Source organism: Xiphophorus couchianus, chromosome 17 (genome assembly GCF_001444195.1).
Source record: "Xiphophorus couchianus chromosome 17, X_couchianus-1.0, whole genome shotgun sequence".
In the NCBI taxonomy this organism is placed as follows: domain Eukaryota; kingdom Metazoa; phylum Chordata; class Actinopteri; order Cyprinodontiformes; family Poeciliidae; genus Xiphophorus; species Xiphophorus couchianus.
This window is the reverse complement of record NC_040244.1, coordinates 16,824,618-16,896,706: the sequence shown is the minus strand read 5'-3', so window position 1 is coordinate 16,896,706 and position 72,089 is coordinate 16,824,618. Positions and strand designations below refer to the sequence as shown.

Genomic DNA, 72,089 nt, shown 5'->3' with positions numbered 1-72,089 from the left:
TAGACATTCAACACAAACGTAAAAATCTGATTTAGTTTGCGGCAGTTTGTTACCAGAAAAAACTAACTCTCATTTCTTAACACCAAATTTATAACCAGTAATATTGTTTATAAATCATAAGCTCTTCTGAAATAGTGCTTAGCTGCTTAGACATAAGAAATTTACAGTTGGTAAATTTTGCAAAAGTAAAAATCAGATGTGGCACTTTGTTAGAACAATTTTGTTAGTCCTGTATTGTGGTCTGCAATGCATACTGCTACTTTAATATGACCATGGGTCTTTAAAGCAATCAATGAAAACTAACGTTTAGTTTGAATATTGTTCACAAAAATACTTTTTGTACGATGAATAAACCACTCTGAAAAATGTCTCATTTTTATTGTTATGTAATGACAAATCTACAGATGGGTGGAATGCCAAAGTAAGATCATATTCAACATAAGTCAATTGTATGTAATCCTGCATATTCTGCTTTTATATTATCAACTCAAAACAAGCTCGGTTTTTGGATGCCTCTAACACACCTGTAAGACATATTTTCCTTGAGATAGCTCATTATTTCAATATTCTTTTTCCATTCATACTTCTTCATGGCATACTTCTATAGCTGACCGATAAGCTACAGCCTTCTCAAAAATTTGTTGAACTGTCTGGCACATTGCAGTGCAGCACCAGCATGTATTTAAATCTCCATTTAAAGGAGTATCTGTTGGAATAAAAATTCTGTTCTTGAATGTCTTGTTTTTATTAGCTGTAAAATGATATAATTAACATAAATAAGGCTTAAAATGTGAGTCTGCATATAATTAAAATAGATAATTAAATCTACATTACATTAACTTTTTAAGTAATCCATCCATTCATTATTTTACAAGTTTAATCCCTAGAGAGGTCACAAGTGGTGCTGGTGCCGATCTCCAGTGGTCAACACACTCACACCTACGACAAATTTAGAGAGACCAATCAACTTGACAGTCATGTTTTTGGACTGTGAGAGGAAGCCGTAGCACCCGGACAGAACCCACCATGCACAGGGAGAACATGCATGATAACTCCATGCTCCCTGGGCCGGGAATCAAACCCAGGACCTTTGTGCTGCAAGGCAACAGTGCTACCAACTGTGCAGCCCCAAAGGATGCATCCAAAAAACAGTTTTCAATCAAACCACCTGTGATAAAAAGATTAAAAATATTTGCAGGTGAAGGAAGAAAGGCAAGAACTCAACAGCACCACCTAGAAATTTTTCTTTATTTTATACCTTAAAATGAATATTTCACACAACTTCAGAATGACAAAAATAAACTTACTTAAAAAAACAGCTTTGGATTTAAAAAAATAAAAATACATTTCAGTTACTTCAAACTATAACTAAATTGTTTCTTTCAAAGGGATGGGTACCGAATTCGATACTTTTATAAGTACCAACCAAATTCTGTCAGTACTACCGAGTACCTATTCACGTAAAATCAAACAGTACCATATTTTGATACCTAAACACATCATTGTTACAATATGGAGGAATGAAGGGCCGCCTGGAAGCTCTGGCACTAGTGGAGAGCTAAGGGACCTTGTCGCAAGAATCAGATGTGGCATGTGGATGTTTCCTGAAGCCGGGATCAGACGTTGGTCCTCACAACGTAGTATAAGGTGACAAACACACACATGCACATACACACAGGGTGTCAACAGACTGCAGGACACAGACTGATGTGGAGAAAAACAACGACTAGGTTTTCATGTTTGTTGTCAGTGGATTATTATGATTCAATTGACCCAGAAACCTGAAACAGTAAACAAGCATCATGTCAGTACACGGTTCTCAAAAGGAGAAAAGGATTTAAAATTGTTTTAAAATGTGTTTAAAGTAATTATTAATGACTTGGGAATACTTTATAAATGAGTGCAAAGGTGGTGCTTATTTTTTAAAGGCTGCATGTCCAAATTTGCATTAAAGACAAGAACGTTTGAGTCATGACGTCTCTATTTGAAATGGTTGGTCTGGGTAAAAAAAATCTTTTGCATCAAAAAGCCTTACAATGTTTACAATGTAGAGCTTGTGTCCAGATATTAATTATTCAGTTCTTAGAATCGGACTTTAAAATGTAAATGTCCTAATATCTGACTGCACAGAGAAGGCCAGTGTATGCAGATGAAGTCTGGGTGGAGAGCAAATAGAACAACATTGTTCGGCTGGTTTCCTACTGCTGCTCCACTGTCCAGGCTAACAAGCATTCTGTTATGACCGACTGAGGAGTGGGAGCGGGAAGGCGGGGGGAGGGGGGAGAGGGGAAGACCTCCATGGCTGGCTTTATGATGGACTCCATGTGGAACCTTTGTGAAATATCTTCACATACATGCACACGGCTCAGTTCACAAACATTCACAGCAACTCCCTGTTGCTAAATTCAACTAAAATAAAAATGTATGCTATTTGTTTTACTCTCTATTTTTTCAAGAAAGATGAGAAGTGAACAAAAGGGCAAACAATTTTCTTATATACATTTTATTATCCTGATGGAATTTTTCTCTTTTTTAAAAAACTAAGATCAATTTAGGTTTTTGTTCTCTGTTTATCTCCCTTAGAGGAGGAACATGAAACACAACCTGCAAACAATCAACTGAGCAAATATAACTGCTTTGAGATAAGATAAGATAGAGATAAGATAAATCTTTATTGTCATTGTCACAAGGACAACGAAATTCAAAGGGTGCCATCAGTCGGTGCACATGCCCAAAAACAAAAAATAACTGTTTCACAATTCACACACAACGCAAGAATCAACAAACAACTAGCAAAAAAAAGAAAAAAAGAACAGCCACATTCTCACATACATCATTTATTATGATTAATGGTTGTTTTTGATTGCATTTAGTTTTGTTATTGCTATCGGGTAGAAACTTCTCTGAGACGGTTGGTTCTGGTTCTGGTTGCTCTGTATCTTCTGCCTGAAGGCAGCAGTGTGAACAGAGAATGTCCGGGGTGAGAAGTGTCCTTTGTGATGTGTTGTGCTTTTCTTAGACAGCGGTTGCTGTGCAGGAGATTGTTAAAGAACTGCATGATCTGCACTGACGTATTCATGACGCTGAATAAAAAAATATGTAAAACATAAAAAAGAATAAAACATCATCTACATTCTACTTCTACTTGAGCAATATTGTTTCGAAGTAATTCTATTACTTTCTGGTCACTCACATTGATACTTAAAGACGAACAAATGTTTAATATTGCTGATATGTAAGCAAGCTGTACTGTTCTAACTTTACTTTGTCTGTTGAGCCTCAGAACTGTTTATGAGGCTGTTTGGAGGTCACATGAAAAACCAGTAGACAGTAGATATTGTCTCTAGAAGTGCTCTGTTCTATTCTAACTTGTAGATCTGTTTACTGTCAGTATTAGTTTCAAAGGTTTTATGTTCTGAAAAACAGAGATTTGAAATGGTTTTCTTCTGCTTGAATTTGTTATATTGTAATATTTTCTTGTACTGATTTTTATTTGATTATTTTCAGTACCAGAACCTGCACATACTTTTATATTGTCTGTATTATTACATTCATTCACTAAATGAATCAGATTAGGCAGTCCTGCTTGTTTGTTTAGCCTCTGTTTATCAGGGACAACAAATGAAAATAGCCTTTTTGCTAATTCACGAGCTTTTATGGAAATGTTAATTAACGTGCCTAGCAAATAAATTAAAATTAAAATTACTCACTGTTACATAATACTTTTTTACCCTTACTTGAGTAATGTTCTGGATGACTTCTACTGAGTAAAAATATACTGAAGTAATGCTATGGTAATTGTAGGTACTCCACCCCCCTGTGGTCACTGTTGGGTTGGCTTGGTGTTTCTCTCAGGCATTTTAAAAGGCAAGACAGCTAACTAAAATAACTCTAGGTAATGTTTGTGGCCCTTTCTGAGTGGAGGCCTCCTGCAGCCCTAAGACCAGACGCATACAACACTCATTCATCTTCAGCAGTCAATGGACGACAGGTTGGGTCAACATCCATCACAGGGCAACACACACCTATAGCTCAGGGTGATTTAGAGTGGCCAGTTAAACTAGCATGCACATCGTTAGACTACAGGAGGAAGTCAGAGTACCTGGAAAAAACCCACTCACACAGAACATGCAGGAAGATGTTGGCCAACCAGAATTAAAGTGCTAATTACGGTGCAGACCTTTGTCTCTCTGAGTCTCATTTTATAAGCTGGTGGCACGACATCCAGTGAACCTATTTGGCTTCTGACTGTTTCTGGATAAAAACTTGGCTAACGACATGGATCTGTGTTTTATTGGTGCACTCCATGTTGATAATCCCTAAGCTGTCACCAGACTTTGACTTTCTGTCTTTGGCAGAAGGACAGCAGCCAAACTTGATGGTGACGTAGCAAGAAGCCTTGTTGCAGTCTAGCTCGTAGTATTCTGCACAATCACATCTCCAAACGGTTCAATCATTAGCTGACACCGATTTTTTTAGGAGGTAGAACCTGCTGTTGTCTGTGTTACAAAAGTGACTTATGACCTCCAGGGCAGAATTCCAGCTGACATGGATCACCTTCTGGCTTGAATCTCCCCTCCATGACCTTCCAGCAGCAGCATGCACGCTCTGACAAACATTCACAGGGGATCAGTCCTAAACTCTCCTGTAATTACCATAATCATCTTCTGGTTTTATGAAGGAACACAGAGCTTGAAGCAACAGCCACTCTCACGGATTTCCTCCTCGAAAATGTGTCTGTGTGGTCTTGGGAAAAACCCAGAGATCCACCATCTTTAAGTTTATGTCAGCACCCCCACACAGACATACAGTACCGGTCTAAGAAACAGATTCTTAAAAAATGTCATATTCGAGACATACGATTTCTGGTACGGTATTTAGGTTTGTATGGATGAAAGGTTCTTTGAACTTTTCATTTGATTGATTAGTTTCACAACTTTTCTTTTTCCCATAGAAAATCGCCTTTGTTCCATTTTGAATGATTTAAAGTTGGTGTGGAGTTGGGTGGATCTGCAAGCCAAATGTTACATCACCTAAAGCCCCGAGATCTAAATGCTGATCTTATGATAAATAAATTGAGTGATCGAGGATTTGGATGAAAATCATATGAAAACCCTAAAACACACAACGTGTGGGAAGCTTATTAAACCCAGCAGTAGTGTAAACACTGATTTGATTAAATAAGTGCTTCTTATCAAAACAATATTTTGACCCTGATGTCATGAATAGAAACGTGAAAACATCCACAAACTTCTCTTCAAATATCAGTTTCCTGAGACATCAATCACCTCAACAAGGCTTCCTAAACAGAGAACATACTGAAGTATGAACATGTAATCATGCTTTGGTAAAGCTCAACCTTCTAATAGATGAGCCTGATGTTCATGTAGAGTCCAGCAGCTCTAAACTGAAACCTCTAATTGGTTGCTAAGCGCTTCTATGAGGGGCAACGTGTGTCAAAGCTATAGGAAATTCAGTTCAGTTCATTTACATAGATCCAATTCAAAATACACGTCAGCTCAAAAGCACAAAAAATCTTGTTTCAATCCAATCAAACATTCAGTCCAGTCAGTGGCGTGTTTTGATATGGTTTATATGGGCATCTATCAGTTTTGCATTAACTAATATCAAGTTACTTGTGTGCATTTAAAGTGGAGTCATTTCCATTGCTTGCTGCTGAGGGAGATCAGGTTACTTGCTTTCTGCACGATAAAATTCTGATAATTGGCTTCATTTTAATTGGTTGTGGGGAAGCAGGAGGCGGGGCTTCCCCAGAGCACTATTTCTACAAGAACCAGCACTGATTCCAATGGATCCTAGTTATCAATATGAATGTTCATCTCCACGTAATCTCATCCCTGATTGTTGGAATTGTTCTGAGATACGAGTTAGAGGAGAAACTCAGTTCAGTTCAACTCCTTTACTGTCATTGTGCAGTCAAATTGTTTCTCTGGTGAAAAACTAAAAATATGACATACAGATAAAAAAGAAGTGAAGATATATGCACATTTACATATGTTAACACAAACTACATGAACACATGGATAAGCAGTCGTTTTTTATAAAAAATAAATACATGTATTTCTCAAAACTGCAATGGAAACACTTTTTCATTTCATATGGGTCACATGATCAACAGCTGGATAATACTACTGACAGAAACAACCAAGAAGACAACAGGAAGTGGTAGGAGGATGATGGTTTGTTTCTTTTGTTTTTGTTTCAATGTTCAGCCGGCTCTCACAGCATCACAGTTCATAAAAAGTTGTGTCATTCCAACGTGTTGAATTCATAACTCTTCTTTAAAATGGCCGACTACAATTTCCCCAACACGCAGCACATCTAGCCGCTGCCAAGTAGGCGGGGCTTGTCACTCCAACACCTGAATAAGACACCAACGTGTCCTCTGATTGGCTGGTAGATGGTGGACGCTAGCATCCTGGCTGAATTATGAGTATATCTCATCTACATCCATCACTGCCACGACTTATTATGTAAACAAGCTTAATCATGTCATTCTGATTTTAATTCTTATTTAATGTGAACACCATAATGTGAACCACCATGTTTTTTCGACATTTGCAGAATATAGACAAAGATTTATGCATATTTGTAATGGAAATGGCCGACTACAATTTCCAATAACTCGATGCAATCTTCTGGGTTTCCTTAGATAGAAAATTTTTAATCAGTCTGAATATAAACTGAATATGGCTGCTATGTTTAACAGAGGAATTGTGTCCTGGTTGCACAACAGCAGTGAAAGGTGGCTCTACCAAATATTGACATGACACAATTTTCAGATTTTTATTTGCAAAAAGTATTAAACCATATAAAATCTCTTTTGCGTCAATGATGCAATAATGTGTCTTGTTCTACCATTAAAAGTCCATATAAAATGGAGGTTTGCAGTCGTAACAAGGACCCGAAGCACTATAATGACACTTAAAACAACTTCAGTTATTGCCAGAGTCAGCAAATAAAAAGCGATTACGTCCTTCTTCAGGCTCTCAACATGAAAAGCTAAAGGAAAGTTAGGCATTACTGACATCCAAGTGGAACAGATACCTGAAGCTTTGGGCCTCCTTATGAGGAAATGAACAACTAAGCTTCAGCCTTCCTGTGTCACAGCAGGAGTGAATACTGTTTATCACCTGTAAACATGTGTTCCACATTTACTTTCAACTGGAGAACTGGTTGTTTCTGTTTGCACAAAGGTCAGTGTGCTAGCCCCTGACTGAGATCGGTTTTATAGTTTGCATTGTGAAGTTTGCAGCACTACGTTCTCCAGGGATTCTGCTGTAAAAGTTGAGCCTCTGTGGATAATTGTGGCCTGTGATGGTAAACAAAAGAATTCAGAGTCAATTTTCTTTTTTGCATTTAGAGCCTATGTTCTCATGCAGGTAATTTTTTTCAGCAGCCAAAGTTGAATGACCATGTTACAATCTGCCAGTGACGCTGTGTCATAAAAATCAGAACATCCTCTGCGTAAACCTCCAGCTGTGACCTGATAGCGTGACTCAGACCATCTGATTATGATCAACTTTATTAGCGACGACACAACTGCAGGGATTAGATTGGTAAAAGAGGCTTTGGGTTGCACAAACTCAGCATTTGTAGCTTCTCCAACAGAGAAAAAGTACTTTGAACTTTTTCTTCTTTGTCCAGAGTTGTCATGGTTCTCCTGGTTTTGTATGATTAGTCCTTGTTTGGATTACCAGTTTAGACAAACACTAAGGGTGCATGTTTAGTTGGTTTTAATCCAACTCCATTTTGTCTACCTAGAAAATCTGGTTGGTTTGAGGAGGCGTGAATGTGTAATGGAACTCTGATGCAGACCAAAAACATGAACTCTGGTCTGCCTGAAAACCCACAGGTCTCCATTTGGTTGAAGTGAACTCTGATGCAGTTCAAATTCATATGGGAAATATCCTAAGTTTGCAGACGCGATGTATTCTTTTCAGCTTTGAATAATGACTGAAAAGTGATCTGTGATCCGTGAGCCTGCTATGAATTTGTCCACAACTTCTGTGAGGCTTTCACAGAACAGCTGAATTTCAGACTAGATTACACAAAAAGCTCTGCTTCTTGGCTTTGGTTTAACTGCATTTTGTTTAGTGGCATCAGTAAAGGGCTCACACACTTACTTTTTCACAAAAGTGCATCTGGCTATGTATAATTTTCCCTCAAATTCACCACTATGCGCTGCTTTGTCTCAGTGAAACACTAACAGAAACAGTTAAATGTGTGCAGTTTTTTTTTTTTCTTTGGTTAATGTGAGAAAATGTCAAAACGTTTTACTGGACACTCGAACAAACATGAAGTTCTGCTTTTGTCTTATGATATTTTTCAGTCATTATTTTAAAATGAGTTAATATTTTTGTGAGCCATAAATTGGCACCAAAAACATTTTCTTACTCACTCTATCAAGTACAGCCTGATAAAAACCAGCGCCTTGTTCTGTACTTTGCTTCGTTCAGAAGGTCTGGACCCTGGGCTGCTGAGATCCAGACCCAACGCCTGGAGACATTCACTCTGCTGCAGTTTGAAATGATTGGATCTGATTGGACCCAATCATTAATGTTGCTGTAATCCCAGCTTCATCATGAAGGAAGCTACGATGAGATGACACTCAAGCATAATCGCATTGGAAGGTGACATCCAGGCTGTGTCATGTAGGGACCTGAGGCAGAATGAAGCCCAATACATGTGGTGATATTTGTCATTGGAAAGCACACTGAGCTGACAGGTCCTTTAGCATGGTGTGAGTGATGAGTGAAGGAGCTCCTGCTCTGGCAGGATGAGCAGAACAGAGTGTGTTTTGACATAAACATGGAGCCCACATTTTGACAGAGGGGTGCATGAACCCCTGTGACCTGTGGTCTTGACTTCGTCTTCCTCAGGCGCTTCTTTGGCTGTCAAGCCCGGTCATGATGTTAAGTCCTGATCCACAACTAGCTCCGGTTCACACATGAGGACAACTCTGACCTTTCACTGCTCCTTACCCAACTAGCTACAGGCCCATTCCCCAACATAAGCCAGCCTGTATAGAACTTCTACCTCAACAGAATTATTCAGTCCAGATTTTAAAATAGAAGCCGGACGATACTTAGCAGCAAGAAAACATTTGGTTCAAATTCCAGATTGTGGTCTTTCTGCATGTTCTCCCTGAACATGTGTAGGTTCTCTCTGTGTACTCCGGCTTCCTCCCACAGTCCAAAAACATGACTGTTCTTTGGTCTCTCTAAATTACCCTTAGGTGTGTGTATGCACTGTTGTTTGTCTGTGATGGACTGTACCCTGCCTCTCACCCCATGACCTACATGGATTTAAAAAGGTACTATATTGTGCTTTTTACAACTGTTTCTATCTAAGGTGAACCAAATGCCAAGAGAATATTGAAAATACTCTTTCCGTACATATAGAAGTATGCTTTAACCCTCTTAGCGCGGATGATGTCATGGTCGGACAGCAGGGAAGCAGAGTGTGTGTCCTGTCAAACTGTCAATTTCTGAAACCACAAAAAAAATTTTAAAAAACTCAAAGCGCACACAGGGTCAGTACACCCTGCCAGACTGCGCACTGAGTAAAAAACTCATGGGGTCTAAATGACCCCGAAGGGTTAAGGAGGCTTCACTGTGCAATATGTAATTGCTCCACATGGAGCAAGTGTGTGCAAGATGGTTGAATCTTTTATGATACATAAAGCAGGAATAAATTATTCTTCACCTACTGGATCCACCAGAACACACCGGGCTGCCCTGCTGCGCTCAGATCCATTAAACCTGCTGCTGCCGCCTGCAGTCACACAACACTTTCTTCTTTGTTGTTTTATCAGATCAATTTCTTAGAAACTAGTTGCAGGTGAGGCTTTTTGTGGACAGACAGGCCCATAAATGTTCTGAGGTTTAGCCTGGCCTTCAGTAAACCAGCCATTAAAAGATCCGTGACAAGGCAGGAACACTCTCTTCCTCTCTGTCAGCAATGGGCAAAACAACAGTTTCTGGTAATTTAATGGAATGTATTATATTGTTATGAGGAGAACTGATTCCACTTTGATGTAGGTCAAGTGAAGCTAACACATTAACTGAATTTTCCTGCTCTATCCACTGCAGCAAACAGTTTCCTTACTTATATAAAAAGGAAACAGATTAAAGGCTTAGGTTAACCTGTAGCTCTGCTGCTAAAGGCTCCTGGAGGACAAACTGAACATTTATCCTCACTTTCTTCTATTACTCTCCAACTTGCATTATTTGCTGTTATATCAACTGCTAGCTTTATGTTTTCTCCGTTATTTTCTTTCAGAAGACCGGCATTCCGATTGGCTGCTCCTTCATGGAGGAGGGCATCGGCTGAGATAACTCTGCTGTCAACTAATCACTCTCCCTCTAAAGCTATTTACTTTTTTATTTTCATGAACTTAGAAAATAATCCTACATCAGTTCATCTGTTTCTTCTTCTCAAACATCCAGTTGTTAGTGGCAGACTGCTGCTTATCATACCTGTCAAATTTTGGATTTGAGAGTATGGGAAATGTCGCCGTCTGGTGCTACTGTTAGAGCGGGGTTCATGGGGGCATGACACATGATATTTACTGGAAAATATGGGCGCACAGCAGGACAGGGGAGTAAAAACGGTAATTTCAACGGCCAAAACAGGAGACTTGACAGGTATGTTGCTTGTATACTGAACCAGGTTCTGGTTCTGCTGGAGGTTTCTTCCTGTTAAGGGGGAGTTTTTCCTCTCCACTGTCCCCATGCATGCTTGTTCTGAGGGATTGCTGTAAAGTCAATGACACAGCACAAGCCATAATGTGTCACTTTGTCCAGGAGGAATAAATGTTGCAAGTCAATGACTGAATGAAATCAGCTGAGATTGAAATTTTTTTTGAAGGTTTTATTGGCTCTAGTGGCCTTTATTTGATAGTTAATTGGCAGGAAAGTGGATAATGAGAGAAGGGGAAGACATGCGGGAAAGGTCGCCAGGCCAGGAATCAAACCTGCGACAGGCGCGTCGAGGACTAAGGCCTCCTTATGTGGGGTGTGCTTAACCCCTGCGCCACTACAGCACATCCAGATTGAAACATTTTAACTAATTTAAATAGTTATAAAGTTGTTTTGTTTGACAGCTGGGATCAGTTTGAAGGTATGTGTGATTGAACTGAAGTGGCTGTTGTTTGGTTTTGGTAAAGTCCCTCAAGACGACATTCTTTATGAATTGTTGCCATCTTCTTTCTACACTTTCAAATGAGCATATTAAAAAATTTCCCTGTAATGAACAATTTTTACATTATTGTCTTTAGGACTGGTTTTCCATTTTACTCGTGAATGTAAATGTTAACTTTTATAGCTGCTTGTTTCCATTAATTATTGATCAATGTGAAGTCACCTTGTTTCTGGTTGAAGTATCTCCAGCTTCGCTGTTTGTGGTGAAGCCAAGTCAAGTCTACTTCAGTAATATGAGTGTATAGTTATTTTTCTGCTTGTCATTTCAAGTAGCTCCTATTACATAACACATTCCAAACGTTTGTCTCTGGAAACCAAAAGAGATGGCTTCTTATAAGAGCCTCTAAAAGACAGGAGTCCATTCAAGCAGAAAACTATGTTGACTTGACCCTCCTGGTGAAATACTCCTGTCCAGCTCACTGTTTCAACAATCAAGTATGTCCATCGAAAGCTGTCACCTCCTCCATGCTGCAGTGAGAAACCAGTGACTGAGTCAGACCAGTCCGGGAGGTTTCTGCTTCCAGCTTACTGTGATCACTCATGGTGCAAACAAAACTCTTTGCAGCTTGTCAGGGTGTGTTTGGGGAGTTATTTCAGAGTGTCAGAGGACATATTGTGACAGATCTCTGACAGCAGTTTCAGCTGCCGGGGATTTGTTACTGGTCTGAGCCACAGCTCTTTCTGCTGCTCAGATGGGCTGCTGAGAGTCCAGGTGGAGAACAATCCTACTGACAGCAGTGGCTACTGTTTTATTGATGAAAGAAGTGGCATATATTTCCATAAAAACATCTAGTAATAATAAACAGTAATAATAAACTGGGCCGACCATTTTCAAACAACGTCAGATTTGCATTTGGATGAAGAACAAATGTAAATACTTTTTTATTTTTTATTGCGACATTAAAATGTCAGATTAAGAGCTTCTCCAGCTGGTTAACAGTTCTGGAATATTTCCCGGCCTTTCTTTGAAATGAACTTTCAACTTCAACCAATAACAGATCGTAAGATAACATTTCAACGTCAGTAGAACACTAATAAAACAATCTGCTGCACAGATAAAAGTGGTGGAAGAGTTTCCAAACACTCTTTTAAATACATTGTGCAGTTAACAAAGGTTAACTGCAATAAAAACGTTCTGGGCTAAATGTGTTTATGGATGCCAGTTTAAATAGTTCCAACACCAGACTTACCTTAATGTGAATTAATATGCACAGTGGAAACCATTTGAGCACCAAGGCAGAAGCTAACACATTCTTATTGGCCCTGGGAGACACAGCCAATCAGTGACAAGGAAAGAATGGTGCTCCTGGATTGGTTATTTTGCAGACTCCGTCCAAAAAGTCACAATAATGTAGAGTTACAGACAAATCTGTGAATAGGAGAATCCACAAATAAGATATGACAAGAGCTCCTGTGCGCAGGTCATGAAGAATAACAAGGTGACTGGAACAGCTAGATGTGATTTTAAGAATCAGCTATAAACTCTTCTGATATCCATAAAACTGTTGCATCATCAACCACTTTAACCTGCAAGCCAGACCATGACTGCCTGTAGAACATGATCTGTACTGCACTACAGAATTGTTACTGAAATACGTTCAGTAACAATTAAAAGAGATGACCTGATTCAATTAGGCATAAGTAAAATGGTAAAATCCTGCCCTATGTCTGCACTCTGTGGAGTGTCTACGGACTGTCAGCTTGCATACTAACTAATCTGGTATGTTACAGAACTAAGGCGACAGCAGCAGGACAACTTTTTATTGTTCACAAATCTCCTGAGAAAACACCAAATACAAATATTAGTATATTCACACTGGTTTTGCTTCTGAAGGCCGTCATCATCCTCATCACCACTTGTTTCACCCTCTAGTTAGCGCCACGGCTCATCAAAATCATTTTCTGACTCTACTGTGTAATGCTGAACTAAAAGGAAGCGGAGCCTGCTCTGTCTTAAACTGAGCAGTTCTGTGACAACAGGATTTGCATCATAATGTGTTCTACAGTTAATGAAACCACATGTGGAGGAAGGAAGAGGATGACTAACTGCTTACAGAAAGACACACCTGTCTTTCAAACACCAGCGCTGGGTAAGGCTACCACCAGAGATAACACACTTATCCCTTCAGATGTCAAAGGTCAACCTCAGACCTTTGGGTTGTAGAGTAGAACCTGTCCCAAATGAACCACTGTTCCTGGCTTTACAGCAGAGTTTCTCTGGACCACTGACCATAATATTCTGTTTCTCTGTTCCAGAACATCTGATTCAAATGACTGCATGACCTCCTCTGCATGCCATCAAGTGCCGAAGCAGCCTGATAATCACCCACTTATTCAAGTCAGGTATGTGGCAGAAGGATAACACCTAAAACATGCAGGGCAGCTTGTCTGATCAGTGGAATTGAGGAACTCTGAATTAGAGCAACAATTGTTGTGTTGAGAACTTCAGAGTTTTTGCAATGAGGAGCCATGTTGGAACTTCCAGTGACCAGTAAGACAGAGAGTGAGAGCGATAACGCCACAGTGAACACACCAGCTCCCCATTCACACCTGAAACCTTTTAGTGATAATGATTAACATGATACAGGGGGAGACAAAATGGCTATTTGGGCCGTTCTCACTATGCTTGCCAGCTGTTTGGACATTAATGACTGATAGTTGATTTTGAGAAAAAAAGCAACTTTACACTGTTATACAAGATTTGTGAAAGTGTTTTTATTGCTGTTAACTGAAAATGCATTGCTGCTAAAATTATAAACTTTCAGTAACCACAATTGCGTTTCAAAAAATACTATTCAGTTTAGACAGGGCAAAAGTGGCCGGCAGGACTTTTACAAAAAAAGGGTGTCAAATAAAGGGAGGGTCTAACTCTCTCTCTCTCTATATATATATAAAAGATTTCACGCTGTGAAAAATATCATGAAATCTTAGGTCATATGTTTTACTGTGTGAAGCAAGAATGAATAAAAATGACATGAAATCCAAAGTTCACTTTCAAATCTTCTCCGATCTTTATTCTTTTAGTTACATAAACACTCATGGCAAACAATTTGCCTCTTCCTCTTTGGTTTACATCTCGACAACCAAAACGTCTTTTTCACACTTACAAAAACCTTCCATCCTTTACTTTCCCTACTTACTTCGTCCATCGTTCACACTTCCTTTAAGCTTCCAACATCCAACGGTTCACCTTCGCCGGTGAATGATCCCTTTCAGTTCCAAAACAAAACTTTACCCGTCATCTCTCGTCTCGTCACAATTCAACTCCATCTTAAAAACATCATCTCTTTTCCATTCTATTCTACTCCACTGTTCTCCATGCATGATGCTGCAGGCAGCGTCCACAACTAAAGCTCCATGCAAGATGATCCACTGAAAAGTAATTTGTTTCATTTAAAAAGTCAGCTATAAAAAAAAACCAACATGGCTCAGTTCAAAATTTTGTTTGAAAACAAAACTCATCATTTCTTCTCATATGATCTGAATAGACCTTGGATTGTTATTGCTATGACTCTTAGTGAGAAACTAAGATCTGTTCTGGGTTTAAATTAATGCCTCTGCAGGTGAGAACAACAGTGTTCTGTTGTTTCAGGAATGTATCAACATCAAATCTGTCCCCAGATTCATTTCTAGCTTTGTGTGGTGCATCATCGTCCTTACCAAGCTAAAACAGTACTGCTTTACAATACCTACAAAAACATACAATACACTTTAAAATAGAAAAATGTAAAACGTTAATTAGCCCCAAAATAGGTCTAAAATATTGTTTAAATATCAAATCAATAGTAAACAGGATTGGATTACAACCTCGTTCTTCACAGACTCACACAGATCGATGCGCGAATTCTGGCTTTGGTTTTCACCATGCTTCCCTTTTAAAGCAAGTCATGCACTTTTTCCACAATATTTGGCATGGTTGGGATGCACTAGTACATAGCTGCCGAAGAGGACAGTAACAGAACACTGCTGGAATAATACAAACACACGCCGACACACATAAATAAAGTTCCACAGTTCTTTGTTCTGTTTCTATACAACACACATCAGTGTCCACTGAGGAGTTTGTTCTCCCGTTCACTTCACACCATCGTCTCCTTTCTCTTCCCCAAGGAACCCAGTGACCTTTTGTCCTTTTTGCATTTGAGTGATGATGAAGAGAAGAGTGGTGCTGACAGCGGCGAGGCCAGAGAGGAGGAGGAGTGAGAGGAAAGTGATGAAGTTGTGGAGCCGGACGTGGAGCTGCTGCATGGCGAGCTGGGGGCGGACTGAGAGGTCTGCCGTGGGCAGTTCTCATCCGGCTCCTCCAGGTGGATAATGGCGGAAGCGGAGGACATGCGGCGCTTGGAGTGGACGTTACTCATGTGTGGACTCGCTGTGGAGGGCTCGCCCGTGGGCCTGTGGACTGAGATGGCGCTGCGGAGGCAGTTGAGCCACTGCTGCTTGTGGAAGACATCGTTGACCTGTAGCGTGTGGGACTGGGAGTGGCTCGGGTCTTGTGAGCGGACACGGAAAATGTTCTTAGCTGCAGAGAAAAAGGGGATATAGAATTAGAGAAGGACAACAAAAAGAAATTGGATTTAGCATTCAGAACTGGTCAGGTGAAAACCGGCTGAGTCCGGTATGGTCCAGTCGGTACATCGGTCGTACCTTTCTCTGAGTTACTGAAGGCTCCTCTGAAAGAGCCGCCCATCCTGACGTCCCCGTCCTGCAGGTCCTCCAACACCAGGTCCTGCACTGGGATGGGCTGCCGGTACACTTGGAAGCACTGTCGCTCGTTCCTGGTGACGGGCCGGGTCAGGACCAGAATCTCAGTGAACAGGAACACATGCAGCTTCTGGAATCAATACCAAAACAGAAAAGTGTTGAAAGCAGAGCTCTGGTTTGACAAGTTCTCTGGAGGATGGTGTAGGAGTGAATGTTTAGCTAACCGTGCCACTCTTGTTGCGCAGCTCGCCGTGACACAATAGACTCTTGCATTGTTCGATGCGAGGGTCTCTCTGCCTGTCGTCCAGATACTCCAGCTTCTCGATGTAGTACTGGCACTCGGACTCTCCCTTCTTCATGTTGATGTCGGAAAGAACGCCTTGGATGATTGTGATCTAAACACAACAGAGCAGTGGTTATGATAATGGTAGTCTCTACAGAAGATGCTGTTTCCTGTAGAGCGCCAAGTGTGTGTACTTACAGCTTCCTCCAGGAGGCCGGCGTCGGGGTGGTCTGGTGGAGTGTGCCTGAGGATCTCCTTCAGCAGCAGGGGGTACTTGACCAGGCGAGAGCGCGGGATGTCGAGAAAGCTCCACAAATCCAGCTTTCGGCTAAACGGAGACTCCAGGCAGCGCTGCAGGAAGTCCTGAACCCGCCGGTCCTGCTTCTTCTGGTCTAGCAAGGCCTTGGCTGCCAGCTGGTTGCTGCAGTACTCTTTGTAGGCGTTGAGCCTGGGAAGCTGCAGGAGAGTCAGAGATGCTTTAGCTGATGGCCATCATCCAAAACACAGAGTCAGTGACCACTGCGTTAGAGGACACCTACCCAGCTGATAACAATCTGCCCAATTTGGCCCACGGTCCCATCAGATCCTGTGGCTTTGGAGAGCCGGGCCAGCAGGTCTTCATGCAGGGGAATATAGTCGTCCAGGTTACCAAAGATGTGTGTGAGCTCCTCCTCAGACATGATGGAGAGCTTCAGCATTGGGTCATGGTACGCCTGCAGGAGCAGAGAAAAGCAAACCGGGTCAGATTTCAACATCCAGCCAGGCTGACCGGAGCAGCTGCTAAGAATAGCTCGGTGAGGAGCTTTAGGGGTACGAGGCAAAGGCGGAGGAACTATTTTTGTCTTTTTTTTATAGCTTCTGGCTCGGCTGCATAGATGGCCTGCCAGAGTTTGATTTAATATGTTTGCTTTTAGATGTCCTCCCTCTGCCTGAAAGCATTTAAAAAGAACAAACCTTGCGTGCAAGCTGGAGGTCCTCAATCAGGTCGTGTTCTCCACGAGACAGCTCAAATATGGCCTGAAGAGAGGAGGGAGACTGTTAGCAAGCCGTTCCATCAGACTGAATGTAACAGTGGAGGAGAAGCTAATGAAAACAACATGTTTGACACATGAAGGACAAGCTAGGATGCTTGGGCACGAGTTCCTGGCTTGTCAGGTTTATGCAAGTTTACAGAGACGAGGAAATGAGGCCTGAATGGCTGAGATCTGGAATTAACTACTTTCAGACAAATACAACAGAGACTCGTGAGACTCGTCTGGTACTCTGCTAGAATTCCTCTCTGTCTGGATTTCTGAGTACAGGCATTTAGCCCGGTCTTATCCCTTTACTGTATTTCTGTGTTCCTGAGCTAAATCTCACCTCCTGGCGCTTGATCTCCTGTGTGGAAAAGGTTCCTTTCTGGCGGACATCCAATGTCTCTGACCACAAGGTGCTGTTCCTTCTTTTGGGCGGTGTGGGGGCCGTTGCCTTGCTGCAAGGCTTGTGGGGCCCGGCCGACGACTTGCCATCACCCCGGAAAGAGGCCTGAGCGGGAAAAGGGGGTAAACGTCAGCAATGTTGCTCGAAGTTCCTCGCATGCAAGAGGGGTCACACGTCACAAGAGCTCACCTGGAGGGTCTGGCCGAAGCGCCGGACGGCCCCATTTTTAACCGGAGAGATGAGGCTGGCTAGCGACGTCACCCTGCCGTGTGGACGGACACGCTTGGTGCTGGGTTCCTGAACAAACACATGAAGGATTAGTCTGGCTGTGGTCACGACAAAGGCAAGTCATCTTCATTCATTGTGCAGCAAGACAGAAAGACTCAATCAGGCCTGCTAACTGTGAAACCTCGACAGGAAACTCAAAACACATTTACAAGAGACAAAGCAGATCAAGTCAAGTTATAAATCGTCTATGAGAGGAGGATCTGGAGCCATGCAGACAGCCTGACGCGGTGGCTGACACACAAATACTGGGGAGGAAGGAGCTCCAGCAGCTGTTGGCTCTATCATGTGAGGGGTGGAGGGCCAAGCCAGTCCAGTGAGCACAAAGACCCTACAGACTGCTCGTCTGCTGGGGAGGGGGTCTGGAGAAACGCCAGCAATGCATGAAAACGTGTTTCTCGTTTTTTCAGTACCCCTGACAACGGCTACATCTCCGGTCTGGAGCAGCTCAGACAAACTGGCAGAAAACCTCAACCTGCCTTGCACAGTGCAGAATGGCAGGGCCTGCACAGCAGAGGATTCACCTGCGAGTTTAGACAAGCTCTCCAACAAACCTTGCGTGAGAGCAAGCTTACACCTGAGCTGGGTGACCACTCCTCACCCCCTTCCTCACCCAGCCCTGAGGCTACGAGAAGCAAAAGAGCTGCTCGACTTTGAGCCAACAACAACAGGCTGAGGAAATCAAAGTCAGAGAAGAGCAGGAACGATTTGAGCCGGTAGAGGAATCATTTCAAGAGTCTTCTGAGCTTCTCATGGTGGTGTGCTCTTTTTGATTGAGTGCTGAAGCTGCTTGCTGTTTTTTCTCCTGACTCAGGCCAAGTGGGGTTTTGCCTTGGCTCAGCGAATGTGGGAAACACTGCAGCCATTGAGGCTCCGGGTGATGTGGACAGCTGTGGAACAGATCAGCTCGGTCTGCTCTGGCTGTGGTTGACACACAGTCTGCTGTGGTCGGGGTTCCTGCAAAGACCCCTGAGAACTTCCAGTACTTCTGGCAAGCGACAACAAAGAGATGCAGCGTGTCAGCTGCTCTAAATGCGGTCTGTGGCCTCTGGAGTTCAGACATGCTGGCCTCTAATTTGTAGCCTTTTTATATCAGAAAAAAAAACACATTTTAATTCTAGACAAAGAGGGCTGAAAACAACAGTACAAGTGGTGGCTTTCTAAAGTCAATATTGGAAAAGCGTGCTGAGCTTTTTGCCCTTCCTGTCCTTTGGAAGGAGGCCCCAGAATAACAAAGGGCCACTAGTCCTGCTCTTTGTCTGACAGTCCAGAGGCAGAGAAAAGTTGCTATTCCTGTCAGCCTAACTGTGCAGTTTCAGGTTGTCAGGCTGGATTCTGGAGTTGTTTTTTTTTACTTTGTGTGGACAGTATCAGAGGAAAAATGCAACTCAAGCTCTTTCTTAGAGGACCCAGACTGTCTTTAAAGTTCCAACTTCATCAACATCCCTTCCTGTTTTGCCCTTTGGTGTAACTAAATTTACCCAATAGATGATGGGACAGCTTTTCTAGGGTTTTGCTTAGCAAGTGAAAACTGTTTTAAAATTGAGTAATCCTGTGAGAACAGGGTTTGCATCATCATGCGTTTGGAGCTTCCCCTTTATGAAGATATTTACAGTTAATGAAACCACATGTGGAGGAAGGAACAGACTGACTATTACTGCTTACAAAAAGGCACACCTGGCTTTCAAACACCAGCATTGGGTAAGGCTTCCAGCAGAGATAACACATTTTGCCTTCAGATGCCAAAGGTCAAAATCTACCTATGACTGTTTGGCTTTGGCTTGAGACAGAGAGCAACCCCCCCTCCCTGCTGCTGCATTATCTGTGCTGCTTTCAGTTTGCTGACTGTCCTGATCTCACTGTAGGTCACCAAGACTGAGCCGCCTGCTGGGATCCAGCTCCAAGGGAAAACTTGGAATACACAAAGTTTACAATTCAGAAACTTTATCAACTCTGAGGGCCACAGGATCTGAAGGCACACAGGCCAAAGTCTCCTCTCATATACCTGTACAGTGCGCAAGTGTGATAAGAAAACAGGGTCAGGCACTGATTCACTCGCAGTCACACACAGGACACACACGTATGGTTTCATGTGAAGCAGCCCCAGTCAAACATTTACAGGAGGACTCTCAGTATCTCAGTATTGGTACTCTGTGACTTTCTGCCTTACCTCTGATTCTTTGTTGGCTTGGTTCTGGCAGTCTGTCACTTGCAGAGTCCGTTTGATAGGCACCAAGCTACCCAGCTCATCGTAAGCCACCATAGCTTTTGGCAAAAACACAGAATCCTTTAAATCCTGGGGAGTTAGCTCCAAGTAATCCACAAAAACGGAAGTAACAATTGAGTCGAAACAAATTGATCCACCTCCTCCCTACCTATAGTCTTCCCTTTGAGACAGCTGTCTCAGCTGCCCTCATGCACATACTCTAAACTTTGCTCTGAGACACAGAGCAGGGCTGGGCTTTTATACAGCAGTCCAGGCTAAGGGGAGGAGCTGCTGCTGGAGCTCTACGTGTAGACAGTATGTGGATGTGAGGAGAAACTGCCTGCATGGTCTGTTGAACCATCCACACAAAGTAAAAACACTAGTCAGAATTCTTAAGATTGCAGGTAAATCTTACTGCTAACTGAAGCTGATGTAAACAAAGCAGATAGGGGATCATCAAGGATGGCTGCTCGGACCCTGATTAGAGCATTTAATGTGGGTTTATTTCATGGAACTGGGATGAAATGTGCAGTAAAGCCTGGCAAAGATTGTAACTTTTGTAACCAAACACATCTGCAGTGTTTGTTTATAATCCTGGACTTTGGCATGACTGCAAAGTGCCAAAGTCCAGGGTTATAATAAACCTGGACTTGGGTTATTATAACACTATGTTTTTATTATAGTTTAGTTTCATTTTACTGTGTCTTTTGTTTGTCTAAACATAAGAGTCAGTCAATTTTCCCTTCGGTTCGGATCAGTGATCAGCACATTTTTTTCTATTTATCAAATTGATTAAAATTAAGAACCTCCACCATCAACCAATGCAAATATATAAATGTTCATTCACACCTTCATTTAAAACGACTACCTCTGTCAAGGAATCCGTGGAACATTTTCCTCGATTTATTAAAATCCTTAGAAAACAGAAATAAATAGAAAATAAAATCTGTATTGGATAGTCATATTAAAAATTAATTTACTAAAATAATTTATCAAAAGATTTTAATGCAATGAAATAGTATAAAACTGCACACCGACGCATATATTTTCATCTAATATGAAATAAGTGTGACCCCAGTACAGGAATAAATTATTATTCTATTTCTTCTTTAATATATTGGAAGATTTTTGTTACAGTTTCTCCAAAAATAAAACTGGATTTTAAAAACGTTTTATAAGCAACAAGCGAAAGCTGTTACAGCTTTGACACTTAAATCTAAGTGATCCATAAGATGACCGACTGTAAGGAACATTTTATGTCCTGACATATTAGGGTTAGGCTCATTACTATAGTCAAGGCGTATAAGCCACTAGGGATGGATAACATGTCAGGATTAACATCTGTATTGGTCAATATGTAAAACATTTTACATAATATATTGGTTGATAAATATTAGAGCATGCTGATATTAACAAGTGGTTATTTTTCCATCTTGGTAATGTGCTATTTGCTTGGTCATGTAGCCGTAATAGTGAAGCAGAGACATAGTGGCGATGTCAGTGTGGTTGTTTTTTTCAGTGTGTTGAAAGGGTAGTGAAACATATATGATATTGATTATCGGCCATAACAGCAACATTAATATCGGATATTGACTTTGGTCCAAATTTTTATATCAGCGCATTCCTAAAAATGTCCCATCATACCATTCCTATGGTTTCAAGTTCTATAAATAGTTGTAATTTAAAGTGTTAAAGTGCACAGATGTCTCTCCAATACTGCTCCTCCCCACCTGTTGCTGCACACTGCCTACACTTTTACCTCGTATACAAGAAACATACATTTACCAATTACTTTTACTCAAACCTATTATATCATGAGAACCTCATGCTGGCCCAGACCTACAGTGTATATACATATATATGCCCAAATTGACATTAAAACGGCTCTAGAGTGTATGATTAGCTCTATTAACGTTCACTGCACTGCTGTGATCACTAATGTGCATTTAAGAGGCTGTATAGACATTCTAATGTGTTTAACTAGACTTCAAATAAGCACACATTGTTAAAGCCCAAGATGGAGTATTATTAGTCTCATGTGTAGTTATTTAAAAAGTTGCATAATGAATGAGTCATTCTACTTAATAAAGTGAAATCAAAGCACAAACCACCAAACTATGTTTCAGATGTTAGAGGAGGTCGTTAATCAAACAGTCTGCCTGAAACAGAGCTGATAGTCTGACAAGCCGACCCTGGGGGGAGGGGCAATTACAATATCAATACCAGGGGCACAGTGGCACACTGTGCCACATTTTTACCCTGAAAACTGTGTATTGAGGGAAGAGGTCAGGGGTGAAACTTCTGCACACGTTCACTGACTTGTTAGAAGAACGTTTCAGGTGAAACACACAAAGTAGTGTCTCTTTTCTTATTACTGTGCACCTAAATGAAGATAAACAGCCACACCTGAGGACTCCACACCCAAACAGTTGCTGCGCGGTCGAGACGCAGAGGTGTTGAACCCAATGAGTGCCTAATGGGGAGGAGGGCTGCTTAGCAACGTGCGAAAATGTTCTTGCAATCAGGACAAATGCACAAGCCTGTTCAGACAACCCGGGGGTGTGAAAAGTAACACCAGCTTCTTCTCGGGCATATGTGCAAGTTTGTGGTGACAAAACACAGATGGAGGCATGGAGATGTTAACACCATGTTCTTTGGGTTTGTTAGAGGACTCGTCTGGCGCAAACGACACTGTGTCTGATCCACATCAGCATCAATACAGCGGGTCGGGTTACTTCAGTTTACAGACACAGTGATCGGACCCAGTGTGGGCCGTAGTGAGTGAAAGCTGTGCAGAAGGAGTCAGAGGATTCCTTCACCCGGGGATGTCGGAGTGTCTGCACGGCCCTGCTGCTGTTACTCACCACAAGAAGAACTTGAGCTGAATCAGCTGTATGTCTGACCCAGCCTCTATAAAAACTAAACAACATGGCTAGACGTGCCTGTGCTTTCCGTCACATGCGGCTGCAGCTGGAGCAGAAACAGCACAGGATTTACGCTCTGCCTGATCTCAGAGGGCTGTCGGGGAATGAGTAAGGCAACAAGCGGCTGGTTTTACGCCTGTCTAAGCCATGGCGTGCCAGGGACAGACTGGGCCTGGAGGCCTGATGGCTGCTGAGCTCACCTTCCCCTCCACATCAGCGCTCACACAACCTGATTACAGCTCTGGAGCAGGCACTAAGCTGCCAGCTCAGGCACTAGGAGCCCCATACACAGCAACAGGGCAGTGGAGGAGCTGCTGCCCTCTGCTGATGGACTCTACAGCTGCACTAAAGAGTTCCAACACTGTTTTGGGTCAATGATCAATAACTTTACAATAAGCAGTAATGTCTACATAGAACATTAATGTCAAAAAGTATCCCCCCCCCCAAAGATTTCTGAACTTTGACTGGGCCACTGAAACACCAATTGTTTCCATGTACTCTGCTGTAGATTTGCTGCTGTGTTTGGGATAACTCAGATTAGGCCATGGTGTTAGTGTTTGACTTGAGGATACTTTGATATAAAGAAGAATAAATGACCAACTGAATGACTGCAACGTGCCAAAGTCCAGGGTTATAATAAACCTGGACTTGGGTTATTATAACACTATGTTTAGTTTCATTTTACTGTGGCTTTTGTTTGTCTAATTTATTTTGTCTTAATTAGTTAGTATGTTTGTTAGTTTTTAGTTATTAATAGTTAAATATTGTTTAGTTTCAGTTTAGTTTTTTGTTAGTTATAGTAGTTGTTTCAGTTTTTTTTGTACTTTGACCTTTTTGAATTCTGCAAATAAAGGTTAACCAAAGTGTTGCACTGTGCATACATCAACAGAGTAATACTCAACAGAAGATACTATTTTCAAAAAGTGTATTCAATTATTTTTGAACAATCAACAAACAAGTATTTTGCAGGGTAGCATAAGTGGAGTAACGTAATTTGCAGACAGCTGACGTAAACTGTTTGAATGGGAGGGAAAAATATTCATTTCAGTTTGAAAGGCTAATAAATAGATTCATAAACACAAAAACTAAGGGTATTATATCTCTAATTTCAGTAAGTTTTATTTTTTATAAATGAATAACATAGTTCCAATGAGTAATAGTTTTTTCCCATTAATTATTGTTTTTATTTGTTTCAATAAATGAAAAAACTATTTCAATTTCAGTTTTCGTTATTTGTTAGTTTTAGTTAACTATAATAACCTTGGCCAAGTCCTTCAGCAGCAAAACAAGCCTAGATCATCTCTCCTCCTCAATTCTCTGGTCTCATTGGTCTACAGGACATTACACCAGAATGATGGGATAATGTACACTATGATTATTCTTGTGGTTCTTCAGATGCAGCATCACCAACCTAAGTTGTGTTGCTGTATTATTATTAGAGAGAAGACCTTTTCTCCTGCCAACCCTTCCAAACAAGCCACACCTGTCCAGTCTCTTTGCACAACTGATGTTGAGAACTTAAACATTTAACATGCCGAGGCCTGTAGAGCCTAACATGGAACTCTTTGGTTGGTTTTGTTTGAACTTGGGGTCAGAGTTAAGATTGTTTAACCAGAATTAACATCCATTAATGTCCCAAGACTGGAAACTTCATTTAGTCGTTGTGAAGATGTGTATTTTCAAAATTAAATTTTTTTCCAGAGTAACTTCACCTGTTTTAATGCTTTTTGGCAATTTGAATTAAAATAAATTTAATTTAGTTCAAATGTATATACCTCTCTGCCTTACAAGAGCTGATGTATTCTACCCTAAATGCAGTTACTTTTATCAGGCTTAAAGTAACTTAAATAAGCTGTTTCAGGTCTGTTTTTGGCATTTTACATAGGCCCACTTTAAGACCAACGTTTTCAGGATAACATAAATTTAAGGTTGTCTTGTGATCGAAAAGTAAGCAACATTACTGTTTTATGATTTTGAAATGAGTAGAAATTTAAAAACTAAAGTGCAAATGGTACAGTGTTAAATTCTTCCTCTACATGGAATATCAAAGACAAAGCAGGTCAGTCATATAAATAACATAAAAGTCATCCCGTTCATTAAATATTGTTAGATTTGCATCCATTAGAAATGAAAGGAGTCGAGATCAGTCCGGAAAGCCAACAATTTTTTTTATTGTCCAGTTTTATTTATTTATTTATTTTTGCATATTTATCCATAAATTGTTAAAAAGCAAATTCCATACTTTTCCAGAGTGTTCAAGACATGTAGGAGCCTTATTAAATATTTTGCTGTTAGATGAATGACTGACATTTCTCACTCTGCAATGACTGTACAACACGTCTTATCCATTTTGGTGTAATTTTTGTTTAGTAATTGATGACACAGTAGAATCTTTTGTGTGTACTTCCAGCATTAGATTAAAATAAAATGTTTCTTTTTAGGTGCTGACAATGCAAGACTGAGCTCAAGAGTGGAATTGCTGTATTAGAGTGTGAATGAAATATCCTCAGATAAGGAAACATGTTTCTGTAGAAGCGTTAGAACCCAGTCCACCCACGCAGAATTCACTTGAAAAAGAGACGGATGATGTAGAAAGTGATCTTATCATCACATTGACCTGCAGAAACAAGAAAGACCTAAAGAGCACTCAGTCATTACTCCTGTTTTGTCAGTGTTCACACCCAGAGCAGTCCTGGTTGCTACCAAACAAAGCTCTGGTAAACAAGACTAAAAGGGACACTGCAGACAAAACACTCTGATGGACCAATTAGACGGGAAGATTGTGGAACAGAACCAGTTTACATTTTCATCCTTGTCTTTTAGAAACGTTCACCTTCAGCGGGAAATAAATTAAATTAAATTAAATTCTGAATTAAAATCTGAATTAAGATTTGGTTTCTTTGCTACTTACTGTAGTGTTTCAAGGGAAATCCAAAACAACACATTGCTCAAACCCACGTCAATGTCATTTAAACGCCTGCTCTGAATGATTTGTTATTGCTGCCAAAAGACAAAGATTAGGACATGACCAGACTTGTGTGGTTAGGCCTTCCAATAATCTAACTCACTCTGGCTAGTTCCACAGAAATTGTAGCAGCTAGTGAGATATTGAAACAGAAACAGTAATGTCTTGTAACTGAAAACGTAGATGCATTTCTAGTAAGATGTAACCTACTGTAGCCGTTAGGTTAATGTAGCAATAATGCAGTGGGGGATTTCTGGGTAGTACACATTCGTTTAAAGCTGAAATATTCAGAAGAGCTGTTGCCGAACTGGAGAGTTCCTTCAGTGCCAGACTGCTGCATCCTTAGTGCACAAAGGAGCGTGACTGTAGGTCCTTCCTCCCAGCAGCTGTTGGACTATCACCATCACTGCTCCCAACTAACTGTTTACTTATATGCTGATATTTGCATTTTTACTCACTATTACTAACATTTCAGCTGGTGTTTGTGCATCTTTGTTGTTGCACAGATTTTGTCACTTATTGTAAATAGTCTGTTTTTTGTGCTCAAATACACAAGGACATAATGTAAAAGAAAAATTATACTCTGCTGCACATTTCTTTTGGTTATGTTCGAAATGTTGTCCTTTACAGTACAGTATTTTATTATTTCTTTGTTTTAAATATATTTTATATTATTGTCTTTGAGTTACTTGCTTTGCTTGCCTGTCGCTTTCCTGCATAATGCTGTGGGACTGATGAACACACCAACACTGCTGGATGCTGTTCTTATCCAGAGCACATTTTTCAGGGGCTTCACGAGTATGGAAAAAATAATTACCACAATATTTTGCTGCTCACAGCATTACCATCCACAATGACTCTGTCTCTTTAAACTACTTGGAGAATATGAGTTACGACAACATTTCATTTTCCTTTGGGATAAAAGAATAATTTCTGAATTTAAGTCAATAGGAGACAAAAGCACAAAAAGTCTAAAAGCACAAAAATCATTTTGATGAAGTGACTCGTGATTTGATCAGGTACCACGGCTGATTCCGATAAAAGTGTGCTGAAACATGTGAAACAAATCTGTTTCAAATAATTTAACAGAAATTGACAATCTATATAGCTGCCTTCTACATCATAGCATTGATATGTATTTTCATTTGTGAATATTTTTAGTCTTCAACAGTAGACTCTAAACGGTTAACATGACCATTTAGAACAACAATCTAGCACATTAACAACCGAAAGGATTCGTCCATGAGAAGCCTCCAAGTGTGAATCAGAGGAATATGAGGAACCAAAGTGACTTGATTAGATAGAAATTCTACTGAAGAAATCTGATTAGAATTTAGGAGTCCTTGTCTTACTGTAAGCAGCTAATCAAACCAACTCCTGATAAGCAGGCCAAATGTCTCTGCCAGAGACTCAAATGTGGGCGGAGGCAGATTAAAAAGCTGATGGGGTGACAGGTTGATTGTTAACAGTTTGGTAAACTGGGACTTCCTTTTTCATTGAAGAACATTTGAGACTTTGGTTCAGGTTCCTGATTGGATTCCTACCTGACAGCAGAGAAATGAATTGTGCCTGAAGCTACAGGCGTTCCTTTAGGACAACATTTTCCCACACATGAATGTCAGTCACAGGTCTTTGCTAATGCGAGGAGGCGTGCTCATTAAATACTCACACATAAATTCATCTCACCCACAAATATCTACACCCAGCCATTTAAATGTCGGCGGCATGAATGACCTGTAAAACAATGTGACTACTGTCAGTGTCAGTATTTAGCTATTTAAATTTTTGGTGCAGACAATCAAAAAAGCACAGCAAACTATTTATTGTGTTATATATTCAACATTTTTAGTTATTGTTTTTCCTGTCAGTTTAAACCGAGGAAATAAAGTTTTATCAGATTGTTTCAATCTTCATGTGATGGGCTTAGTCACAGTAAACAATAGCAGATGCTTCAGAAGATAAGATAGTGCAGCTAAAATAAGACAGAAAGCCCAGAAAGGCATTTATAAGTCGTTACTAATGATGAAGGGCTGCTATGATTAAAACCTGGACTGAAACTAAAAGTGGGAGACCAGACTACAGAATCCTACCTAGAACTTTTATTGATTACAGTAAATGTGTTAGAAATGATGAGTTCACTTCCTGGGTGTTTCTTAGTTTCTTTACAAGATTATTATGTTGTCAAGGCAACAGTTTGTGAGTCAATCATTGCTGACTGTTCTATAAATGCGCATCAGAGTAAAACAAAGTCAACTTTGTGAAGGTAAGTGCTGGAGCGATGAGGCCATCAGTCTATGTCAATAATTAGTCCCCATGAGGTTTTTATGAATTTATATTGTTTTGAACTTTTTAACAAAAGTTAAAAAGTTTTGCTAAAGTAAAGTTTTTCGTTAAGAATGTGAGTATGAGTGCTAAGCATAACAGCAGAGCTGGGCTAAGAAACAAAATGCATTAATATTCTGCAGAGATATGGCTTTATTCTTTCTTTTGATTACTATTTTTCTTCCTCTGAGAATTCAGGATGTTGAGGCTGGAGTTCAAACTGAGCATGCCTGTTCCCACAGGAATGCACAGCATGACTTGAGATGACATTCGCTGTGATCTGGTGCCATGAAAGGTTTCATGCATTCTTGTTGTCTAAAGTTAATTGTGCCAATCAGTCAGTCTGGTGACGTACCTTAAAGTCAAAGCTGCAGATGCTGATGGAGTCACTGTCATCTTTTTGTCTGTCCTTCCATTTCTGTAAAACAAATAGAGTACCACATAGATCAATACCATATTTGCATTATTGATCCCAGGACCACACAATTTTATCATTAACACTGATGAACTGTGTAGGTATTTAAATATATTTTAGAGCCAGAAAACTTGGAAAGTTTAAACAAATTACAAACAGCATTTTCACTGGTTTTGAAAGCAGATAAATCATTTTAAAACACAAAGAGTTGTTGGCAACAAATGGAAACAAAAGCTGAAATATGGGTAATGTCCTCAGAACAGGATATGTACTTCCACATAGTGAAACTGTCTGGAAATGTCTCAATATGCTCCTTTCCATGGGTTGTTGGCATTACAAAAGAAAACTTTTTGAGGACTATGTCAGAAACAAAGATCATCAGTGCAGGAAGTGCAGCGGAGTTTATAGGATCGCGACTTAGTTTCTCAAAATCCTGAGAAATATTTGATAATTTGTGAGCTTGTTTTTTGGGTGGTGGAGTCTAAACCAGAGACAAGGGGGACGATTTACAGAGCTTTCTAAGGCCTACAGATGTCTCATATGAGGATATTATGCACATGCAAAGAGAGAGACATGAAGCTGAAGTTGGTTTTCGATTGCAGCTTCCTATTTAGGAAATGACTAAAGGGCGATTCCACCTAATTTTTCCACTACTGTCAGTAGCTTTCATCTAGTCTAGTTAAAAAACTACAACACCTTGAGTCTTCAAACTTGGACTAGATGATTCTCAGCTAATAGAATATTTAAAACCAAGTGTGGGATTTGTGAAACCTTTATTTGATTTGTGAAACTTCAACAGAGGACAATTTCAGCACTTTTTTTTTCTCTATGTAACTTTAGGGGGTCTGTACCAGACCTATAGTCCTTTTGTTTTTGTTGTACTCCCGTTAGCCCCTCCACCCCAAGTGAGGAGTTGAACAGTTTAATCAATACAATGTTATGTAATAGAATTTATACGTAATGATTTAATTTAATAGAATCAGCATATCAGTATTATATCTCTCGTTTTTTTCCATTGTGTCTGATAAAATACCTTGAAGTCAGAGCTGTAGATGCTGATGGTGTCGGCATCATCCTTCTGTCTACGTTTCCTCTTCTGGAAGGAAAACAGTAGGCTGAATTTCAGCATAAGATCACAGGATCATACAGCTTTACATTCAACACGGTGATGAACGATTTAGGTCCACTGGTTAAGATCCACTGGTCCTTCTGATGCTGAGACAGGGCTTGTTAGAACCACGGGACAGAATCTTGTCTGAACGCAAAGAAGCCACCAAAAGCAGACATGTGAACAGCCTCTGGCCTCCCTGTTGGAACCTTGGACCAGTTCTGTCAGGAACAGGAACAGAATCAGGATCAGGAAAAGGTCAACAGGCAGCAAGTGAGAACAGAGACATGGCTTGTTGTAAAAGCCTTAAGTTGCCCTGGTGGTCCCTGGGCCCCCCTGGGGCCCTGCTATTGCCCATTAACCACCAGGCCTGAGTGCCTCTGCCTGAACACAAAGGAGGTGAAGACCTGCATAACCAGTGAGGTGAAGAGGACCAAAATGGATACATAATGGTCAGGGGTGGGTGACGCTGTTTGTTTTCCCACATCCATAAATATCTCAGGGCTGTTTGCTCACCAACTTTAACTAACACCACCCCCACAAACACACACCTTTAAGCCCCTGCTGCTTCTGACTGCTAGCTTAACATAACAATAAAAGCTGCATTTTGTTCTGAACATGTTATGCTGTGAACAAAAGGTTGTGTTTAAGTGACTTTGTCTCAGCAGAGTTTCAGTCAGAGCTCCAGTTGAGCCGAGCAGAGGGATGTATCTGCTGTCTTTAGTCTGCAGCAGCAGCAGCAACAGAAAACCAGTCATTACCTGTTTGGACAGGAAACTTACATCATCTCAATTTGCTAAAAGTCTTACCTTTCGATAATGGTGCTAAGGCTTATTCAAAAGAGGATCCATATTTTTTTTTGCACAAATCAGTTCTTTTCAATCCTACAACAACAACAAAAAAACCCAGAGGGATTAAAGCAAATATCTTGCATTAGTCCAATGAGGATAAATTCAAATGTGTAACTGACGATTACGTATGAAGCTAACAGCCCACTTTCACTGAGGCTTAAGAAAATCTCCCTGGTAATCCTATTCAAATAAAAATATCTCCTGTCTTGAATCATTTTGAACAAATACAATCCTAGTCACCAGGTTTGATGTGTAATTACTTCTAGAAGCAGATTTTCAGCTTGACCAGTGTTTAAACATAATCACTGGTTACTACTGCCACAACAACACTGTTCAGTACTGTTGTTGCTATGAAGTGAAGAAGTTATTTTCAGTGTCAGTGAGTTATTTAATAAGGAAGTCTGAGGAGGCAAAGGGAAGTGAGAAGCTCTTTAAAAGTATACTTGACATGTGGAAACTCATTCAGAATGTGAAAGTGGACAACAGGAAGGCCTGAACACGCTCCAGAAAAGATTGAAGATTTACAATGAAAAATTATTTATAAAAGCATCTCTTCAGCCTTAATTGGTTATTTTGTTTTATGATAATGTTAAAAAAAATATGTTATAAGTTTGTATTCAGTTTTTGCACATAACTTTATACTCAGTCTGATGGCGTCATTTTAAAATATTAAATCAGATGTTCTCATCAGTATTTGAGGAGCCTTTTAACCAAATACATTTTCACAAACTGTTTATGTGACATTTGAGACTTCAAAGTACAGCTGCTATATGTGGATATATAAATGAGAAATATGTAAACAGTATTCACATATTTATTATATGTGAATACTGTAAATATGGGGCTTTCATCATAACACTGGAAGCAGGATAAAGTAATTACATGATTAGAATTGGGGTCAGACGTTACAACTTATACTTCAACAACAAAAAAATCTAATCTAAATAAATACTTTCTCAAGTAATTGGATGCTTCTTTCTTTTTCCAAAAACTTTTCTTTGATATAGACATTTTATGAGATGTACTAAAAGAAACAGATGATGATTTTGGTGAACTCCTTCCTTTACTGGTCATAGCTCAGACATAGAAATATTAACTGAGATTAGTATTTTGTTCAAAGAAAAACAATTAATTGGGAGAACATAATTAAGAAACTACTGAGTTGAAGGCTATGCAGCCATTTTAACAGAGTTTCAGAGAAGGCAGCTAAAGTTAGTAAATCACAGTAATTCATGTCTCTGCTTGCATCAAATGTGTGAAACCTCCCTCCACGTTTAATATCGCCTCAAGCACAAGTTTTAAACACAAGACAAAAACAACCAACGTGCAATCTGTGTATGAAAACACACTGAGGGGTAATGGAGAAAATGATCCGTCCTGTTCCTCCAACCCCAGGAAACCTCCCTGTCAGTGGTTTGCACATGAACCCAGATCGAGCTGCAGCCTGTTCAGACGGAGGGAACGGTCCGATGTAAACACCGACTTCACAAACACGGCCCGCCTCTCCTCCTCACACACACACACACAACAGCGTCAGAGACCAGCGTGGTTTACCTTATTACTAACACACAGGAGTGCCTGACAGATTTGTAGGTAAGAGTGCAGACATTGCAACACATCTGCTGAAATGACAGAAATGTCAACAGGAATAGTCTGTTATCTCCCAGTCTGATGAAATATTTATGGGCTGCTATGGCTCAAAAGAGCTAAAATGTTTTATGCCATTAAATGATGGTTCTAATCTTCAGAGAAAAGCTATGCTCTGACCTGAGAAGCAGCTTAGTCAGAACTGGTCTGGATTATGTTGGAAGGAAAAAAATAAGTAAAAAAAAAAAAAAAAAAAACATTTACTGGATGAAAGAGGGAAACAAATCCATATGACCTTGGAACTGTCAGAATCTTAGCAAAAAGCTGGGTTAGAGTTGTGTTATTGTTCTCCTGAACTTCAGCCTCATGTAAATGAGAGTAAAGGCAAGAGCTGGCAGGTCTGGCTGCTCTGCAGGGCATCTGAAAGCACAGTGGGGGGAAGTTTGGAGCTGCAGGCACCATTCTAACTGTAGTTTATTTCAGCTGTAAAACACATGCAGTGCTTGATACCTGGAAGCACCAAAATCTGATCTAACAGGAATGTTTCGTAGATCAGAAAGAAAGCTTAAGAGAGTTTGTTGAGGTTCTGATGCAGTACTTTGCAAAAAAGGGTTTAATTCTGCATTTGTTCACATGATTAACTACTAAGTATGTGAGGAATACAGCACATGCAACGGAACGTGGAAGAAAATTCATGCAGTTTTCATCATATATTTGGTAAAAATCTGAAAAGTGTGGCATGCATTTGGGGCTCAAGAAAGACTTCTTACACTGGTGCACTCAAACTTTTTTTTTCAGGTGAGCAAACACAAAAGGAAGGTGCGTTCAACATAACATAACATAACATAACAAAGTTCTTTTATTGAAGCAGATTCAAGCCAGGCAGCTTAATGAAGTGCTTCACCTAGCTGAAATGTAAACTTCATGCCTTATTGCCTATTATGTCATAATTTCCCTATAAAATTATGAAATAGTAAAAAAAAAATCTAAATCATAAGTGCAAATATTTTCACACTGCTGAATAGCTCATGAACATCTGAAGCTGAACAGTTCCCTATACTGAAGCCATTTTCCTTAAGGAAAATTGTTTTGGACTTGAACTTGGCGAAGAGAAGTTCTTCTTTTGCTACATTGTAGGCAATGTGGAACATCAACAAGTTCCAAACATTAAACTTGATCATCATCATACTGATGTCGTCTGAGGATCCATTTCCTGCTGAAACACAGAAGGGACACCTGTGGTGTCATGCTGTGGGAGGCTTCTCTCCAGCAGAGTAAATACATGCAAAGTAAACCTGTCTGAAAACCTTTAGAAGACCAGAGGCCGGCGTGGTTAAAGCTGGACCGTTGCTGATGCCTCTTCCTGCCTGAACTTGCAGCAAGGCACAAGAATCTAATTCTGACCGCTGCTAATTACCTCCACATTCCACCACATCAGCTGTTTGATCTCCTTCCGCCTGGCACAGAGCTGCAAACCTCACTCACATTTTCATCATGGCTCGTCTTCTATGCAAGTGTGAAAGAATGCGCAGCTTTAAACTTCAATGCTAGGCTGGAGATAAGAGGGGCATGTGATTACAGCATTTTCATCACTGCCAACTATTTGGAAGGTTTATAAAATAAAAAAGAGAGAAAAAAGTGGGGGAGAGCTGAGTGAACTAAGATGTTCCACATGGTGTTAGGAGATGACCTAAGTGTGCACTGTTTGTGAATCAAAGGCAGCAGGTTGGCATGAGATCAAGAGCTGCAGGCCTTCTCTCAGTCTGCTTTCATTCCACCTCTGGCTGCAGATGATGGATGGATTGGGTTTCGAGCAGCTGTAAACCTCGCCGCTCGACGTCTACCCTTTCCTGTTTCTAATCACCGTTTCGTTTGACTCTAAATCTGAAGCAGATCAGTTTTTTTTTTTTCATTTTTAAATACAGCAAAGCTCTGTTGGCTGTTGTGTACGTTTGGTGGAGGGGTGAAGTCTTTTTTCATGCCGCTTGGTCTCTGCCTACAGGAACAAAGAGTCTTCAAGCCACAGCAACAGCAGCTGTCACTGATCCTGGAGCAGCAACATGGACACATGTGACATAGAAATCCTGGCTAGACTAAACCTACAGCTCTTTTCACAAAGATAACAGGTACTACCTGTAAGGTGGCTTTGTTAACTCGGGCTTTCAGCCGCAGGATCTGGATGTTCTCACATGGGAAAGCGGTTTTCACACACATTGTCTCAGTTTTATCTCCAAACGGAAGCTTAGCTCCCAGTCTGCATGTCACTACAAGTTGTGCACATCTAGAGGCAATTTAGTTGATTGTTTGTAAATCGGCTCAAGCTCGGTCAGAATGGATGGAAAGAACTGCAACAAGTTCCAAACTGGGTTCAAGTCTGGATTTTGACTGAATCCACTGATTTATTTTCAGACGCTGAATTGAAAAGAACTCTGGGATGCTGTTTTATAACCTACCCCTGTTGTAAACATCCTTCACACAACAGCTGCACTTTTACTCATATGGAAGTACACACAGCTGGACAGTAGTGCGCCAACTTCTGAATCCAAATGGTTTTACTGTGGGGTATCAGAGTAAAATGGGGGTGGATACATATCCATGCCAAATAGGGGTGCAACGATTGTAGTTTTTGGCTGCAAAAGCCTGAGCTGCTCATGCTGATTTTTTTTGTCTCAATAGTTGCTAAATGTAGCAACAGTCGCTAAGTTGGCTACAGTGGGGTGATATTGTTAACCGCTGATGTGACCTGGTAGTTAAGTCTCTCTCATGGCAGTGCAAAAAGGAACACTGGCCCATCTCCCAAAATTAAGGATTTATTGGTGCAAATCTTCCGGATTTTTATCTGCAAGATCTTTTGTTTTGTGTCCCATTTTTTATCCATTTCACATCAAATCCCAATAATAAAAACCTGAGGTTTGTGATGGCAGTGTGACAAAGTTTTTTCTTGCTAAATTTAAGTTATTCCTCTCTATTGTTGCTACGAAAATTACACGTACTTTCCTGCTAATATTGACTCTGAATCCGCTGGTTAATGAATCTATTGTAGGATTATGCATTTTAATTACACCTGTTTACATGTTAGTGTATTCTGGTTTCCTGGGATGACAGGAAACTTTACTAAGATGGCGCCATAAAAATAAACTGAGGGAAAATGTAAACTGAATGTTGCTTTGCAGGAGAGTGTCTTACAGGAAGTTGCCTCCAACTGCTGTGACAATAAGCAGCGCTACTGTTTGAGACTTTGCTGGAAGAATTATAGCAACAAAGACTCAGCCAAGCACTAGAACTGGGAAATGAGCAGTCACAAGAAAATCATAAACAACATGAATATGGAGTAAATTGTTTAGCTTTCTTCACTTTATAGTTCCCACTATCACCCCCCGCAGAGCTAGAAGCAAACTTAAAAAAAACAAAGCAGTATATACTCACCAAAGTGAAATCCCACTGTGCTCCAGTAGTGAGAAAGGTGAAAGAGCCCCCCCTCCGCAGTGACCTACATGATCATGAAAACAATTAGAAGGGAGGATCAGGATAAAAAGACCATTCATCTACATGACAAGTTTGTTTTTTTTCTTGAACATTTGAGGGAAGATTGCTTCAAACAGCCCTTGATTGTCCCATGACCCGGCTTAGGAGTGAGTAAATCTGACTTCAAAGCATTCACAAAGAAGATATGAAAGAATATTTGCTCAGGATGGTGTCATGAGGAAACCTTTCCCTCCCCATACCTACCACAGCCTCAACATGATGCAGCTGCAGCCCAGACCAACACAGACAGATAAGGATCCACCCGGCCAGGGAAACGCTGCATAATCCCAGTGGGCCTCCTCACTGACCTCCAGGCTGACTCTGGACCATTCACTTTACCATTTGAAGGAGGAGGAGTCATTAGTCATCCCTCTCTCACCCCCTCCCCAAAAAAAACAACTTATCTTTTTTTGGCCTTGTCCCCAACAAGGTTATTAAAGTTAACTATAAAACTAAAACATACTGAAATTCCACATGTGATCATTTTCATGTTTAGGAATCCATGTACAGTACAAACCGAAAGTTTGGACACACCTTCTGATTCAATGGGTTTTCTTTATTTTCATGACTATTTATAAAGCAAGAAATCCCACTTATTAACCTGACAGGGCAGGTTGACCTATGAAGTGAAAACCATTTCAGGTGACTACCTCTTGAAGCTCATCAAGAAAATGCAGAGTGTGTGCAAAGCAGTAATCACAGCAAAAGGTTGCTACTTTGAAAAAACTAAAATATATGGGGTATTTTCAGTTGTTTTACACTTTTTTGTTTAATAAACAACAAAATCATGAACATGGAGTAAACTGTTCAACTTTCTTCACTTTATAGTTCTCACTAATTATAGTTTAGTGCATATTTCCACATGTGTTATTCATAGTTTTGATGCCTTCAGTGTGAATCTACAATGTCAATAGTCATGAAAATAAAGGAAACTCATTGAATTAAAAGGTGTGTCCAAACTTTTGGTCTGTACTGTATTTATTATCCTTTTGAACTGATGTGAAATAGATTTTTTTTTTATTTTACACAGGAAGTTTATGGCAACTCCATGTTCCTCCTGTCAGAACTTACACTAGTCCACAAAATGACGACAGCAAAAGTTTGGATGCAACGACAGTCAGTTTTTGTTCAACAATAATTGAAAACATTTTTTGGAAATTCATTACTCAAACGATGGAAACATAATCACAATGCAATACTTTGACCTTTTTGAAATATGCACCTAAAGATTAAGCAAAGTAAAAAATAAAAAAAACTCACTTAAACCACTATTCTAACTAATAAAAACTAAGCTAAGACTAAACAACTTTTAACCAATAGTAACTGATAAAAACTGGCAAAACCAGTTTAAAAATAAATTAAATCTGACTGAATTAGATAAAACGTCACAATAAAAACAACATTAAACTAAAATGAAAAACCCAAAACTATTACAACCCTGGTCTCCAACCACAGAGGGTGGATCCCTGCTTTCCTTCAGCTCACTAGTGTGTTAAAGAATCACAGTGATGTTTGGGTGAATAAGGTCACAGAGGGAACAATTACACAACCCATTATGCTCAGTGAACTAATGCGATCACAGAGGAGAACATCAAAGCAGCAAAAAGGATTAGTCTGATACCAACAATTAACTGTAACTCTGTTGAAGCATTTTTTTTTACATGCTTGTATGAGAAATTGGCCCCAAATTACCAAACATGGCAAAGTGAAGCATGGAAATTATGAAAGAACTAAATAAATGGGTTACAACTTCAATGCAGACTGGGGGATGAAAACCCAACGCAGATTATCAGACACAGTGACAACAGGGTGAATCAAAACCACTGCTGATGCTCATCCTGTATAAATAAAGTCTGCAGTGTCTGAACATTTAATGATACTGAAGATGAACCTCTTTTGGGGGGTCTGAAAAAGGCATCCGGGGAATGTCGAGCTGCTCCGAAACACTTGTTCAGTGTGAGTGTCCTGCGAGCACTGAGTCATTCCAGTCATACTACACACACATACACACACACCACAACTGTCGTCCCAAAGCGAGAGCTGCAGGCAGCTCTAGACCTTCCTCCAGCTCTTCACAACTCCCACCCTGAGTCATGCCCTGAGAAGTCACGCAGAGCTTTAACAAAGATGATCAACATGGAGCTTGTCATATTAGAGTAGCACACTGCTCACTGTATGGTGACATAATAGACCTTAACGGAATTAAAGAAGTTTACCTGAAAAATATAAATAGGGTTGTATGCAGAGATGCTTTTTCTGTGTGGTGTGGAGAGACTTTTTATAGTTCTTGTTAGCAATTTCAGAAACTGGGTAGAAATTAAAACGTTTGAATTTCCTGTGAAAATTCAGGTTGAATGCAGAAAGCTTTTTAACTAAAGAAGTGAGTTAAAGCAGAACTGCTTGTTGAAGAGTCCAATGTAACAGAAATAAAAGGCAAAAAATGTAATGAAGAAATACAGTAACAAAATACTGAACAACAGAAGCTAACAGTAAAGCAGAAACCTTCAAGCAGTAGCAGCTTGAAGCGTGTTTTATGCTTGATCCATATACATTCCACAGGGCAAATAGACGTGTGGAATCAGGCCGACAACTTTTGCAGCACTTGTACTCTGAGCGGCTCATCCCCCCTCAGCGGCTGATTTCTACCAGGCTGGGGACGAGCCTGGTAGCCTGGCTTCATCCAGAGGGTCTGGACCCTCGGCTGTTGAGAGACAATTGCTTCCTGGAGACGTGGACTCTGTTTAAGTTTGAAACGATTGGATTTGATTTTACTTACTCACACTAATGTTACTGGAAACTGATTGTGCTGTAAACAACCTTGTGGGGATTAGGGTCACAACATTTTGTCAGCAATCAAATGTTTTAAACATTACTCTTGCTCCGACTTCTTCTCCGACTTTACTGCTAAATATTAGGAAGCGTAGCCAACATAAACTGAACGGCTTCGTTCACTTCTTCTGCTGCCATTGTCAAACAACAATCCTATTTAGGCAGACTGCAATTCTAAACCAGTGCAGGAAATCTCAATGGGAGAAATCTATAATGAAGCCAGATGAGAACTGAATGGAATTGCATAACAATCACCAGGCAAACATGCCTGTACTCTGCTAGACTTTAGGGGGCAGCGTAGGGCGCCTATGGAACGTGTACATCAGTATGCAACGTGTCTAGAAGTAAAAACCAGTTAGTAGTAGCAACAGTAACTTGCCATCATCAACGTACGTGAATGGGTGAATGGCTGACTTTAGCATGAAGCGCTAGTCCATAGAACTATTTATCATTGCAGAACAAGTGTGACATACATAGCACATGTCATGTCCCACACACCAAGGCATTTACATAAGTGTTGTTTTTTGGAAAATCAATAGGACTTGATCACATTAAAGACAAATTGACAACAAACGTAAAGTAAATAATCAAATGAAAAACAATGAGGGAGTGGTTATGTTTAGTAGACAGGTTCCATGAGTCCTGGGACCACCCACATTAAATGTATGGTGGAGAAGCAGCAGTTGCTGTTCAGGACCAGAACACACTGCAGGAAACAGGAGAATGAGAAGCTTTGTGGGTGTCCTGAAAGGAAGTTAGGGATCAAAGATTACTCCAGGTGTTGATCTGACCTCAAACTGTTTTATTTTGAGGACAGCAGACAAACCAGTTTGCGTAAAAAATATTGCCATCTTTAGATACTGTAGTTCAGTAAGACAAGACCCAGGATGAACGCTGACTGAAATAATGGCTAAAGACCAAAAGTGTTAAGTAACGAAAAGGATGTGTGTGTGTGTGTGTGTGTGGGCATGTTCAGAGATATGCTATGGGTTGAAACCAGACTTGCCAGAAGATGGTAGTTTTTTTCAGGTCAGGTGGCAAAACAAAGAACGATCATAAAAAAGAGAGAGCCATAAAAACATAACAGAATTTCTCCTTAGAAAGAAATAGCACACTAACTTATATTACCCATTTTCGTAAAACTCCAAAACCACCTCAAAGCAAGCAAATTTTGCTAAATTTACGAAGTTATTTTGAATTTTGCGGTTTCCACCAACCTTTTCTAATGTGATACTTTAAATTGCAAATGAAAAAGAAACACAATTCAAACACGGTTTATGCCTCCTCTGCATAAGACATGGAAAATATACAAAAGAAATCACCAAGGTGCTCTTTTCACCACTCGACAATATCCTCAAAATTCCCCCCCAGATTATTCACCACTGAAGTCTCTCAGGAGAACAAAAGAACTTGACAATCTTTCTAGAACACAAAAGAGAAACTTCAAGAAGGCAGGATAATCTAAACCATTGGTTTAAGCACAAGTATAGACACCACCCTACTGCAACCCAAAGCCATAGAGGCCACCTTTGTGACTCTGACTCAAGGTATAAATATGACACAGTGGCTCATTCCTTTCAGCCACTAGCTACCAACCTGGAATGAGATCCATGTTAATGTGGCCTTCATGCAAAGTGAGCAGGATAGTAAGGAAGGTAAAATGTAACTATCGGAGAACTGCATCAATACTTGAGATCTTGCAGTCAACAAGTCTCCACATCAACCAGTACTGATTAGAGGTTTGCCAACGATGCCAGGAAACGAACAAACAAAAAAACATTTCCTGTTCTGCCATCAGTAGCATAATCATGTAGAGTTCACTAAACTCTGCTGGGAGTTTAATTAGAACTGTGTGCTTAGGTCAGATAAGGCAGCGTAACATCTAAGCAGCAAACACTCCTGTGTGTGTTGGTGTAAATTAAAGGATGAACATATAGAAAAGGACCTTAGTCACCGTTAGGAAGGTGGATGATCTGTGACGCTGTGCGCCTGGTTCTCTTCTGGTTACCTTGTTGGGGTTCATGACATCACAAAGTCTTTGACATACCACCAGATTTTGAATAAAAGCCTGATCATAAACTAAAAACTGTTATTGCTGTTACTAAACATGGTAATGATGTGAAGCATATGAGTGAATGAACAAAGACATTTCTTCCAGAGTTAAAATTCTATGAGAAATCTGTGGGGTGACATAAAGAGAGACCCAGGATTCTGGATAAACTAAGGAAAATGTGCAAGAAGAAAAAGTCTGAGATCTCTTTGTTTTTGTTATCTTATTATCTAAGAGAGTTCTGATTCCATCACTCTGTTACCTTTAGCACTTAGGGCGATGCCATTAGAGTCCAGTGAGAGCATCTGCTTTTGTGAAACTATCCAAATATTATTTTAGCATGTACAATGCATTTCATTGGAATATGTTAGCCATAGTTCTCTTGCAGATGGAAACAACCTCTCCTCCAGGATATTTTGATGAACCCTGAGATCCTTGTCTGTTTCTTTAGCTGATTGAAATGTTTGAAAGAATAAATGTTTGATAGAATAAAATTTGTGTTTTATTCTATCAGGATCTTAATGGATGATGCTCAGTGTTGAAGTCAGAATCAATTCAAACCAAAATCTACACAAAATGTATATAAACCAATTAACACTATTACTCCTATTAAAACTCCCTTTTGTACACATAAATGCTGCGAGTATCAAGTGTTCCATATACCGGATGCCTCTCCTGAGCTTTTATCTGATCTCTGTGTTGTGGTGAAACTGAAAACTCTACCTAGTGACGTCTATATCTGTTTCTCATAACTGCCTTATTCCTCTTAGGAATAATGAAATGAGATACAGCATTAAAAAGCAAGTTGCTGGTGAGAAAATATCAGAAGCCTGTAAGTTCAATCTTATTATGCATGTCAAAATGTGTACATCTTCCAATGAAAGTTTAATTGGGAGAAAACCAGATCCCTGCTTGGTGTATTAAACTCCCTACTGATAGATTAGAAACAACTGTGAACCTTAAACACAGGATCTAAGATGTAATCTAAGGTTGTGTGTGTGTTTTTTTCAAGTCATGAGGTCATAAACAGACTCCACAGTGAATGAGTCACTAAACTTACCTAACATCACGTTTCCTATACAAGGAGCACTTGACGCTTGTGTTTACCTTCTTTAGTTACTGATATGACTGTGATTTTGACTGTCACCACCCTGAGGGACAAAGGTCCTTTCTTCACCCTTACGGTTCAGGGAAGCGTGGCTCATGAGTCAGTGGCTTAGGCAGGATCTCTGCTGGGCCCTACCCTTGTTTGTTAAAGCCTGCTAACAGGGAAACTAATCTGACCTGGGGTTTACCTCACTGCCATCCTCTCCTCTGCCTTTATAGTGGCAGACTGTTCTGTCCAGTAAACATGGAAGCACAAACATTAGAAAACTGACAGCTTCTGGAAGCCTGTATACGAGTATCAATGCCAATTTATCGAAACATGATCTCACAGTGCTGAGTTCACAAGCCTCCGTTCATGTTGTTTTAATCTTTTTCCAACATTTCTTTGATAATCTTTACGATTATTGGTTGTTACCTTTCTATTGTTTGTAGAGTGAGTTGAACATTGGATAGGATTAGCTTCTTTGCTAACTTCTATTGCAAAGAGTTCAAACTTTGTGACTTCAGGCAGTAAAACCTGCTGTTGTTATGCAGTGTTTTTTTTTAAATTCTGTTCACTACTTCTAAACTCAGAGCTCCCACCATTTTCACTCTATCCACCTCATTCCTGACAGTGCTGCTGAAGGATTGATTATGTTAGTTACTTCCATATGACGAAAGCTGATTGTTTTGGTAGGTATTTGAGTAACTGGTTAGCAGTTTAGCTTTGTTTCTTATTTTTTATCATCTTTAATCAGATGAAGCTGAAACTGTGGTTTCAGCTGGTGAAAGTTACACATTTATTATTTCTATAGGTAGGTTAGGGTAGGTTTCTCTATCAGTTTTTTCCAACAAGTGAAGAATCAAACTGAAACTCAAGGTGTTTTCCCATCAGATAGTCCAAATGTTCAGTTGGAACACTTGTTGCATTTTCAGCTGCTGTGGTTCTCTTTCATACTGCATTGTGTCAAATGAACCAAACCCTTTGAGAAACCTGTTCACCTCTTCGCATGCGGTGGTGCTGCATCAAAAATCACTTTAGGAAATGACATTAAAACCTCATAAGACACTTTACACAACTTCCTTCATGAGCTCAGGTAGGATGAAAATGTAAGCAAAGATGGAGTGGTGTCAGATTTTAGTGGTTGTAGGATTTCTCAAAAGACCACAAGCCATTTTCCTCACTAGGACTACACACATGCATTTGTTTTGGATGTATTTACCCAGAATGCCTTTTGCTATAGTTCGATTTTGGAGCGGTCTCTGGTCTACTTGGTGTTCACATTTGGACCGCATCAGAGTTCCCTCCAACCCAAGTTTGCTCTTTTGCTCAGCATCAGAGTTCTACTACACATTCACACCTCCCCAAACAAACCGGACTTTCTAGACAGACTAGAGTTGAGTTAAAGCAAACTAAATAGGGCTGGTACTAAGGCACTCTAAAGTTGAACGTAGGATGAAAATCTTTACCTCAGCAGTGCTTGGGCTTTGATCCCATTCTCAGTAATTACCAGTCAGTTACCAGTTAAGAATAGTCAATGCAAAACTAATGTCTTACCACTCATTTAAAAGCATGGGAAACACCAGATTCAAACTATGAATCATTAAATATGCTGGCACATGCATCAGTGTTAACTTTTTTTTTTAAATCATCTTTGAAAAATGGGGATACTGGTAATCTACATTCTACTTGGTTTTCCCAAAGTTTTTTTACCCACATTTTCTCTGCAAGAGTTTGTTCGTTTTCATGTAAATAAGCTGAAACAGAAGCTGCATCATGCATATTTAATGCACTATTTTCAATTGAACAAAATTTAGATAAAGGCTAGATGGACAAATGTTTTTAGGTAAAGATAGGAAAAAGCTTACAGCAACAGTCATTTTCTGTTGGCTTCAACACACAATGAAGGGAAGTACTAACTCTGTAGATCATGCAGACATTTTTTTTGTTACAATCCTTTGAGAAAAAAATAGAACCAGTCAAACTGACATTCAACAGGTCAAAGTCTAAAGAAAACAGAAAATCAGTATCACCAAGTCACAAGTCTAACTGGTGCATTGATTAGAAATCTGCATCTTAGCATAATTATATCATCTGTAAATGTGAAATGTGTTCTTCAAACAATTCAAATGTGGCAATGATCTGTGGATTTTTCAGGATGATGGAGGACTCCATCACAAGGATGATGTGAGAATAGTCTCACTACAGACCCGAAGGAAGGGGAGTCAAAAACCGTACACATACAACACAGATATTTTACCTGTTTCTTATGAAAGACACATCTGTGATAGAACAACATTCTTTTTGTGGGTTTCTATATATGGGCTGAGATTTGTTAAGCACTGTAAGGTATTAATAACTCCGGAATATCTTCCTTATGTACTTTTTACATCCTCTACATTTCATGGCAGGACTTTAACCAGTTTTTTCCTACATAAGACTAACACTGAAAAGACCTAAATAAAAAAACAATGGCCTGCTCTGTGCCAAATAACTCAATAATCCCATTAATATTACTAATAGAAAAGTAAAAGAAACTAAAAGACAAACTACACATACACGTACTATTTTTGCATCCCAGTGGTCTCCTGCTGCCATCTTGTGGCATTGAGACGCCACTGCACTTAGTCCAGCCAGAATTGGTCCTTCTAATCGAGAACAGCCATTGCAATTCTGCTGGTCTGCATATAATCGAACTGTGTTAGTAATACTGGGGTTCTAACCTGGTTCGGTCCACAAACCAAGTTTAAGCGACTCACCGTCTTAGCGTCTTGTTGTCGGACTCTGCCTCACCCGCGGAAAATTTCACCTTAATGTCGGCTGCTTGTTCCTTCCCTTTCTCTTTCTCTGACGGCGACATGGCGCTTTCCACTTCACTGTTTTCATTTATTTTAATGAGCATCCCAATTTTAACTGTCTTGTTTAAATATCTTAATACTACAATGACTACAACATGAGGAGCTCGTCAGTAGCATTTTGAACATGGCGGAAGACCAAAAATTAACCAATGAGAGACAAGAACCTTCACTGGAAGGGCGTGGCCAAACATCTTTAACCTGATTAATAACAGGCCAGACATAAGTGAAGAATACTTGCATTATTTTAGGATGGTAACGATATGGAAAACAGATTTACAAAAAATAATAAAAGTGTATCTTAGACATATGTAATAAAAAATTGAACACCAGAGAGAGAGTGAGAGAAAAAGATGGAGAGAGGGTGAGAGAGAGGGGGTAATTATATAAAAAAAGAAGAAAGCAAAAAAGATTATGGAATTAGAAAAGATATCGGGTATAACATAAGTAATGTCATAAGGGTTATGTAATGTGAAAATTAGAAAATAGAGAACAGCTTCATTATTCATATAGGCTACCACTCACATTCCAGCTCAGTAGGTGGCAGCACTACTCCATTGCTGGCTGCCAGACGCCATTACAACAAAAGAAGAAGAAGCAAACGAGAACCATAAACAAGAAACAGAGGAAGACATGCCACATTCTACAAAGAAGGTTCGCCGGTCTGAAACTATTATGAAGTCAGATTACTACCAAAGACTGAACAGTGTTGCCAGGCGACGCTATAATGATAAAATCTCCGCTGTGGGTGAAGATCCGTATCTAATCCCCCCAACACAGCAAAAACCCGCCAGAGAGTGTCGCATCGAGGAGCTGCCAGGCCTGTGTTACCCTGATATATTCATGTTTCTCATCGAAGTACCAGGTACGTTGGCTCCTATAGTGGACTGTATAATCGGTAGATAGTCTGTAAACTGTTAGTGTTGCATGCAGGATACAGCGCCGGCGCACTGAAGGCATACAAGAGCCTGGACGCTTACCGGTTCTTCCTCCGTGGCTGGGTCAGATCTCTGATGCTGTGCACCAGGAAAGACAAGTTCATCATAACCAGCAAGGTGAGACAGACTGGAAAACCTGCTGAGAATCAAAGTCAAGCACAGAATAACTGTAAAGCGAAAGGAAACTCTGAGATGTCAGAAAACTAATAATAAATCATTGTGCTTTTATTTCGTTTGTGTACCTTTCACTGAAAACTAGAAGTGACGCTCTGTAGAAGTGTATTTACCCAATCAGTCGCCATGGCAGGAACTACTAACAACACTCACTTTGCAGTTGTTAGTCCATTCTTCTTTGCAAACCGATTCCACTGGATTGAGAGCGATTTTCAAGTCAAGCCACAGATTCTGGGTTGGATTTACATCTGGACTTTGACTAGGCCATTCAAACCATGAATATGCTTTGATGTGGGGTTGTTGTCCTGCTGAAAGATGAAGCTCTACTCATCTCTGATCAGCTTCCCAGTCCCTGCTGAAGAAAAACATTCCCACAGCATGATGCTGCCACCTCCATGTTGAAAATACATTTGGCCGTTTAAGTGGTCTTTAAAGAACTGGTAGAATTTCTTGTTTGGCTTCTACCTAGTTAGATGGTGGCACTTTTGGTAGCATTGTTATCTTGCAGCAGAAGGTCTTGGGTTTGAATCCCTGCATGGGGTCTTTCTGTGTTTGTCTTTTCTCTCTGTGCGTGTGTGCATCCTCTCTAGGTATTGCAGCTTCCTCCAGTCCACAAACATGTCTATTAGCAGCTTTATTTATTCCAAAACCAGTTTGGTTGTGTGTTTGGGATCAATGTCCTGTTGGACCACTCAGTGGTGTCCAAGTGTTGCCTGTTGGTTCCTAGTTAAGTTGAAGAATTTATGTGGTCATTTTCCTCCATCTACTCTTGCCAGTATAAAATGTCACATTTAAAGCCTATTTGCTCTTTTGTTTTCCTGTCAGGTGATCCAGTTTGAAGGCCTCACTGAGAATCCTCACCCTGTGTGGACCATCATTGAGCCCAGTGGCCTCGTCGTTTCTGGTCATTGCACATGTATGACGAGTTCAGATGTGGTCTGTTCACATGTTGCCGCCACCCTGTTTGCACTTGATGCATGTAAGTTGCTGTTTTCCCAGCAGTGCTTGTTATATATATATATATGGATCTGAATATTTACACACAGTGTTCTGATCTTTTTTTTTTTTAAGGTGTGCGCATACAGCAGGAGAAGTCATCCCCTGCCCTTCCAAACTCTCCGCGTAGCCGGCGGAGTGTCGAACCTGTGCATGACGTCAACTTTTCATACCCAAATAAGAGGAGAAAGGTGCATTTCTGTTTCCTTTAAAGAATCAGAAAAATGACTTGTGATGTGGTGCGACATACGAACATGGTGTGTGTCCTTTCAGACCATCAATGAGAATTCAAGACAGTCTACACCTGTAGTTCCACCTGCCACAGCGGAGGAAATAAAGCAGTTTTATGACAGCCTCGCCAGTTCAGGTCATTTACTTTGAACGCATAATAAATTTGGACACATATTTCTGTTTTTACAGTCATAGCCAAAAGTGTTAGGAATGAGAAATGTCAAGGATAAGTGGCTACAGCCAATGGCTTATGAAGGGACTTTTAATGTGTTCATTTTTTCACATACAAGAGTCCCGAGCTGGAACCTTTGTGTTTGCATGTTTCTGGTACACCCCTAAATCTGACGCACAAAGATCATCTGCCATCAGCAGCGATGGATGGTGGGGTTAACTTTTGCTACAAAAAAACAATATGATGGGACGTTGGCAAAGACTATTGTTGTGTTAAAGTTGTGCTAAAAGCTGTTGGTCGTTTTTGAAGCTATTCAAGCCTAAAGTAGCATCTTAATCCTAAACATGCAGCAGGTAGTGGAAAACTGACTATAAATTACATTTTATAGTGACTGAATGTAATTTGGTTTTGGGATCTGATTTACATTATCTTGTTCAGAGTTTCTTAAAACTTGCATACTTTCACAGTCATGAGTATCTTTTTGACTGTAAGAAATGGCATGCTATTGTATTGACGTTATAAAGTTTTACAGAAATTTCTTTTTTGCCCTTGGAGTTGATCATTTTTCACAACAAAACCTTTTGGCCAGGACTGTAGTTCTTTACTCTTAGAGACAAAAGGAATGTTTTTCTGCTGGAGGTAGACACCAGCACATGTTCATGGATAAAAAACTGATGATCATTTCTGTCTTTGTTTTGTTGCAGGTGCTAAGAGTGTAGTTCTGTCTGTGCTGCCAGGCTACAGCGAGGAGTTCAACAGTTCCTCCTGACCTGACTTTTTAGTATTTTTTATATGGATGTATAAATGTATATAAGAAAACTAAACCACAATAAATGTATAGAATTTAACATGAGGCTCCTTTTCTATATACATTACCATTATGTAGTTCAGTTTAAAAAATATGCAGTCATTTGAATCATTATGGAGCAAAAACAGCTAAAACATGCAGGGCAGAGGAGGAAATGTTTTAATTCTCTTGTTTTCTTCACACTGCCTACTTCAGTTACTTTAGGTGAACAAACAATGAATGGGAATGAGCATCGCAGTTCAGGTAATAAAAGCATGGCTATAAAAAAAGTCAACATTATAGGAAAAAAAACATAAACAGCATAGATTTTGTAATACTTTCAGCCTTAGTTTTTAATAAGTTTTATGAGTAATATTTGTGATTTATTTCAAACACACAGACACACTGACCCATTGCAGGCCAAACTTCATTCTTAATGTACAATATTAGAAATACATTGAAAGTTGCAAATAAACAGTTAATTTCATTTTTAAGTAAGGAAAATTAACATTTTATTACAATAACACTTGCTTAGTGAATGCTTGGTCATTTGTACAGAAAGCATCTGTAGTGAACAACAATGCAGTAGAGCAGATCTGGTGAGTAGTTTTGGATCATACACTTAATAATTGGATAGTAAAAATTGCTTAATATGGGCTTTTTAACCAGGTAAAGCTAAAATTATCCCACTTCAAGATAAAACAGATTTACATTTTTATCCTAAATGTAAATGTACGTTATTTTTTTTGTTGCTGTTTTTACCCTTTTTACTGCTTTTACTGTTCTTTCAGCAAATGGCATATTTGAGAGGTATTTTTACTCCAGTTAGTGATTAATTGTTAAGTAAATTTGTTGACAATTATTTTAGTAATAGATGGACCTGATGAATCATTTCAGTCCTAGTCCAGGATGCTCCATTATTAATGAATGTGTTTGAACTGCATTCACTGATAGGCGGTTCATTGTTTTCTTACAGTGTTAGGATTTTGTGAAGCAACTCTTTCCAGGTCAGTTTGATATTACATTCAAAGTTCTTCCACTCTCTTAATCCTGACTGGAGCCAACAATGCATTAAAATGTGAATAAAATTAATTTAATATATTCTGGTCTCCAATTGCTCAATCTTGGTAACTGGAACTCCAGAACAGTTCCACTGTCCCCCAGTCGGTTTTAATTTTTGAAACAGCCGTCACCGTCAGAATTTCATTATCATATACAAACAGGCACAATGACATTTGGGTTTTAGGGACAATCTGTATTTTTATGAATTCTGGCACCCCTGGTGGCAAATATTGTGAACTGCAGCCACATTAAAAGAAAAAAAAGGGGTCAAAACACAAATCCATTTAACAGTGCTTCTCTCCAGTCGTCTCCAGATGAGTTGCTAAGCCTCAGATGTAGTGATCCACAGTGTCATAACCGATTTCAAATGGTGCTAGAAGGCTGCAGATGGCTCTAAGCACCAGAAGAAATCAGTTATCTTTTAGTGGTGACTTAGAGGGAGAGGCCAGCGCTGGGCTGCCTGCCTGCTGCCAGAGCGATCCTTCTGTCCCCAAGAACACTGATTTCATATGGTGCTAGACAACAGGAACAAACATCTAAACCACCACGTGAAACCAGCTTCTTAGAGAAGGCCTTCTGTGAGCTCAGCTACAGCCAGGAGATCAACCTGATCCAGGGAGCACAGCAGAGATCATGGAGTTTCCCCTTAAGTATTGTGTGAAAAAACTGATTAAACAAGAACAGAGCAACATGACCAGCTTAAAGAAACAGGCAGTTAAAGAAACCTTCAGTCTGTATGAATAAAGTTAAGATGAAGAAAAAAAGCATTTTACTTGTGCAAATAAACTAATACTCACCTCCCAACAGACTGGGAGAAGATTCAGCTGAAAGCCTGACAGTTGGTCAGACAACCTCAGGAGCTGAGCTGATGGGCACACAGGTGTGTCCACTGGGGCATCTGATTGGGAGGAGTCCAGTCCAAGTCTGAGAGCTCTTCTAAATTATGTACAGCTTTCCCAAGAGCAGCTCTACTGAAGACCAAAAGAGCCACAATCCAAGATACCATGGATTATTAAGCACATGTATTTGTGGTATTTTACATCAAAATGTTAACAAATGTATTAAACTGTTATAAACTTTAAATGACCTAATATTTAACTAAAACATATTCAAGTTATTAAATGTGGAAATTACTCATTAAAATGACAGTTTCCTCTGTGGTAAAGTCATTAATAATTTTTTCAGTTTTTTCTACTATTTTACATTCCAGTGCTGCTTTACAGCAGAAAATCATTTGAAATGACGCTGATTCACTACAGCAAACATATTTTTCATTACACCAACATTTCTGTATTAAAAATGCGTGTTTGAATGGTTCAGTGCAGCAGGTGTTAGATGTGTCTCGCCTTCAACAAGCCTTCAGCCACTTACTTCAAGTGTGGTGGACTAATTTACTTAACTGAGGGCACTGCTTGCATTTCTATTAACCATTAAATTATGCAAATTGAAATTATAAAAAAAGGTTCCTTTTGGCTGTATTAAAATAGATGGTTTGTTTTTGTTCTTTTCAATGAGCAGCTGTCTCCAGCAGAGTTCTCGCATCATCACAGTTGTGTGTTGAATCCATAGCTCTTCCGTAACAACTACGATTTCCCCAAATTTCCACTCTCAAATGTAAGATACTTGTTGCTCCAATGCCGGTGGTCCCTCTGATTGGCTGATATATGATGAGCGCTATTGCTACGGCTGAATTATGAATATATTTTATGTAACTGTTTTACATTCATTGCTGCCATGATTTCTAATATTCTTATTCACGTGTAATTTTAATTTTATTTCTTATTTAATGGAAGCATAGCATTTGCGAAACTGTTTTCTTTCGACTTTAGCAGAATGTCTACAAAGACTTCCACACAATTGTAATGAGAACATAGCCAGTGTTTGTTCTGGAGAAGATGCTCACATTTAGGAAAACCAGATAAATCCACAAACACAAGAAAATAATGTTCTTTAAAATAACATATCAAAGAAATACACTATTTTCAAATATGGAATTTGAAAATATTATATTTCAATATACTATTTCATCTCCTCTAAGGTAGTCTGACCAACTGTGAGGCTATAAGTGAGGAAACATTATAACTCACTCATATGGAGTCAATCATGTTCTCACACTGAATGGTTTTGTGTTGCTGTTTGAGCCGCTGCTTCAGAAGGGAAAATTACAGTGACGGCAAATATCCTTCAGACTTTAAACATGAGCGCTGTTGTCATGGCAGTGCAGTGTTACAGACAGTTGGCATGTGAGAACTGCCCTCCAGCAGCAGGGAGGAACTCCAACAGAACCAGGCTGACAACTCATGACGGTTCTGCATGTAAGGAAGAAAATCCTAGCAGCTGCTGTCAGCTCTGAACTCAAGCCGTAGATCTGACATCACAAACACACAGGAAGGAAAGAAGGTGGGAAGGAAGGAAGGAAGGAAGGTGGGAAGCTCTCGCTGTCAAGACCTTCCTGTCTAGCTGATGACATTAGGCCCCAGGCCTTTACTCTAGGGCCTAAGACCATTACTCTATATTTGTGTGTGTGTGAAGATGCCATGTTTGTAGGAAGAATACAGAATAGATTAAAACCGGGTGTTTTGTCCAGTTCCGCCCCCTGTTGGCTGGACTGATCTGCGTCCTGTTTCCTACATCCAAAACCGTCGCCTTGCTTGGTTCACACTGAGAAAGCTGCCAGCATGTTGCATCATCACTATCAGCGATTAGGGTACTTGCTGTAGTTGTGATTGCCTATCTCAGCTGTATCTGAAGAGTGCAGAGGAAGTTCTGGGTTCCACTGGATTCCATGGCTTTACGCCTGTTACAACCAGGCCACCTGAGGAATGCAGCACTGTGTGTGTGTGTCTCACATCGCAGCACAAAGACCTGTGCACACATTGCTGTTTGTTGGAAAAGGCACCCTGTTCTTACGTAAGTTGCTAGGTTGCCATGCCAACAAAGAAACAGATTGCGTTTGTCTCAGGAGGGTGTCAGGTGATGAGTTGTTGGAGCTTTCCAGAATCATTTCATCCAGGTTAAAAAAGATGTGAAGCTTAATCTCACAAAGCGATAACATTTATGAATGTGGGAGAGTTAGCTGAACATTTTATTTATCTAACTAATACTAGGAGAAACCAGCTGGCATGACATCACAATAAGCTTTCTCTTTTTGTATTATTTTATTTTTCTTTAATTTAAAAAAATATATATTTCTTGATCCTTTTTTTTCACAATAAGATGTCTTTAATTTCATGACCCAAAAGTTTGTTGAATTTTCAACTTCAATCTAGTAATTTTACATTTGGACAGAAGAGGGCACCAGTTCATCCAAATCCCTCCATTTTAAGTTGTTCCAACCTAATTTCAAAAAATTATATCAACTACGTTCATTGCATTTTAAAATTGTAGAATTAAGAGGTGCTTTCTACCAGACTACGTATCTGCTGGGAAAATGCCGAGTCAGGATTCTTCCCCATGAACTGTGTTGCTCATTACATAACGAGAAACTGAATTAGGATGTTTCTGAAATGTAAGCCATCGTCATCACAATTAGGTATTAAATGTTCACTACACACATAATTATTTGTGTGTAATGAATTTATATAATATTTTAAATATCTGAATCTTTGAAAATATTCCAAATGACTGACTGAGAGGCCATCTAAAAAGCTCTAACTCTGCAAATCAGCTTAGCCAAACTCAAACAGCATCAACAGCTCTTGATTTTGGATTTTTTTTTTCTCTATCTCTCACCATAGCTCCAAACTGTTCTTTTTAAAAATTGTTCAGAGGACGAAATCCCCGACTCGGTGAAAAAGGGGCAGTTGGGCCCTTTTCTCCATGGAGTTCCTGCTGTAACTGCATAGTCAAAATAAAGAGTTGACATGCTGTTAAAAGCCTAAAATAGGTTTCTGAGCTAACAAAGTGTGTGAGAAACACACTTACACAGAGCTGAACACGCACACACACACACACATTAGCAGGACTCCATTCCCTGTTACTGGAGAAAGGCTTCATTATGGAGTTAAAGCTCTCACTTGTCACCTCTCTCTCTCTCTGGCTTCCTGTTCCATTTTCTCCCAGGAAGTGACATGCAGTCGCACCGCTGGCATAACCAGCAGGCCAGGCTCCCACGGTTAGCGATGATGTCACCCTGCTGGTCGCTCTGCCCGTCTCCTCCTGCTGCCTCTGTAGAGGAGAGAGGTCGAGGTGACGTTACACAAAGCGAGCTAATGTCAGGACACATTCTCCTGTTTCGTGATTTCAGTTTTGCCGTGTCACACTAAAAAAACTCCAATTAGATCTCTGACTCATGATTTGCTCTCAAACACGTCCTCAGCGAGATTTAAAGCTTTTACTGCAGAAGACGTGAAAAAAAGATCAATAGAGAGATTTTAAGAGAGAGAGAGATACTAATCAAGGAGACGGGCAGCTTGCTCTCGCCTCACAGCAATATCTATTAGTCACAGCGCGACAGCAGAGTGTGCATCATCTGCCACAGGCGTCATCGGTGAACCTACAGGTGGCATGTAGGACAAGAATAAGTCCTCTGTGTGCAGCGAGGACAGCAGGGGGTGATAGAAATATACATCTCATTGTGTCCAATCATGATGAGTTTCCTATAGGAAGGACGTATACCAGTGACAGCCCACTCAACTCCAGGGCTGCAGGAAATCTGTCTCCAAACGTTAACAGGTTTTCTCTTCACCATGGATTCAAAATTGTGTTGGAAACATTCCTCAGAGATTTTGGTCCACATAGGCATGATTACATTATGCATTGACTACACATCTATGGTGACTGTGGAGAACAGTGGTGTGCAGGGAACTTATTGTAAAGTGAAAACAAACCTGTTGGGTTATTTGAACTTTGTAGCATGATGGAAGGAGCCAACAGTACAATGTGATCATAAATAGATGGATATGGACAGCAGGGCAGGGCGTGTATCTAAATATCATCTTCATTTAAAATTTAATGTGGTTTATCTTATCTGGCTGGTCTTTTTAAAGTTGCAGAGAGAATGTAGAATCTGTTTAGAGTGGATCTTTGTTCAGGCAGAGGACATGCAGAGTGAAATCCCTGAGGAAGACGTGCATGATCCCAGCATGCAGCCTGACGCAGGTCAGACTGGTCCTGACATCAGGTTCACCCTAACCCTAACCCTATTTAATAAGTTTGTTTCAAGCAGTTAATATTACGAACAATTAACTGCTGAGGCCAAAGAGAAAACCAGTGAGGATAGTGAGCTGAATGTTTTCTACCTACAGCAGTCTGAAAGCTAAGTGTTGCTTCCTAGGTTTAAATTTATTCTCAGACGGATGTTGGTTGTCTTGTACTTTTACAAAAATATTAAACTCTGAAGCCTTTGAACAGAAGAAATTGATAAGTGTGACATAAGTCCCCCCTGCCTCCATCATTTAGATTATGCTCTGGACTTTGAACTGTAATAACACATGAATATACTTTAATATGCTTAAGCTCTACATGTCAGCTTGTCGTCCTGCTGGAAGGTGAACTAAGACAAATGGTTTTGTTTTGGAAGCTTTCTTTCTTTTTAACACCAGATTTCTCTTTTTCAGATTTGTGGAGGGCACATTGAATGAAATCAATGGGGTCTTCCACCTGAGCTGAGGATCACTACAGCTCTTCCAGAGCCTCTTGCCCAGCCTTTCCTTTAAGGTGACGTATCTCAGCGGGTTTGTTTTCGCGCCGACCTCTCTCAATATTCAGATGATGTATGGTTCAGAGCTCAGTGACGTTTAAAGCTTAGAATATTGCTTTAAACATCTCACCAAAGAAGCCAGCCTTAATCTTCTCCACAGAGTTCTCCCTGACCCGTCTGCTGCGGTTCCTTAAAGTTCTGTAAAAACCTGCGAGGCCAGAAAAACAACAGCTGGATTTATACAGTATAAAAATTGTACTGAGACTAAATAAGACACGGCTGAACTCTATTTACTAACAAGATGACTGCTGAAGGCGATTGGCTGTCTGTGATTTTGTTTGGGGCTAACAGAAAAGGAAGTCTAGTATAGAGATATTTAAATCAGAATTACAACAAATTGCTGGATATTGTTTATTCTACATTCATAAACCACAATCAGGCACATCTAAATTAATTAGAATGTGTTCTGATGAGGCTCACTTGTCAGATTAAAAGTACCTTTTGAAAATAAGAACCTTTCAAGTTACCTTTAACATATTTTCTATTATGCCAATAGGCCCAATGTAATTTTCTAGTTTTAAATGTCAAGTTCAGCTGTAAGAGGAAATCCTCAGTTGACAGAAATGGTCTTAAAAACACCAGTCTGTGTGGAATTAACATATATAATGTCTCATTTATTAAACTGACTGAAATAAATGAATTTTTCAAAATTACTCTTATTTTTTGAGATGTACTGTAAATCTGCATGTGTTTTAGAAACAATATGTCTGTAAAAAACAAACTGCAAAATTACATCTATTTACTTTTAAACTTGATCTTCAAACTTTCCACAACTGGCCCCTCACTGACTTCATTGGATCAAGTGTAAAGTTTGGTGTAGAGAGAATTACGATGTGATACTAGTTTTTGGTGATGGTCTTGGCCCTATAATTCCAGTGAAAGAAAATCTTAATGAGAATTTTATGTTCACAACTTGCGGAACACTTTGAGATGAACTCAGAAGTCATTAATGATTTGGAAAACAAGTCCACATGACCCAAAGCCTCAAAAGTCCCGGATTTCCGGAAAACTAACCAGCTCGGCATATTTTCTGGATCCTATCTCCTTCTTGGAAAGAAAAGAAAAGAAAAACACTAAAAGACAATCATCTCCTTCTGGAGAATTTCAGACATCTGGCTTTGTTTGAGTTCAGTTCTGGGAAGAGTTCACAGCTCCAGTCCCCTCCCAGAGCAACAGAAGCTGCTCGGTTTTTCCTCCCGGTACGCAGATAAACAATCGTAAAAGGCCAATTTGAAGCTAGATAAAAATAGCAGCACTGAGCTGTTTATAGATCTGACGTTAACCAGAAAACATCTATTTAGGAGGGAAGGAGGTGAAGGTTTCACTTCTCACTCCTCACTTGAAGTGGGAGGAAGTTATCAAAGAAAAATATCAGCGTTCAGACAATGCCCTTGTTTTACAAAAAATTTGGACGAGGTGGGATTCCGGCAATGCTGGCTGACATTACCATGACACATCCTCTACTTACAGTAAACCAGATTAGTCATTTCTCTTCCAATAAGAGCAGCCACTCATCCCCCCAAGCCCCCCAGAACACACACACACAGACATTTATGGTCCTAATAACCTGGCTGGATTGTTTTGGACACGCACACCCCTACATGTACGCACACACCCGTGCTCGCCCGCACACGCACGCACGCACCCCCCCACACACACACACACCCATGCGCACACAGCTTACTCTGAAAGTATGTGGAACAACTATTCCAGGTTACTGCCCGGCAGACATGCAGTAACCATGTGATGAATGTGTTTCAGATGCAGGCACACACGCACACGCCCTCAGAAGAGTGCGTCAAAACCTGCGTCAGCCTCTAAATGTACAGCTTATCCTGTGGTTTCCCCTTGGCTCGGTTCCTGGAGAGCTTCCTCGAATGAGCAGCTGTGTTACAGTTAAAGGTGCTCACATTTCTGCATTCAGTCTGGTGAAAAACATGGCTATCATGACTCTTTAACCGCCCCTACCCTTCTGCCTCTCCAGCTCTGCTAATATGTGACAGTGGGTGTTAAGTTAGAATGTGAAGGCTAATTAATAAAATGAAAGTGAAAGATAGAAGCCTCTGTCTGCTGGCAGTGGTGCTAGCAGCCTGTGTGCAGCTGAAGAGTCTTCTTTCAAACGTGTTGGCAGCAGTTTATCGTCCTACATCTCTTTAATCACGTCATTTTTGTGTTGTGATTTATGTTCATTAAGGATAAAAATGCTAGCATGCTGGTGAGCTTTTATGTATTTTGCAGATTTTACCACAAACCCAACAGGTAAGAACTAGTCATCCTGGACTTTTGTAGGCATGATTAATTTCCAGCTGTACTTCCCCCTTTAGATCAGGATGTGTTCATGCATCCAAAAAGCTCTGCTATGTCTTATTTTGCTTTGTTTAATCAATTTTTTATAGATGACAAGTTGTTGGATTTTACACACACTGTAATCAAGCCTATTATACTGTCACACTCTGAATGCTTTCAACAATCAAGGTTTAGAAAGCTTAGTGCAAGCAGCTCACTATCAGTGATAGCCAGATCAGGCATTTTCTGGTTGATATCAATTTCAGACTAGAGGAAATGTCATAGCTCCATGATGAAGATACTAGTTTTGTACCCAATAGAAAATTAGAACAAAGAATCACAAGAATACTGCATTCTTGCATTTTTGCATCAAAGCATGCAGCCTGCGTCAGCTAGCACCTAACGGCAAAAATGAACAAACTGCTGAGGGATGGGGCCAACCCTGAATGTCTGGCTGTAGGCCAAATCGTCCAGAGAATGAAAGGACCCAAGAAGGGGGACAATCACAACCAACTGTCAGCCAATAACCTGTTTCTCTACAACATGGAAGCTTGTCAACCATCACAGCAGCTAAGACAAGCAGGGACATAGATCAATACATGACACAGGCACAGAAAGGTTGGGAGCACTACCAGACAAGCCAAAATCCTCGCTAGAGACCGCAAAGCCAGAGAAACAAACATGTTCATTGCTTTAATTACAAGAAAGCTTATCACTCAATGACCCAAATGTGGATCTTGGAATGCCTGAAGCTGTAGAAGGTCAACAACAATAAGAACCTTTGATGCAAACTTCATGGGGCTGTGGAAAACAATCCAAGAGGTCAATTTCAAACCAATTACAAATTACAAAAGCCTTCATCAAATGTGGCATATAGAGATGCTCAGTCCCCACTGCTGTTCTGCACAGGCCTGAACCGCCTCAACCAAATAAACAACAAAACTGGTTGGTTACCGACTCAGAAATGGGGCCACTATCCATTTTCATTGGTTGTATGTTGTATCGCATATGCCTCATTATGAAAAAATGTGGAGGCATTAGAATGTTAAGAGCCCTTGTTTGAAAAAAAAGTAACCTTTTTATATACCGGTAATTGACCTTCTAATAGTGAAACCCAAAAAGCCCAAAGAGGAACTTATGATATTCTCAGAAACCTTTGTGGGCTAAATTCATGCAGTTATTTAAATAACGCATGCAATGACCAGAGATTTGACTTTCCGGTTCCAATGATTGTGTATGACAAAGAGTGAGTCCAAACTGGTGTCAACCATAACTGTGTCTAATTTAAGATGGGAGGGTGTGTTGTGTGTGCAAGTGAATCAAGCAGGCTTGTCTTGCACTGTAGAAACAGGATCTGTGGCTTTATTCATTCATGCCACATCATGTTCACAGAAAATGGCTATTGACTATGATCAGGTGGGGAGTGAGTCCAGTCTTTCTGACCTGAACAATAGTTACAGGAACCAAGAAATCTGTAAATGCAAGGACAGGGGAGAAGTCATTATAGCCAACTCAGGAGCATCATTCCTCTTCCTTGGTGCTAGTTTGATTGTGCCTCCTAGAACAACAATAAGGAAGACTGTAGATATTAGGTTTTGGAGTGAAGCTAATACTATTGCCACTGTGCTTATTAATGCATATTAAGGTGTATTTGGTGTTGAACGATTAAGGTAAGCAGTTATATGAATTTATAGAGGAAGTGTATTTTTGCTATACACTATGGTTCATAATTTCGTGATTACTGGGGATCTACTATATTCCTGAAACAAAACCTATCTGGATTATCTTATATTGTGGTTAGGAAAGCTGGGCATTGGTCTGTTGGTATGTAAGGAGGATTACTGAAGGCTCAGGCTCCAACATTCAAAACACTCTGGTTACATTCAGGGTTTTTGGCTATTGCTATCATTACTATTAATTGCATTTTTTGTTTGTTTGTTTTAAGAAGATCAGAGCCAGAACTTTTGCATTTGCCTGTTTCTGGTAGATCCACAAATCTGAAGCAAGTGGCATCTGCAATCAACAGCGATGGGCAACAAAACTGCTTCTCCAGGCCAGCTGGGGGTTCATGGGGCTTCAAAAGGACATCTGATGGGACACTGGAAAAGACCATTGTTGGTTTCAAGTTGTGCTCAAAGGAGTTAGCAAAGCTATTCAAGCCTAAAAGAGCATCTCATTACTAAACATGTTGCAGTGGCACAAACATCCCGACACTAACATCAGCGTCCAGAGTCCACATTTCTAAAGGATTTGTTCAAGTTGCAGGAATGATCTCAGGTTCTTGAAACACTCAAAAGCTAAATGGGTAGAATAGCACTTTGAACCAAACTGATGGGGGAATAACCTAAGTATCAGGTTTCTCAGAGGGCAACAGAGAGAAAAGTTCAAATATTTGAAAGAAAAGTCAATTTGGGAAAAGGAAATACAAACACATAATTCTACTTTACACACTGGCATTTGCAAAGCAGCCCATCCAGGTGTCCCATTCCATGAGTTTATGGTCCCTTACTCTCAAATACCTGGGGTTCACTCTATTACAAGACAGGGTTGAGGTCCTGTAAATTCTGGATGTGCTCTAACATTTGGGACATGTCCAACACACCTGCCTGGAGTTGTGTCCAGAGGCCCTCGCCAGATGGCAAAACAGCCTGAACTGGTATTTTGCGAGGAAGAAGAGAAGCTTCTTCAGAATAGCTGAGCTCCTCTTCTGATCTATATCTGGCCAATCTAAGAAAGAAGCTCAGTTTCAGCAGCTTGTGTTCATATCCTCGTTTGTTCACTCATTACCCACAGTCATGAATCATAGGAGATGTTTGAAACTTGGAGGAGATTTCATAACCTTCTGGAAAAATGTTGAACTGGATTACTGGAAGTGCATATTGATAGAAAACTAAGTCCAATCAAAACCCTGAGGCTGTATGGTCAGACGTCAGATTTCATTCAGGTCAGTGAAAACCTGTTTAGCTGTCAAATTCTTCCAGTGGTTGGAATGTGTGGATGTAAGAAAAGGTATTAGGGTTGGGCAGGTTGACAAATGAACTAAAAACATGTGCTTAACATGTTACAGGTGGAAATTCCCTCTTTGATGGTTTGACAGAAGTGAAAGAACACTAAGTTTCAGTCTAGTCATCTTACCACCAAGAAATAGATAAATATTTGCTTTGTTCCTCGACTCCTTGCATTTGTTGCGTTTGAAGCAAGAAACATAATATAAGGAATTCAAGGAAGTTTACAAGTAAAGCAAAATGTTTCCTGCTGACCTCATCTTGACTGTTATGAAGGCCACCAGGAAATACATCTGTATTAAACTCTAGTTATAGAAATGAGGGTCCTTAAAAGTAACATGCAGGGTGTTTACAGGACTATTGTCAGCAGATTTACTCCAATTTTCCTAATCATCTAATTCTTAATTTGTCTGTGAAACATGTTGCCTTTATGTTTGTCCGTTCATAGCTACTTGCTGCTGTTGATGATCATTTCCTAAAGCCTTCTAGTAACCTGTGGCGTTTCCCAAGGATCACTTTTAAGGCCTTTATTTTTTTAAACTTCACAGGTTGTACACAGAAGCCTTACAGCTTTGCTGATGAATCTATACTTCTTGCGGTTTCCTGTTGGCACTGGAAAAAACTACTTTCCACTTTAATTAGAATTTAGATGTCAGTTTGTGATAATAATAAATAGATCACACCCACATGAAACATTCAAGCTATTCTTTCACTTAATCCTGTACATATCTGTTAGTCTGGAGCTGGTTTGACTTTGGAAACTTTCACTTTTTACTGGCATTTGGTATCCAGTCAAGACTCCCAGACTTTGGCCTCTCTTTCTGGCCCACACACCCATTCAGAAACACACAGACAGTCTCTAGTAGTCGGAACTGCTCTGTGCTCTCTAACAGATGAAAACAAGAGTGCTCTCAGGTAGAGCGGGCGAGCGGCTAATGGCAGACGTATCGGATGAGAGCTTGGTGGATCCTGTTCCTATCCAATGACGTAAGTTCTTGGAAGAACACACAGGTAAAGTAAGCAAACCCTGGTGAGTATTACTTGACTGTGCATACACACCCACTTATGTAGACACTAATGTAAAGAAGCACCAAGACAAACACTGCCAGGATCAAATTTACATTCAAAGATTACTCTGCTTCCTTTTAACTCACCGTTTCACACACTTGCTTCAGTTGGCTCGTTTCCTTCTCATGCCTCCTTACAGGTCTTCATGTAATCCACCCAAAGCAAAATCATGTTGTTTTTCATACCCTGTGCACAGTAAGTGTTTCCATGTAATATCAGCAGTGAACTCCTCAGTATTCCATCGTCCCTGTCACTATGTCTGACCTCACAACATCCTCTGATTCAGTGCCTAATGCTAAGAGTTTCCTGACAGTGACGGAATTATGGTGCACACTCCTGTTTCTCTTTCACTCTGTGTGTGTCCTGTCCTACACAGAAAAGTGGGTGTGTCTCCTGAAAACAGGCTCAGAAAAAAATGTGCTAAACAGGAACGAAGCACACACCCACATGCCAGTGAACTATGGATCTGCTGTGCTGTAGGACTTTACGCATGTGTTTATGTGTACATGGAGGAAGCAATTAAATATTGTGGCTGTATGAGTGTGTGTGTGTGTGTGTGTGTTCATTCCCACTCTGTGTTATTTCCTTGACTTCAGAGAGCACAATTTGCCCCTCTAGGCAGAAGAGTGTTTTCCTGTGAGTTTCGTGTGTGTGAGTGAAACTGTTTTCCTACCACCTGGCCAGGATCCCAGAAACCCCGGAAGGATGAGAACTGAGAGAGAAGACCAGGGGAACGTTGGAAAGCAGCTGATTTAACACTCACATTTTTGACTCTATGTAGATTTGTACTGACAACCCTTGAGGGGTTAGTGCCTTGCTCTGCCCTTCGAGCCACACATAAAACCGTTCTAGCTCTGTGTTGGAACAAGTTGCAGCTTCTAAACTGTGCTCCGTTAGCCTCAAACATATGAACGGAATGATAAGCAGCAGGAGAATGAGAGCAGCCAAGGGACTCTATATAAAGAGTCTCCGTCTCCATGGCGATGCCAAAGGCAAAGAGAGGTTGTGTCCGAGTCACAGCCTTGGCTCCCTCCTTTCTGTACACACAAGACATTGTGGGAAAGCGGATGCGGTTCTCACACCCTCCCTGTGGGGTATGAGTCTCATTATTGCCGCATACGGATCAGGTGTAGCCCTACGGACCAATGTAGCCGGACCAGGAGCAGATTCAGGTTTTATCCACACAACCATCAAACACATGAAAGTCAGAGGTCTTAACATTAACATGGAATAAGCCCAAATATGAAGTAAAATATGCAGAATTGCCAAGAATTTTATAATAGATACTTACTGGTTTCAGAGTGCTGTCCAAGAAATCTTGGTTGAGTTTGGACTGTGGTTGAAACACATTTTTATGTTTTTTCTTTGGTCTTTTACTAATCTGCTTTCATGTGCAACGCTATCCTAGAAAGTCACTATCCAAAGAATGAAAATGCAGGACGAACTTCCTGTCAGCCAAGACAGTTTGAAGATGATTTGATCTGTTGTCCGTAGGCAGGACGTAAATTACTGAAAAGTGAACACATAACTGGTCACTTTTTATTTAACTATAAACAATTATGTGAAAAGTTTTGTCTGTAAAGAGATCTGGGTTCACAGATGAGTGAGGCAGCAACATCCATGCAGTACTTAGACTCTCCCAGCATCAGCAGGGAAATGACCTGAACCACCCAGTTTTGGACCCCATTGTGGAAATGAACAGTGAGGGTCACATAGAGGGGTCCATCCCATCTGTCCGTCCATCTGTCCATTCATCCAATCCAGGTTGAAGCAATGGATGCAGCCATCTAAGCAGATATACCCAGACTTTCCTCTCCACAGCCCCTAGGACCAGCTCGTCCAGGTTAATGCCCCCAACATTCCTAGGCCAATGTGTCCTGGTCTTCCTCTGGATCTCCACCTGGTGGGACATGTCCAAAAGACCTCACCAGGGAGGTGTTTTGGAGTTATCCTAACCAGATGCCCATTCCTCTCGACAGGGAGGAGTAGCAGCTCCACCCTGAGTCCTTCCAGGATGACAGAGCTTCTCACCCTATCCTTAAGGGAGAGAGCTCTCACTCCCCATGGAGGGAAACCCGTGTTGGCCATTTGAATCCAGGATCTCGTTCTTTCGGTCACTACCCAGAGCTTGTGACCATAGATCAGGGTGGGAATGTAGATAAACCGGTAAACTGAGAGCTTCATCTTTAGGATCAGTTCTCTCTTTACTATGATAGACAGGTAAAGCGGTTTGTTTTTTCCATTCAACCTATTCAACAAAATTTTGCTAAGCATGAATATCCTTGAGATGCACATATCTTTCAATATTATACCCTTAGATTTAGCTCTAAACTAAAGTACAATTGTGGTTTTGAAAAGCGTTGCTTCTGTTGGCAACCACAGTGATTGGAAACAGTTGCATAAATGTAGGACACAACAGTGGACATAAACAGCTGCTCACTCAGAAGAGGTGAGAGCTGGAGCTCCAATTAGAGAGCATGATGCATGGCCACAAGCACACATGGACTCACACACATATGAGTTGGACCTTTACCAATGTGTGTGTGTGTGTTAATGCAATTACTCAAGACAGAGAGTCACCTGAACAAGGACTAGTTTTCTCACTAATGAAGCCAAACTCCAGTTTACCTCCTGCAGCGATTCAACCTCTGACAGAGCGAGGCCTCTGCTCACACAGTAATTAACACCACACACTCACAGGTGTGTGGTGTTAATTTAGGACTGTAACTATGACAAACTGGACTCCCAACAACAACCTGGTACCTTCCTGTCAGCACAACCAGATAAAGGTTTGCAATAATGTTTCTGAAGGTGGAGATAAAGTTCCTTTGAATGTCTCGTTGACAGTGCGGGTCAAAGGTACAGCAGTGCCACATCTAGCCTTCTTAGGATTTCTAAATCGCTGTAGCTCTGGCAGAACAAAGAGTGACGACGTGTTCAGTTAACTGGGCAAGCAGATGTACAATTTGTAAACAGGTGTTATATTCAAGGCAACTTAAAAAAGTGATTCCAGTATTGATTTGACTATAATCTAAGATTGTGCACTATATCAGCAATGTCTGAAGGAATTAATAAACAAGGAGCACCTTTAATAAGTTTTATCCTACAGGAGGGATGACAGTTTCAAAAACTCTGCATGGTTGGGCCAAACTGCCGAAATCGGTACGTGTAACTTCTGCGTGATGGATAGTTCTCAGGACCAATTGTATTTAATGTTGGACCAAAACACTGAACTCCTCTGACTGGGTTGGTCCGATGTAACGGGTGAACGTTCCCCCAATGCCTTCCCTTCTTTATTTTTTCAAAAACACGGAAAATAAAATGAGACGTTGCAGGTTATAAATTATTATTCCTTCCTCCTCTGAACTTGTGAACTCGAAATATTTGTTCCTCTTTGCCTCTATGTGTGTTTACTGTACGGCTGTAAACCACACGTGACAAAACTCCATGACACAGGAGCTCGGCTCAGCGTGTCTCTGGAAGTGGACCTTGAAGTGTGAAAAAAAAACGTCCAGCGACCACATGACCACATGTCGACAGGTCAACCCCGTTCTGACCATGCTGGACCCTTAAGCACGTCTACTCGTGATACCAGTATGTGTTTGAAAGATCTTAGTATGTTATTTTTGGGAGAACTCTCCCCACATCCACTTCAGATAACAAAAATGTGTTTCAAAGGAAAGTTAAGGAGTTAACCTGTCCCTCTTCATGCTCACAGAACACACCACTCAGGAAAAACAAAACCCACAGCAATGTTTCCTTAATTCAGCCTGGCAGAAGTATTCACACCCACTCAACTTTTCTGTCACATTACAACCAGAAGCTTCAATCTGTTTATTAAAATGAAATGTGATAGAAGAACATTAAGGAGTGAAGCGACAAAGATGATGTTGCTATCTTCTAAGTGATATATAAGATCTGGATCTAACGGCTGAAATTAAAAGATGAAATGTTGGCTTAATGTCTCATCTTTCATGCCAGTAGGTTAAACACTAACAAAGAATTTGACTCCACAGTTCCAATACATTTGGAGGGGACTAAAGTATAACAAAGTCTAAAAATCATTTGACCGGTTCATAATAAAATCTAAGAATGACAATTTTTGTAATTAGATTTTTTTTAACATCACCACACAATGCAGAAAATGCTTCTCCTAAATTCATGAAGATTAAACTAACTTGCAGTCTGGACTTCACCCTAAATACGTGAGCAACAAGTGACATGAAATCTGAAGGCACTTACTAACAAGAAACGACAGCCATAAAAAGGTCCAAGAACACACAACTAAAGCTGAAAGGCTCCTACGGCTCCTGTGCTTGTTCCCTCCAGCTGCTCCTCTGTAATGCTGCAGACTAGTTTGTGTATGAGTGTGTTTGAGTTTCATTCACACCGCAATCCCGTTAGAAGTGTCATCATATTTGCTCTGACTCAACCATGACTCAACAACATTGCCTCCTTTCCCCAGCCTTGTAAATATATTTTCAAGTCATCTGCATAGGAGGAGGCTTTTTCTGGCAAACATTTCTTTCCCTCCATTCTTGAATCACAAACCAACAAGTAAACATGCTTGAGGTCTAACCACATGCTGCCGCTTGCCACAAGTGTGTACATAGGAAACAGGTGTCAGTGTGGAGTAGGATGTGAGTCTGAGACCAGGAATTCTCCAGTTTTCAAGTTCAAAAACAACTTCTCCTTAAACCCACTCATATAAGAAAAAATTATGTGTGTCTCTGTGAGAAAAATACTTTGCTCTCGGCTCTCAACTTTTACCTAATTTCAATATTTACAGCCTTGTAACAACCAGCTTTTTCAGGGTCATTCGAGTGATTCTTAGTGCTGACATAAAAGTTGAAATGCTTCCTCTTTCTTAAGGTTGGCCTGTACTTTGACATCTGAGTACACGGAAAACTGTTCATGTTCTGTGGTTTATCTATATTTAAATCATCAAACCTTTACATAATATTAAATGTAGATGTTTTTAAATTGCATCCTCAGCTCATGGCACATTAGTCAAAATGCTGTAGCTTCCTAAAAATAGTGCCAAAATTACTAGTATTGGCTGGAATACATAGCAACTTCAGTCAACAATGTCAAACATGTAGAAGCTAGCATTCAACCTTTCATAATTATAAACTGATGGGTTGCTATAACAACACAGCTGACCACAACAACTTGTTCCCGAAACGTTCTACAGTGCTATGAACAGTGTCTCTAAATCAGACATTACACGAACACTTCTGGACATGGCACTTCCACTGACCGCTTCCTTTCTGCTGGACTATCTAATCACAACTTCATCATCTCCTTGCATATTCAGAGATCGTCTTTTTCTTTAAAGATGATCTATCTCTTATCTATTTTTATTAATAGGGATCATGATTGCAAGAATTTTTGAACAGAGCCTACATATAAGCACACACAGTACACGATGAGAGCGATACGGACCTTCTTGCTAGACGTGAGTTCGCCGCATTCCGCTTGTTTGAGGATTAGAAACTCGTGAACTTCTGCTGCATACATTAAATCCAACTGAATCCTGGAGAGGAAAACAAAGAGAAGGAGAGTGCGTGAGCAACACCATGGTTACGTAAGAACTCACCATGCAATGTACAGCATCTCTTTGCTGACTGACCTTGAGCAATCTAGAAGGGGAAAAAATGAAATGAAGAAGATGTTACATAAACAGCAATCATCACAAATATACTGGCTGAGGCTTTCAATGCTGAGAATAAAAAAAAATAGCACGCACCTCTGCACCACCTCAGATATGAATTTTATGCTTTTACCCAGACTCATAGCAGAGAGAACAGCAAACCTGTCTATCAGCACTGCAATCTAACAGAGTCTCAGAACTATTTTCTTTGGTCAGTACACTTTCTACCTTGAGCTTGTCGGCCATCAGTACAACAGAATGTTCTGTACTGGAGGATGTTAACCCAGACTGACTGATCAAGTGTGTAAATCTGAAAAAATACTTTAGAACCTCCCCACCTGCTAGTTGGTGCACCAGATGGGTTTCACTAAGAATTGTGCTCTTGTGATCAGGTAAAGAACTATAGACAATACAAGCTAAAGTGTTACTTTGCTTCTATGCACACAAATACCAAAAGACTATGTATAAGCTACTGTTGTGCAGTGCAATGTGTAGGACTGATTTAATTAGATGCACATTCTCAGAATTTCAAAGAAACTTTCACTACTTCTCAGTACAGCGCAGTAATATTAGAGTGGATAAAAACGTTAAACTATTCAAGCAATTTTTGACATCAGAAGGCATTCAGGAAGACTTTCTGAGTTTGGTTACAAACAAAACACCGCAAAAGGTTGGAAGACAATCCATGGCAGAACAAGTAAGAAAGAGTAAGATGGTTTGCAGAGCCTTTAAGCAGATAGAGTACACAGACTTGAACTGATATGAAAACAAAAGGATGTGTCCTGATTCCTAAATTAGAACAATGAGAAATCTGATAATGTTACTGTAACAGAGAGAAAGAAAGGTGCTCTGCAAACAAGGTACAACAAGAACCTGGGGACTCAAATAACTTGGCAATGTCTCAGTGTGTTTCTAGGACACATTTCCTGAACAGGTTTTGGACTTGACTTGTCAGTAGTGTATCAACAGCTGTCTTTCCGTTATAGCTGAAGAGTCTTGCACATTGCAAAGAGTTCACAGAGAGTGAGAGTGTGAGCTTGAAGTGATATGATGTGGAGCAGATGTTGATTTGACCAGAGTGAGCAGGAGAAAGTTCTAATGATTAACACTAGGGCTGAGTCTTTATTTCATCACTGGTTTATACAAGCTCACATTAGAGTTCGTGCACAGACTCATTAAAAACAAAAAGCCTGTTAAGTTTGCGGTAGACATGGACTGGTTGTTAGGTACCTCAGTGGAAAAGCTGTGAAAAAGTGTTAAAGTGACTGTGGCTGTGGGAAGCAGAGCAGGAGAGGCAGCTCAAGCACTGCCTCACCTGTTACCATGACAAATAAAATACTAACATTGATAAGAGATAATCAGTTTGTCCTCTTTGCTGTTCTATAAAACTATTTTCTGTACAATCATTTAGATTGGTTTAACAACTAACAGTTCTCTTGGAGAACTAACCAAGAATCTCTGATTTTAACCAGATTTGATTTTCTTTCAATGACTTCGAAACATAAAAGACAAAAGCATGAGCTCCAGGTCGCAACATTGAAATCAACAGTTGGTAGCACTGTTGCCTAGCAGCAAGAAGGTCCTAGGTTCAGATCCTGGCCTCATGTCTTTTTGCATGTTCTCTCTGTGCATGTGTGGGTTCTCTCCAGTTACTCCACCTTCCTCCCATAGTCCAAAAACATCACTGTTACGTTAGCTGATCTTTCTAAATTGCCCTTAAGTATGAGTGTGTGTTCATGGTTGCCTTTTCTCTGTGTAGCCTTGTGATAAACTACCGACCTGTACTTCACCTCTCACCCACTGACCACTGTAGGATGGATGGATGGATTACCTCCTGATAACTGATCAGAGCTGATCAAAGACTCTGATCTCTGGCTGATGAAGGAGTCTGTCCAGTTACCACGCTGTGAGGAGCTTCCTCCCCAGGCTTTGTTTCTTTTGTTTCCAAATCTTTCAGTGACCTGATTATTAGGGAACTGAGCTGTTCCATTTGTTTTGAGTCAAATAAACATTACACTTTTAGAAACTAAAGCAATTATTTACTTTGTTAAAACTCCAGTAGATGACTGAATGTATCAGCCTCGGCGTGACTTCCACAGGGCATTTAAATCAAGCAAGCAAATCAAGTAAAAAGCTTCTGGGGGCTTTTTACTGGTTCCAACTTGTTCATCATTTCTGTTTTGTCAGTGTGTAAATCTTGAGGTGGTGTTTCTCAAAGTTTGTAGATATTTTGCATCATACTTTTACCTCTTGTGTAATTTTCCCAAGAATATCTCCTCACAAAGTGCTTTGTCAGTGTTTGGGTTTGAAAAAAGAAGCCGTCTAGTGCAGCCATGCAGAATTCTTCATTTGATGAACCACTCAGTTTTCCACCCACATAGTAACACTGGAGAAGACCTGGGACCTCTACTGGTGGAGTATGCAAGCATTTCTACTAAGTCAATAAAATTTGAGATAAAATGCTTTAATTTAATCGATTATTATAGCATAAATAAACATTACCTTTACTATTTTTCTTTAGTTCGGTTTCTGAAGAGGATCTGGCGTCTTCAGGCTCATTGATGTTTGATCCTTTGTGAAGGTCTTGATGTAAACTTTGAGAACAACCAATCTACCGTATGCCAAGTTTTCAGTTCTGTTGGAAGATGCTAAACTGGTTTAACCTATAATTATTACATTGTTGTAATTTCTGTCACCTTTTTCAGATCAAGCAAAGGAAGAAAATATGAATCAACTTGTAATTTATATTCTACAACAAACACCTGAACAAAACTAAATGTCCAAATGAGACTTGCACTGTTATAATTGAGTGGAGACGTGTATCACACGAGAAAACTGTCTGCTGAAACAATGGAAAGTTTGATCAAATCCCTTCAGAAAGGTAAAGCAGCACAGCTTAAGGTAAAATGGTGTTGATTGTTCTCAGTCAGCTGTCGACAAGCATGTTGTCACGGTTTGATGATCTGGAGTTTATCTCTATTGGATGTCGGTGGAGTTTGTCTTCCACTGTCGTATTTCACCAATACACAGTAGATTTGCTGATGAAGAAGTCGTTTGTCATGATGATGCTGAATCTGTCTGATCCTCTCAGTGCCCAGCAAACAGTCGGGATCTCAATCCAGTCGAACCATTTATGATGGAAGTTTGTGAAAAAAGCCTCCATACTGCAAAACTGATATGTCATTTACTATTTTTGAATGTTCAAATATTCTGTGGAAGACTAATGAGTTTATTGAACACAATGCTTTGAAAGAGTCTGGCTTTCAAAAAAGCCAGAGGAAGACCAACAAAGTGTAAATTTGTTTTAATTTTTAGGTTTCTGATTTTGTAACGTCATCCTCGTCGTTTTGAGTCACATTTCTCATTTGATGCAAAGTTAAACCACAGATTGAACATCCATCAAGACCAGTTGCCAATGAGTGTTAATATTGCACTAGAGCAGTACTTTTATGTAGACACCAGAGGGCACCACTGGGCTAAATCCACTCCCGCTGTGTCAAGTGTGTTTTTAACAAGCTTTCTGACTAATTTCAGAACTGGACCAGAAACCTTTGCCTTGCAGCTTCGCCAACTTTCATACATCACATAGTTACAGCAGCTCAAACTGAGCTGGCAGCATTTTTATGACTCAGTGTCAGCAAGAAGGAGATTTGCTGAGTAATTAGGCATAAAACCTCAACAGAGTGTGCAAGTATTTAGTTTGACTTTCCCTTTAACCTATGCAATGCAAGCAGCATCAGCAGCAGCTAACATGGGGGAAAACATGTCCTGAGCCTCTGCATGTTAGAGATATCAGGTGCAAAATATGTGTGTAAATGTATTCGTTTCTAGACTTCACTCCCCAACTTATTGTTTAAATATTGTCCTTCCTTTTGTCATTATTTCTTTATGTGGTTTATTTCTACTAAGACTGCTTTTGTTATTTATTCCTTTCCTTACACATCCCTATTGTCTCTCCTTCCTTCCCTTCTTTCTTTCCTTTCTCATATCCTTCTTCTTTTCATTTCCTTCTGTCTGTTTTTGAGCTGGTCCAAACTGTAGCCGTTTTCTTTTTCCCTGTTCTTGGCTGACAGGAGCAGGTGTGGTCTGCTGCAACCCATCTGCTTATAAATCCGGGAGCAAATATAGGAAAATATGGAACAACCACCATGCCCAGTCGACCAGCTGCTCCGGTTGTGTGTGTGTGAAAATGTCAGCTGATTGGCGGTTTCTGAAAAACTCGGATGAGCCCATCTGGCATCAACAATGTGGCATGGCAACAAGAACCATTCAATGAATGGTTCAGTCACTCTACTTCTAATTGTGATGTTCTGTTTGGATTGGCAGCAGTCCTGGGTCGTGTGATGAGGGGATGTGGTTGTATGATTATTACAGAATTAAGGTTAGAAAGAGAATGTTCTGTTGCTGTATATAGCATTTATTTAAAACAAAATTTATTAAATGTCCTGAAGTTTTTGGATGCATCTGCTCTCCAACACACCTGAATCAGTTCTAAAGCAAAACAAGAAAGTGATAAGATCATGCAGGCACCAAGAACCTCCAGTTACTGCACCTAAAATGGTTCTACAAGTTTTAAATATCAGGGTGAATAGTGTTTCATAAATGTATTCCTTATTTACAGTACTCTTACTGTTTAGCTGCAACATTACATAATATGACCTGAGCTGCTGTTCAAACAAGATTGTAGATTTTCTTGTTTTTAAGCTCTGAATCTGAGCCACAGAAGAAAGAAAGAAGGTGGACCTTTTATTGTAGACTGTATCTCTGAGTCAGGTATTAATAGAGCGGAAAGAGAACGTCACTGGGCACCAGCTCACAGGCAGTGATGCACTTTCAAAAACATCTTCAAGCCCGGATTAACGGCATTCAGCCTAACTGTCTGATTAAGAAAGAGCGAAGCAGCAAGGGGGGTTGACGGCAACCTGATGCTGTTCTATGTTTTCAGTCATCGAGGGAGGTAGTGACAAAGCTGAACGAGTGGCTTATGTACAGTAAATGTGTCTGAAAGGTGGGTAGTGGGGCTGACAGGCAGTCATGAGACCAGCTAGCCACAGAACTGATGGAGAAAACGAACTGGAACATGGTGCGACGTGTCACCAGTTCAGGCCACTGGCATTGGACGAGTCTCGTTAACGTGCAATGCAACAACGCAGACTGTTGGCCTGTAGCAATAGCACACATGCTAAACACATAACACGTGTTCATGTTTTTTTCAATATGGTGGAACTACTCTCTGCATAAAGCTACAGCAGAGAAGCAGCGGCAGCGGCGAGCACAAAAGCAAAGCAACACAGAACCAATGCAGTGTTGCTCATGTTGCTCTTGGACTGAGAGACATTCATCCACTGGCTTTGAAAGGCAACGACCACGCCCAGG

General features: G+C 40.3%; 2 protein-coding genes and 1 long non-coding RNA gene across 5 annotated transcripts; 1 reads left to right on the top strand and 2 right to left on the bottom strand.

Moving 5' to 3' along the window:
- Window positions 1-14,212: 14,212 nt before the first annotated feature.
- Window positions 14,213-44,689, bottom strand: net1 (neuroepithelial cell transforming 1). Of its 3 annotated transcripts, XM_028043902.1 has the most exons (12): window positions 44,545-44,689; window positions 35,721-35,784; window positions 29,782-29,844; window positions 28,689-28,751; window positions 17,821-17,928; window positions 17,572-17,736; window positions 17,167-17,229; window positions 16,752-16,925; window positions 16,411-16,668; window positions 16,154-16,324; window positions 15,873-16,059; window positions 14,213-15,747 (listed from the first exon to the last, which is right to left on the bottom strand). In XM_028043902.1, exons 1-12 carry the CDS (start codon window positions 44,685-44,687, stop codon window positions 15,305-15,307), a joined length of 1,902 nt encoding a protein of 633 aa, XP_027899703.1. In that variant the 5' UTR covers window positions 44,688-44,689; the 3' UTR covers window positions 14,213-15,304. The 3 variants fall into 3 exon arrangements, with proteins under 3 accessions (XP_027899703.1, XP_027899704.1, XP_027899705.1); XM_028043903.1 differs by lacking the exons at window positions 35,721-35,784; window positions 44,545-44,689 and adding an exon at window positions 30,666-30,756 and having other exon boundaries at window positions 29,782-30,077; XM_028043904.1 differs by lacking the exons at window positions 28,689-28,751; window positions 29,782-29,844; window positions 35,721-35,784; window positions 44,545-44,689 and adding an exon at window positions 20,087-20,362.
- Window positions 44,690-45,209: 520 nt separating this feature from the next.
- On the top strand, window positions 45,210-47,999 carry LOC114161252 (uncharacterized). The gene is made up of 6 exons (XM_028044449.1): window positions 45,210-45,505; window positions 45,574-45,695; window positions 46,578-46,731; window positions 46,824-46,939; window positions 47,022-47,115; window positions 47,856-47,999. Exons 1-6 carry the CDS (start codon window positions 45,274-45,276, stop codon window positions 47,918-47,920), a joined length of 783 nt encoding a protein of 260 aa, XP_027900250.1. The 5' UTR covers window positions 45,210-45,273; the 3' UTR covers window positions 47,921-47,999.
- A 103-nt stretch (window positions 48,000-48,102) lies between these two features.
- On the bottom strand, window positions 48,103-54,058 carry LOC114161253 (uncharacterized). The gene is made up of 2 exons (XR_003598972.1): window positions 53,024-54,058; window positions 48,103-49,968 (listed from the first exon to the last, which is right to left on the bottom strand). It is a non-coding gene; the product is annotated as an uncharacterized LOC114161253 (long non-coding RNA).
- Window positions 54,059-72,089: the final 18,031 nt, after the last annotated feature.

Excerpts from the sequence above, each read along its gene's own strand:
- net1 (XM_028043902.1), bottom strand. The coding sequence starts at position 44,687 with ATGCTCATTAAAATAAATGAAAACAGTGAAGTGGAAAGCGCCATGTCG. Across the intron at positions 17,929-28,688 it reads TCTGCAGCTTTGACTTTAAG|GAACCCAGCACCAAGCGTGT; the intron begins GTACGTCACCAG and ends GTGTTTGTTCAG. Across the intron at positions 17,737-17,820 it reads GCTTCGGCCAGACCCTCCAG|GCCTCTTTCCGGGGTGATGG; the intron begins GTGAGCTCTTGT and ends TTTCCCGCTCAG.
- LOC114161252 (XM_028044449.1), top strand. The coding sequence starts at position 45,274 with ATGCCACATTCTACAAAGAAGGTTCGCCGGTCTGAAACTATTATGAAG. Across the intron at positions 45,696-46,577 it reads AGTTCATCATAACCAGCAAG|GTGATCCAGTTTGAAGGCCT; the intron begins GTGAGACAGACT and ends TTTTCCTGTCAG. Across the intron at positions 46,732-46,823 it reads CCTGTTTGCACTTGATGCAT|GTGTGCGCATACAGCAGGAG; the intron begins GTAAGTTGCTGT and ends TTTTTTTTTAAG.